Source organism: Pollachius pollachius, assembly GCF_949987615.1.
Source record: "Pollachius pollachius genome assembly, chromosome: 8".
Taxonomy (NCBI): Eukaryota; Metazoa; Chordata; class Actinopteri; order Gadiformes; family Gadidae; genus Pollachius; species Pollachius pollachius.
Window position 1 is genome coordinate 1,145,958 of NC_136941.1, and position 71,349 is coordinate 1,217,306.

The following is a 71,349-nucleotide window of genomic DNA, read 5'->3' on the forward strand; positions in this document are numbered from 1 at the left end:
CACACACACACACACCAGGAAACTAATTAGACCATATCTCCTCATCGCAATATCCATCTCTCTCTCTCTTTATATTTCTCTCATTCACTCTTATGATCTCATTTGCTCTCTCTCTCTCTCTGTCTCTCTGTCTCTCTCTCTCTCTCTGTCTCTCTGTCTCTCTGTCTCGCTCTCTCTCTCTCTCTCTCTCTCTCTCTCTCTGTCTTCTCTCTCTCTCTCTCTCTCTCTTTCTTTCTTTCTCTCTCTCTCTCTCTCTGTCTTCTCTCTCTCTCTCTCTTTCTTTTTCTCTCTCCTCCACCCTGCCAGACGTCATCTCTGTCCGCACATTGATCTGTTTTCACTCCTGAGAACAAGTTGATCTTGGCAGAACACTCCTCCTCTTCTTCACCCTTTCTCTCTTTCTGTCTCTCATCCTCCCTCTGTCTCCCTCTCTTTCTCCCGTCGCTCTCCATCTCTCTCCCTCCTGCTCCATAACCCTCAACCCTCCCATCTCCCTTGCCCCTCCCATCCCTCTCTCTCTCTCTGTTCCCATCTCCCTCTCCCCATCTCTCTCCTCTCTCTCTCTCCCCCTCGTCTCTCCCCCCCCCCCCCCCCCCCCCTCCTCCATTGTATCCCTGTATAAACTCGGTCTAGAGTTCCACTATTGACAGGCACTGTCAGTGATCCATCGGTGTACACGGACCGCCATGTACAGAGGCCACGGCGCCAGCCGACACCCACCCGATACCCCACATCAATCCGTGACTAACCCTCCCCCCCTGCCTCTCTCTCTCTGTTCCAGATAAGCGGGGAGAAGCGGCCGTCCAGCGACATGATGAAGCCGAAGCCAAAGCCGCAGAAAAAGAAGAAGAAGAAGGACCCCAACGAACCCCAGAAGCCGGTGTCCGCGTACGCACTCTTCTTCAGGGACACCCAGGCCGCTATCAAGGGCCAGAACCCCAACGCCACCTTCGGGGACGTGTCCAAGATCGTGGCGTCCATGTGGGACAGCCTGGGCGAGGAGCAGAAGCAGGTGGGCAGGACGTGATGTCATAGTCAAACACGCACACGCACGGACACACACAAACATGCACGGACGTACGCGTGGACACACTCGTAAAACACACACACACACACACACACACACACACACACACACACACACATGTGCAAACATACGGACACACTGACACACTCTCACATGCTCACACACACGTACACACACACAAACAGACACACACGGAAACACTCTCAGAAAACATGCACACACGCGAAAACACACACACACGCTGAACACATGCACAGATATATGTAAACAAACATCGACATAAGCACATGCATACAGTCACACACCAAGTATAGCCACACTTGTAGTATCTCCTGGTGTATGGAACACAGAGCTGTACACAACACCTGAACAGGTGTACGAGTATGTACAGGTGAATAGGCACCCATAAGGAAAATGAATACAGATACCATACACACAAATGCACATAAGTACACATTCAAACCCCAGGCATAGCCATACACACACATAAACACAAGCTAACACACCCACCAGCTGAAGCAGAAATATTTATATACACACAGAGGCACACACAAACTCACACACACTCACACTCCCAAAGCCCTCTGTGCAGCGCGGTTGTGTGTCGTCTCTCGCTCTCTCTCGAGCAGGGCATTATCACCGCTGGGGTTTGGATCCCACTGAGGCAGCACTGGGGCTGTTGGCACTCACTGCATTAAGACACTTTGAATAAAGGCCTCCGCCAAGTCGCACAGACACGCACACGCACGCACGCAGGCACGCAGACACACACAGACACACACAGACACACACAAACACACACACAGGCACACACAGACACGCGCACGCACGCAGGCACGCAGACCCACAGAGGCACACACACAGACACACACAAACACACACACAGGCACACACAGACACGCACACGCGCACGCACGCAGGCACACAGGCACACACAGACACACACAGACAAACACACACAAAGAGACATTGGCAATTAGCGATACAGAGTACCGGAATGTTCTGAAACAGTATGCGAGCAGCATGCGTCTGTTTACAAACCTCTTGCTAGCGTGGCATCGCGGGCTCCCCCTTACGCGCCAACGCGGACACAGGGACAGATTAACATTTATCACATTAACACGCAAGCACATTCGGTTACACGTTTGTTGACACCCACACACACAGAGCGTTTCCCCTGCCTGCCTCCAGCGGGAGCACAGCGCCCCCGCTGGTGGGCTGGCGCCACTGCACAGCGCCCCCGCTGGTGGGCTGGCGCCACTGCACCCAGACGCGCGTCGTCTGTTTTTGAAGAAGAGATGTAGAAATTGCTTTGGGTGACCCGAATGCTATTTGTTTTGATTTATAGAACCTCATTCCCCCCTCAATTGTAAGATGTCATACTTATTGTAACAAATGCACTTATTGTATGTCGCTTTGGATAAAAGCGTCTGCTAAATGCCCTAAATGTAAATGTAAATGTAAATGTAAATGTCATTAATGTCATTGATAACTATATCACAATATGATGAATACTTTTGCGGGGAAAATACTGACAGCAAAATGATGCTCTGCTATAGCAGAATAACAAAGGCATGGTGACATCATAGGCGGTATCTGCTCCTGAATGACTTCAGACTAAATGTAGGAAGGAACCCAACAGGTGACGTGTTAACAGAAGGTAGCCCGTATATATTGATGGTATTTGTCGAGTAGAACAGAAGCGACTGCGTTTATGAATCCCAGAATTATTGGATGATTTGTATTTGCGCTAATGTTGGTTCCAAAGAATGTTGGGCTCAGAGAACGCACACATCGGCAGTGTGCACATCAGCACGCACACATCGGCACCGTGCACGCTCACGTCACCGCCGTGCACACCACATCACCGCCGTGCACAACCACATCAGCACCGTGTACGCACACATCGACACCGCGCACACGCACATCTACATCACGCACATCTACATCACACACATCTACACGGTGCACCTCACTCACGCCTCAGAAACGCTGGGGGAAAAATCCCATGTCCACGAGTCAGCGAGCAGTCATGTCTGGGTAGTGTGTGCTGTGTAATTAGCAGAGCATCTCTGGGAGATAGCACACACACACACACACACACACACACACACACCTTAATGAGCCAGTGCTTCTCTTCCTGGAGATAATCCACCCGTTTAGCCCGGCTCCCATGGCTCTCATTAAAATCAGTCTCCCTCTAAATATAATCCCATTCAAGGAAAGGAAGCAAAGGGAAAGGAGAGGCAGAGATAGGACAAAAAGACGGGGCAGAAAGGATTGGAATGGACAGAAAGAAATGAGGCCCTTCTGTGGCATTGTGGCATACCCTAGTATGAGACAGGAAACCATATGAAGAGACACCTGCACACACACACACACACACACACACACGAACACACACACACACACACACGAACACACACACACACACACACACAGAAACACACGCACACACATTGACACACCTGCACACACACTGACATACACACACACACACACAGACACACACACACAGTCATACCGATCCAGATATGTCTTCATTGTTGTCACGGTATCGAGATCCCAAGGCTTTCTGTGCGCTGTGGAGAACCTGTCCAAGGTTCCTCCCAGCCTGAGCCGAGCCCCGAGCCGCGCCGGGGTACAGGAATAGACGTTCACCCCCGACCGCTCGCCTGACGTCGGATCTCCCAATTTCAACCTCAGTTAATTTACTCTTCAGTCGTCGGGCAGACGCTATTATCCCGAGCGGCAGATTGCGCGTGTCATTGCGTCATTCAGGGCGGGGCGCGCGGGGGGAGGGGGGGGGGGGGGGCTCACTCACTGTGGACGTCGGGGGTTCGAACCCGGAAACCCATCTCCTCCCTGGTGCACGACGTGGAGACGAGCAGGGGCGTGTGAAGAGGAACTCGTTCCCTCTCTTTATTCGGTATCGTTTCGCCTGCCATTCTGATCCTGCCCTGAATATAGAATAAGTGAACCCCACCCCCACACACACACACACACACACACACACACACACACACACACACACACCCCACCACAAAGCTCTGTCCTTGGCCTGAAACTCAAGGATATCTCTGCTATCCAGGAAGAGCTGCGCCATTGTTTGGCCTCTCCACATAATGTCATCTTTAGCTCAGCCGCATTGTTTGGAAATGCAAATCAGGGAGGGGTGGGGGGGAAGGGGTTTAAAGGTGCATTATGGGAAAGTTATTCCCATTTTTTCCCATCACTCTCTCTCTCTCTCTCTCCGTAACAGTCGTGTGCAGTCGGCGGTATTATCACCCCCTAAAAAAAAGGTGGTGGTGTGATTTTTTTTAAAACCCCAATGTTGCTGTCTTTCAAGAACGCCATGCACGTCTTGCAGTACACAACACACCGCCGTCCCACTCAGTATACAATCGTTTGGGAAGTAATTCTTGAGCTACATCGTCACCTTTATCGCAATGAGTGAAATTGCTCGAATGGCATGCTAAGCTACATGCTGGCTAGTTCTTTGGTTGTTCCTAGTAAGGAACAAACCGGTGCTATCTAGCGCGAGGCTGCTAGCGCCCGAACACGGACCCTGTCGTCTGACAGCGATGGTCACAGAGATTGACATCGTGCGACAAAATACCGTCTGTGTCAACAAAGCGCGCCAAACGCCGCTGTACCCTGAAGCTTCGACTGTCGACTCTGGCCGGGCGCCCAGCCTCCTCGAGCCTTTACACGCTGGGCGTGTGGATCTCAGCAGCCGGGGGACGTCAACACGGCTCTGGGTGTGACCGGGGCGGAGGGACCCTCGCTGGGCTGTGGTCGCACCGACACAGGGCCGGGGTGGGGGTCTGACATCTTCACACACACACACACACAGAGGACAGTACAGTAACATAACGAGATCACTTGAGCGCCGAACTCGGCTCAGATTTTCTGCCACTCTCTCGTGTTCCCTGATGGACTGCTTTCAGAGAACGGGAGATGAATTGGGATTCTGGGAGGGCTCACAAAGAGAGACGTGCACACACACACACACACACACACACACACTTCCATAGACACACACAGACACACAACTCCTCAGACCCGTAGACGCACGCACACACACACTTACAAGCACACCTCCACACACACTGGCACATACACACACTCACGCACTCAAACACGCTTCCACAGACACACCAACAAACACATCCACACACACACACCCCTCCACAGACACACACGTCCCTTCACCAGCAGAAACATTCTCCTTTCTCTCAGACAAAGGGGACATTCTTTGTCCATTTGCATAGGCCTCTAGTCCATTCAGAACTACATGTCCAAACACAGCTGTGCGTATTGTGACAGCACGGGTTTGTCCGTCAGTGTAGCGAGCAGCCAACCAGTCTCCCCCTCTCTGTACCCGCACGCCGGCACTGGCACGCCCGCTGATATCCCAGCGTCCTAATGGATCGAACGGAGGGCAGCCATTCAGCACGGCACTAATATCACACACACACACACGCACGCACACACACATACGCACACACACACACACGCACGCACACGCACACACACACAGGGCCATTGTCAAGCTAAGAGCAGAATGAGAGGGGGAGAGAGAGAGAGAGAGAAAGAGAGAGAGTGAGAGTGAGAGTGAGAGTGAGAGTGAGAGTGAGAGAGAGAGAGAGAGCGGGAGAGAGAGAAAAATAAAGAGATGGAGGAGAGAGAGAGGGAGAGATGAGAGAGAGAGGGGGGGATGAGAGAGAGAGGGGGGGATGGGGGAGGGAGAGAGAGAGGGAGAGATGAGAGAGAGGGGGGGATGGGGTCAGAAAGAGAGAGCGAGAGAGAGGGAAGGGGAAAGAGAGCGATACATAGATTGCGAGAGGAAAGAGAGAATGAGAGAGAAAGACACACAAATGTTCACACAAACACACTCACACACACACCACACACACACACACCACACACAGAGCTAGAGAGAGCGATAGGAGAAAGGGTTCCAGTTCATTTCCCTAGGTGGATTGGAATGGAAATGATGTGTTGGTACAATAGAAGGAGACACATTGAGATGAGACAGTATTAGTGCTGTGATGAGGTGTTCTGTACCATTGGCTCTGATGGGGACGGAAGCACTCACACACAGGGAACCGTGTGTGTGTGTTGGTGTGAGTGTGTGTGTGTGTGTGTGTGGGGGGGGGGGGGGGGGGTGGGGGCAGTCAGTGTGTGTTTGTGCATGCGGGCGTGCGTTTGGGTCAGGGTGTGTGAGAATAAGCGAGAAAGAAAGAAAACAAATTGAAAGAAGGAATACACAGGATGGACGGACACCTTGACGGACGTGAGGACGTCCTCTCCCCCCCCCCTCCTCCCCCCCTCCTCCTCCCCCCCCCCCTCCTCACCCTCTTTGTTTGTGTGTTTCTCCTCCGCAGGCGTACAAGAGGAAGACTGAGGCGGCCAAGAAGGAGTACCTCAAAGCCCTGGCCGCGTACAGAGCCAGCCTGGTTTCCAAGGTAACACTTATGACACCGCGGCCCTGCTCTGTACATTGATGATGGATTGGACGGAAAATCCCAGCTAATGGAGTGGGCGGGGCCTAGGGTTGAGGGAGGAGGGGGGGAGGGGTCTAAGCCAGGCCAGGAACAGGCCCATATATGGGATTGTACCTGATAGGTGCTGCCCCGTCTGCGACGCCCCGTGAGGCAGCGTTACAGACCAATCCTCACAAACCATTCATTAACAACGACCCCGTTAGGCCTTAATTAAACATTACCTCGGGGTTGGGAATGGGGGTGGGGGTGGTGGTCTCGGGGTAGGGGGATACGGGGGGTGGCGTTGGGGGTTGGGGGGGTACAGCGATGCATGGTTTAGCGCCGTCTCGTATTAACACCATGCCACGCGGCGCCAGCCAGATTCCTTCTGTCATTCCATTTGTTCTGCAGCCGAACTCATTCCCATCCCGGGCTGGGTGTGCGTGTGTGTGTGTGTGTGTGTGTGTGTGTGTGTGTGTGTGTGTGTGTGTGTGTGTGTGTGTGTGTGTGTGTGTGTGTGTGTGTGTGTGGGTTGGTGTCCGATGTGGATGTGTTTGTATGTGTGTAGTAGTGTGTGTGTGTGTGTTGAAGGGGATGTTTTTTGTTTGTGTGTGTATGTGTGAGTGGGTAGCTGTGTTTGTGTGTGTGTGTGTGTGTGTGTGTGCGTTGGTGTCCGATATGGGTGTGTGGGTGTGCTTGTGTGTGTGTAGTAGTGTGTGTGTGTGTGTTGAAGGGGATGTTTTTGTTGGTGTGGGTGTGTATTGATGAATGTGTGGGTGTGCGTTCAGGTGGGTGTTTCTGCTTGCTTGTGTGGGTATAGCTGTGTGTGTGTGTGGGTGTGTGTGTAGCTGTGTGTGTGTGTGTGTGTGTGTGTAGCTGTGTGCGTGTGTAGCTGTGTGTGTTTGTTTGTTTGTGTGTAGCTGTGTGTGGTGGTGTTTTAATTAGCTTGGTGTGTTTTGGTCTGTGCAAGGGCAAGGGCAACTTGTCTAGGTGTGTGTGTGTGTGTCTGTGTGTTGCATGCGTGTGTATTTGTGCGTGGTTGTGTGTGTGTGTGTGTGTGTGTGTGTGTGCGTCTGCATGCGTGTGTATGTGCATGTGTCTACATGTGTGTGCCTACGTGTATGCGTGTGTGTGTGTCTGTATGTGTGTGTATGTGTGTGTGTCTGTCTGTTTATATGTGTGTGTGTGTGTGTGCACATGTGCGTGTGTGTGTGTGTGTGCGCTCTTCCATTCCACTCCACCTGTCAAGGTGTCTATTGATCATTACCCGGGCGGGCTGCATTCATACAAATGGGCTCCATTACCTCCTAATCAACACTGATGGCTACAGCAGAACAATGTGACGTCTCATCATATGGCCGACGCCCGGCCCGGCAGAGGTGGGGGGCAGGTGGCCAGGGAGAGGGGAGGGAGGGGGGGGGGGGGGGGGGGGTGGGGGGAGGGGTTTAGGGACGGCACACCTTCTGCCTCACGCACACACAGGAAGAGCTCAGTCACATGGTTCGCTTCTATCTGCTTTTATTTTCTGTAACTTCTGTTTTAATTTCATCCATTTTTTTGATTGTTTTAACCCAATCAGGGTTAGGGAGGTCAGGGTTAGGGTTAGGGTTGATCAATTCTGATGACATGTACGTGCGTTCTGATCAGTGAGTAGCAGCGCTTTCAACGTGTGTTTGGCTGATTGCTAATTGATCCGCTAATTGACCGGGGCATGACCCGGGATAGAGATGTGAATCTGAGAGCCCGACATCGTTCACCTCAGGCCTTCAGGAAGCTCTCGTCATCTCCACATTTGTCAGGATTACGTTCAACTCCGTACTGATAACCCGACCGATACGCCGTCCATTTTAAAAATAGATTTCTTACCCAATCGTCAATTTTCATTAGAGGGCAATGACAGGTCAACCTCTAATAAATATCAATAAGTGAACAACGTGATTATTACTGACTTAAACGGCCGGCGCCCAAGGAGAACTTCGTGTTTATAGCACGGCCCGAAAGAATCTTGGTCGTCTTAACAGAGCAAACCACGCAGACAGCGTTGCCAGATTGGGAACGCTGCAGCCAGGGTTGCCAGATTGGGCGGGAAATCCGACCCAATCGGGCAACCCTGCATACATAGCGCAGGACTGTACTTTAGACTATTTCGGTAGCGAAAACCAAGACAACAACATCCTCAGAACTTCCTCCCGTGAATCTGACCATCCGTCTCCCCCCCCCTCCCCTCTTCTCCCCCCAGACGTACAACGACCCCGAACCAAAAAGTGCCCAGCAGAACAGCCAGTCCTCCCCCCACCTGCTGCCCCCCAAGCAGCCCCTGTACAGCGTGCCCCCCCAGTCCTCTTCCCCCTACATGCCCCCCCCCGGCTCCTTCCCCCTGTCGGACCTGCAGAGCTTCGCGGGGCCGCCTCGCCACGCCCTGGCCCGGACCCTCAGCCAATCACAGATGCTGCCGCCCAGCATGAGTGCCTCTCCCCCCTCCCCCTTCCAGATCAGCCCCCCCCTGCACCCCCACGCCCAGCTCTCCCTGCACTCCCTCAACCAGCCAATCCGCATGCAGCAGGTGCAGACGCAGCCAATCATCTCGCACCAAATGGGGCTGCACTCCCCGCCGCTCGGCCAACAGGTGAGTCCCGCCGGGGCGGTGTACGGGCAGGGGGGGGGGGGGGTGGATGATCACTGTGGGGGGGGGCTGGAGCTCACTAGCCTGTTATTATCATCATGTCTTAAAGGTGACGTATTACACCACCAGGTGTAGGAGTGTGATCAGCCGTTACAGGCCGTCTTGAAAATCCGCCTCTAGTGACATCACAAGTGGGCGGGTCCACCTAGATGTGTGACGGGTCGATGAGTTGGCTGCCTGCGGCCGACCGGGTAGGCTGACGGACCGATCTATCCAGCGCGCATCGAGGTGGACACGCCCACTCGTGATGTCACTAGAGGCAGATTTACGCTCGCACTCACACCTGCTGGTATAACACGGGACCCTTAAACTCCTGCTACTGTCTTGTTTCAGTGACGGGGACGCCCGCGTGAATGAATGAAGTGAATGAATGAATGAAGTGAATAAATGGATGAAGTGAATGAATGAATGAAAGAAGTGAATGAATAAAAGAAGTGAATGAATGAATGAAGTGAATAAATGGATGAAGTGAATGAATGAAAGAAGTGAATGAATGAAAGAAGTGAATGAATGAAACAAGTGAATGAATGAAACAAGTGAATGAATGAATGAAGTGGTCTTATTTTGTGTAGACAGACAGGTGTAAAGTGCCGCTGTGTGGCTCTTCTTGTGTCGATGGCGGGTGTTTTACTGAAGGGTGCTCTGTTGTCGTCGTCCCCCCCCCCCCAGGGGTTCTCCCACATCCAGGCCGACTACCCCAACAGTGTGGGGGGCGCCCAGTCCCCAGGGGCCCCTAACCCCGGGCAGAACCCCGACTGGGAGGCAGAGTACTGCAACAGGGACTGCGGACCCAACCACTGCAGGTGAGGCTGACGCACAACCACGCACAACGCACAACCACGCACAACGCACAACGCACATCAACACACAGCGCACAACAACACACATTAACACACAACGCACATCAACATACTTCAACACACATCAACACACAACACACATCAACACACAACGCACATCAACACACAACGTGTGCCACAACACACTTCAACACACCAACACACAACAACACACAACAAACATCAACACACAACGCACATCAACGCACAACGCACATCAACATACTTCAACACACATCAACACACAATAACGCACATCAACACACAACGCACATCAACACACAACGCACGTCAACACACAACACACATCAACACACAACGCACATCAACACACAACGTGTGTCACAACACACTTCAACACACATCAACACACAACACACATCAACACACCATGCACATCAACACACAAGGCACATCAACACACAAGGCACATCAACACACAACGCACATCAACACACAACGCGTGTCACAACACACTTCAACACACATCAACACACAACAAAACACAACTAACATCAACAAACAACGCACATCAACACACAACACACATCACAACGTACCTCTAGACTCGAGAGGTAAGGATGTTGGCCGACTGCCAGCACAACGGCCCTGGGTTCAAAGTTCCTGCAGTCTACCTTTAGGAAGCATCGGGTCAGAGGTTCTGCTTTAAGAAGTTGTTGTTTTTCAACCCGGCGATCCCTTAGGGGAGTAGGCTGACCGCCAATTGTCTTTGTTGTCGTTTCCAGTGATCTCCGACATTAAGATCACATGACTGAATGTGAAGTGCTGGAAGAAAGGAAAAGTGTGAAATCTGCAATTTAATTATCACACCTCTTTTTGACGCACTTCAGATAAAACACAAAATCAACACTCACAGCGTTTCCATATTAAATCAGCAATCAAATTATCCACGTCTCGCGGCAAAAACGTTCAACGTTTCCATTTCTATGTAAATTCCAGTCGTACAGTACAGACACACTCGTCGTTGACTTACTTAGTCCCTTTCCCAAACGAGTTGCTCCCCGGTGCTGGGGTAACACACCCGCGGACTCAGACGATATTAATCACCGAGTCCCCGTCTCCCTCGCTGAAGCGCCCGGGAGCACATCCTTGAAATTGAAAATCGGTAATGCAGCGATAGAACAACAGTGTTCCCACGCGCCGACAAAAGTGTGACATCCAATTAGGTTTCCCTTCTGTTGTGTTCGTGTCGCCTCGTTGAGTCGCGGCTCCGCGTACCCCGGCCGCTGCCGCCGGATGGCTTCTCCTCTGCGCACCTGAGGAATAAAGTCTGAGTTCCTGTTTCCAGGAGGCCGCCGAGGGGGAGAGGGAAAAGGCGAAAGCTAGTGGGTGTGTGGGGCGTCTTGGGTGCTGATTTATCGGGATGTCAAGCGGGATCGGGCCCGGGTTGGATCCTGGCTGACGGTGTTTGAAATACGTAGGAGGCTGGGGGAGCGGTTTGGGTTTGTGTGGTTTTTCTGCTGAGAAGGTTTTAGGAGCTGTTGTTACTGGGTGCACCTGTTTGGGTGCTGGAAATACGTCCACAAATCTGGCGAAATCCCAGTGCTACATTTATTGAATTTTAGCTATTCATTGTTTTACTTCAATGTCGTCTATCTGACAATAGGAGACACGTATAATCATATGCGTATTCTAATGCGGTTTATTTGTCACCATGACCCTACTTACGTTATAAGGGTTACCCTTATACATCGGCTGATATTGGTCAAAATGAGTCACTGTTATAATAACAGTATTTCTCCTGCTGTCGACGAGAGTAATCAATACCGCTGTCGTGTCGGCACTGACCCAAAGTAGCTCATGAATATTCGTATTCTCCAAGAGATTAAAACTGTGTGGATCGCTATAAGACGTCACAGCACTGTTGGCTCAACAGACCCCGCCCACAACAGCAGGGCCCGCCCCTTCTCCTCCCCGGGGTGGGATTGGTCGACGCCTGTGTTGACACCTGCTCTTCTCCTCTCCCCCCCCCCAAGCAGTGGGATGGGCCCCCGGGACAAGTCTCTCTACCTCACCTGAAGTGGAAGGACCTCCACGAGACGACGAGACCGGAGCATTCCACGCATTAAGACGTCACCACGTACCTCCACCTCCTGCTTCTGACCCTTTCCTTCCCCTGTTGCGTGTGCATTCCTCGTTTGTGTTCTGAGGGATTTATGAAATCCCAAAGACTGCGACCTGTCCCTCCGTCCGTCGGCCAAGCACTTAGACCGGTCAGACGCACGGCCACCCCTCGCGCCCCTTGCCCCCGCCGATCCGGGAATTTACCGTATTTGCTTTGTTTTATTTTGGAGTGGGAGGAGGGAGGAGGGGGGAGGCAGAGGGCTTTAAGCTCATGTCAACAAACTGGATGTGAAGACCAAAAAGTAAATGAAAACGAGTCTTCGTTGTGCTTTATTTCGATTTTTTACAAAACGTGTTTTTTTCACTTTTGACCCTTCTATTAATCTGCTTTTGCCAATTACTGCCCCGGGTTGAGAGTTAAAATGCTAAAAGCATGCTCAGAGCGTAGGGGCCCCTGAGGGCATAAGGGGGCCCCTCAGACCCCCGGTTAGAGAGCTGACCCAGGACATATACAATACTGTCCGCGTCACAAGGGGACGAATCCACTCCAGCCCAGACTGAACAACCCCCCCCCCCCTCTAAATTATAGCGAAGCAAAAACCCCTTGAGCCACAGCAGCCGTTTGGGGATGTCATCTCAGCCCCCCCCACCCCATTGGACCTCCTCTTCCCCCCTGTGTGACTGTACATACCCCCCTAATGGAGCCCCCTGGTAATGTGTGTATTAAGAGAACAGCCCCTCTGCTGTCGTTCCCTCTCTTTGTCGTCGTCCCCCCCCCCCCCCCCCCTTTTGCTTTATTTCTGCGCTTTAATGCTTCTTTTTTTTTTATACGTTGTTTTCATTTCATTGACTTTCTGTGCATACTCAGTGAGGGGACACACACACTCAGACTCATGCTGACACGGTGTTCACTGATCTCTCTCTGTCTCTCTCTCTGTCTCTCTCTCTGTCTCTCTCTCCCTCTCTCTCTCTCTCTCTCTCTCTCTCTCTCTCTCTCTCTCTCTCTCTCTCTCTCTGTCTCGCCGCGGCAGAGAGCTTCACAAAGACTGTAACATGCTCCGGCTCTGGCCGCGCCTCGGGTACGGCCGGAGCGCGTCGACCGGGGAGTCCGTTCCGCTCTCTTAAACATGGCCTCAGGACGTGACTGATCTTTTAGAGGTCAAAGGTTGAAACCTCTCCTTAAGCTCCGCCTCCTCTGGGTCTTAGTGACCACACCCACTTATAAACCCCGCCCCCCCCCCCCTCACCCTCTTTCAGTCACCCTTATTCCAGACACCGCTTGTACAGGTGATTAAAAAAAATAAAAAACACAAAAAAAGTTGCTAAATGTGAAATATTACTAAAGAAAAAAAAGCATAACAGTGGGTTTTAAAAGTTTTTGACTAGTTTTATTAGGTGTTTTAGAATTGTGTTGAACTCATCTTTATCATTTTTTTGTGAAGAGAAAAAAGTAAGGTTTTAATTTTTCAAAAAATATTTTGTTTTTTCCACCTTAGCAGGTTTTCACTGAGCCGTCATGGGGTAGATATTTTAATTTTGTGTATAATCCGGCCAAATGTACTTCTTTTATCTGTAAAGCCAGTAACGAGAGACCCCATTTTGTTTTGTAAAATATACTGTTTTACAATATTGACATTCTATTTAATTTGGATATTTGGTTGCAGGTTTTACATCTATTTATAAGTGATATGAAGTAATGTTTTGGCTTATTCTTCATCAGGGTTCGTAATTATTATTATTATTATTATTATTATTATTATTATTATTATTATTATTATTATTATTATCGTTATGAATTAGATAAGATAACATGGTTATTTGAATAATAAATATTTTTACATCACTTGTTGGCACATCCCGGTGTGCAAGCGATAGATCATTACGTCACAAACTTATTTTTTCTATTTCTTTTGTCTGTAATAAAATGTTTTAAGTGGAGAAATTAAAACTTTTGCCTCAAGTTATTTAAGGGCTTTTCCTTTGCATTAAGCCTTAAAAATATGAAGAACGCTTTGTTGCTTAAGATTTTATACAAGGTATAATACACCCACACATGCCCATTAATATTCATGTAATGGTTTGTGCTTTTTAAAAAATGTAATGTGAGAGCGGGTTCTAATCCCAGGTGAGACGGTCAATATATTTGAACTAACAAAACGAGATCGAGTGAATGGTACCGTATAAATGCAATAAATAGTGTAATAAAAACCGAGAAGGGGATGGTTAGGCCGGCGTATTTGCATGCAATTAGCGTTCTGGCCTTTATAGCACTTGGAAGAGGGCTTTGTCATGAAAATATATATACGCTGTCTCTGTCTATCGCTGTTGGTTTTCGGGAAAAGGTACCATGATGAAAGACAGTCGGGAGTCAATTCGGTAGATGTTACACCAGCCGAGTTTGAATATGAAGAATAGACCGCTTCTCCGTTATGAGAATTTCACAGCGGTATAAAAAATAGAATGGTCTGGAATTTATCACCCCACCTCTCTCTCTCTCTCTCTCTCTCTCTCTCTCTCTCTCTCTCTCTCTCTCTCTCTCTCTCTCTCTCTCTCTCTCTCTCTCGCAGCGTTCTCTCACCCCCCGCTCCCCAGTGACACAGTGCCCCCTGGAGGGGATTTGGAAACCGTAAAATAATATTATTATATTTTTCTGAAACAGAAATGTAAATTCGTTGATTGAAGTAAAAAAACTAACTTGTTCATGGAGGCAGTGCAAGTTTTGGCAAAACATCTCAGTGAAATGTTCTTTGACTCATATAGCCTATTATAAATTCACTCGCAATGTTTACCATAATTAGAAGATGCAACTGTGATCGACACAGTTGGCTGATCGTCTATCGGCCAACTTCTATCTAGACAACATTAACTGAAGGAGACAAATGAGCTTGCACTACCGGCGCAATAAAAACAACACTGTGGATCTCTGCTCTCTACTGCTACTCTGGCGCCGCTTGCTGGTTAATAATTGATACTGCATATGGCAGGGATATGGGTCTCTTATGGTCGCACGACATAATTTCCTGGCTTGCAACACTCATTGCTTTCCCGTTTCTCATTGGCTAGTAATTGTTATTGTAATGGTATCCATTTGTATGGTACGCCGGTATGTCCCAGTCGTAAGTTGTAAATCTCCCATCTTTATTGCGGCATTTCACGGAGCAACGCCCCCTTTTGGTCGGTCCCAGTCGCTATTCTGAAAGTAGTGCAAGTTCAGTGAGGCCGACCGTACGACTCGACAACAAAAATGGTTGCGCCCGTAAAGAGCTTTATTTTCTTTGTGTTCGCATCACGTTGGTCATTTTAATTTTCCTCTTACACACTTGATCACATTGCTACTTTATTCCGGTCACCAATTTATGCATTGCACGGTCTTGGTGTGCGTGCAATACGATGTAAAGTTGTGTTGTTTGTTTTTGTTTTAAAGTAGCAATGTGATCAAGTGTGTAAGAGCATTTAAAATCGTCATTAAAATGACCGACGTGATACAAATACAAAGGAAAAACATTTCTTCACGGGCGCAGCCATTTTTGTTGTCGAGTCGTACGGTCGGCCTCACTGAACTTGCACTACTTTCAGAATAGCGAGTGGGACCGACCAAAAGGGGGCATTGCTCCGTGAAATGCCGCAAGAAAGCTGGGAGATTTACACCTTACGACTAGGACGTACCGGTGTACCATACAAATGGATAGCACCATGAACTATGTTCTGCTGATTGGCGCAATACCAGTTACCATGTTGGTAAAATGGTTTACATCCGCGGTGAGAATACGTTTTCGAACATCTATACTTTCTATGAAGTCTAGTCTCAAGAAGGATCAGTTTTTCCGGTTTATGTCATAGCCTACAAACCTGAGGGGCTTTTCCTGAACACTCTTATTTTGGCAGAAGGGAAGGTTTAGGTAAAGACACATAAGAGCTTCTCCGTTCTGAAGGTGGCATAAACTAGATGGCGATGGCCGCCACAGCTACGTAAGCATCATGACCTCATAGCAGCCGACAGTGTAACCTGCAAATGAATTCAATGAAAAAGATGAACGCGACACATTCAACAAAGAGCAACAATGTACGACATCCAAGAAGGTCTGCAAACTTCTGCGCGACATTTTCAATCAACAAAGCTTTTGCCGTTGTCCAGAAATACCTTGCAGGTAATAGGCGAGTTTCAGATGAGGCATGCGGCTTCGTTTGCCATGTGCCATGTGAAAAACGTCAGAAATACCTGTGATAACTTCCGATGCGACGAGTCACCTGGCTTTCAAAACTCGCGGTAGTTTCAGGAAAACAACTTCCGCCTGATTTTTTTGGGCATAGAGTGGGCTACCCAGGCTACCCAGTGCCCCCTGTTCCCACCCGCTCAGCATTTCTTCACCGCTGCGGGTGGAGACCCTTCTACCCTGAAGGCCCCGGCTGATACTCAGGCAAGGGGGATCCCTCGCCTGGAGCCTCCCCTGGCAGAGCTTCTCTGTCCGGGCGCCGGATGGCGTCCTAACGAGAAGCCGCTGTCCCCCGACCGCCTCCAGAAGCAGATTATCGGCCTGACGGACAGAGTGTTCGTCTGTGCCTCACAACCTGCGGCGGCGGTCCACAACCTCGCCCTGCTCTCCTCTGCCCTGGTCTCCTTGTCGGCTGGCAGGGAGGCTCACGGCCCGGAGGAAGCCGCAAGATGGCTGGCGGTTTCCCGCTTCTTCAGCGCCGTCCTGAGCTATGCCAGCCGATAGCCGTTTCGGCCGCCCGGCATATGGCCTGGACGGCCATGATCCAGAGGGCCATATGGCTCTCCCACACTGCGGTGCCAGAGCGAGAGCGGGCCAGCCTCGTCCAGGGCCCATTAACTCCGGATGGACTCCTTGGGCCCCGGTTCTCGGAGGTGCTCGCGCACCAGCAGTCTGTCTGTGAGAATCCTTCCCGCTTCGGGGGGATTCTCACAGGCTCCTCCCAGCAGCAGGCCGGAAAGAAGCGGGGTCGAGCCCGGTCCCAACGCTCCAGGGGGCCGCCTCCAACCCCGATGCCGCCGCTGCAGCCGCCGCCGCCGCTGCCGGGGAGAGCAGCACAGCGGAGCCAGAAGCACCGCAAGCTGGCTCCCAGTTTTCTTTCCACAATAAAGATAACACTAAGACATACTTCCGAAAGAGCGATAGCCAACTGCGTCCTACGCTTGATGTGCGTTCCTCAAGGCTGCCTCTTTCCCCCCCTCAGGCTGTCGGGTGGCGGCCGGACGGCGTGTTTACATAGCCTCTGGTTCACCTGCTTCAAATAAGCGGCGTCCCTTTGAGCTTCGTGGGAGGACTGGAGACTCGTAACGCGAGCCCGTAGATACGGACACTTGTACCAGTCTCCTGGTTCCCCACATTATCCCCTCTACCTCCCTCCTACAGTCTTTGGAAGGTGAGGAGACGGGTTTGCGCGCTGTGGTGACAGCTAGCAGACAATGCGGTGATCCTAGCGCGGCGGCTAGACAACGCTTTGCTCGTTCATCACGAGTGCAGCGGCTAGACGGCTCGCTGCCTGTTCAACGGACACGAGCGCGGCGTCTAGACAGCTCGCTGTGTGTGCGTACAGCGACTGACTCTGTAACGTCTACCACGCTCGCTGAGCCCCCTCCCCTTCATGGGATGCCCCCCTTGGTTCACACTCACAGTGTGGAGGCGGTGGGGGCCGAGGAATACGGGTTATTCCTGGACAGGCTACTCCCTGGCCCCGCGCACCTTCTCAAAGTGTGTGGAGACGGCGGTGGGACCGCTCAGGCGCCAGCGAAAGAGGGTTCTCTTCTACCTCGACGACCTCCTTATTCTGAGCAACTCAGAGGAAGCTGCGAGAAGGGACGCCATGACGGTGATAAACCATCTCTCTTTCCTGGGTTTTGCCATCAACTGGGAAAAGAGCTCCCCGCTCCCCAGGCGGCAGATAGGTTACTTCGGGCTCTGCCTAGACTCAGCCACTATGACAGCGATGCTCTCGCCTCCCCGACGAGACGCCGTCCCGCACTCTCCCGCTTTCGCGTTCGCAGAAACGTGACCGCACTGTCAACCATGCGCCTGTTAGGGCTGATGGCGGCCGCCCATCCCGTGGTTCCCCTCTGGGTCTGCTCTTTATGCGCAGACTCCAGCAGTGGTTTGCTCGCCAACGGTTGGACCCCATGCGACACAAGCTCAGAAAGTGCTGTTGCATTTCTTTCACCTGGCACGTGGCCGCCACGTTCGGATCAGGACAGCGTGTCGGCGGCGGCGTACATAAACAGAGAGCGGGGAGTGCGCTCCTCCGCTCTCCACCGAAAGGCGGTCGAGCTCTGGCTTTGGGCTCATCAGTATCTCTAAGAGCCCTGCATATTGCGTGCGCCCAGAACTTCGGGGCGGACCTCATGTCTCGCGGCGGTCCCCGCCGAGACGAGAGGCGGTTACATCCCGACATTGTCAGACTGATCTGGCAGAGGTTCGGGACGGCTCAGGTGAACCTGTTCGCGTCCATGGAGAACACACACTGCAGGTGGTGGTTCTCTCTCAACCCTCGGGATCTTCCCCCGTTAGGAGTGGATGCGTTGGCACACACACCTTGGCCGCGGGCTCTCTTGTATGTGTTTCCCCCGCTCCAGCTGATCCCTCCTGTTCTGGAACGGGTCAGACAGGAGAGATTGTTCCTCATTATAGTGGCTCCGAGGAACCGCTCAGCTCTGTGGTTTCCAGAGCTAGCGGCGCTCTCACGGACGGCGCCGTGGCCGGTACCGTTCAGATCGATGCGCTTTCACAGGCCCACGGGACAATGCACCACCCGCCCGATTTATCGGGAGGGCTGTTGGTTTGGCTCCTGAGAGGTTGATCCTGCAGGGCAAAGGCTTGCCTGAAGCAGTTATCAACACTATCCAGAGTGCTCGTGCACCTTCTACTTCTTCCCTCTATGCGGCGAAGTGGGCCGCTTTCTCTAATTGGTGTGGCAGGAACCACGCTGTCCCATCTCAATGCGAGGTGGGAAGCGTGCTTGCGTTTCTGAAAGCCTACTTATTGGAAAAAAGGTTTGGCCTTCTCCACTGTCAAGGCCTATGCGCCAGACGTTTCGGCTGGCCATGCAGGCTGTGATCGTAGAACGATCTTCAGCCATCCACTGGTCAAGAGATTCTTGCGTGGGGCTAGACGTGTTAGGCCTGTTTCGCGCGTGCTTTCACCACGCTGGGATCTCCCCACCGTGTTGCGAGGGTTGTCCAGGGACCCTTTCGTGCCTCTGTCTCAGGCCCCTTTGGATGCCCTGTCCTTTAAGACGGCGCTCTTATTGGCTTTGGTTTATGCCAAGCGGGCCGGTGAGTTGACCGCTGTCTGTCAGCCCGAGCTGCTTGTTGCTTAACGAGGACAGCTCCTTTGCGCTGCTCAGACCTAATCCTGCGTTCCTCACAAAGAACATTAACAGTTCTTTCCGGTCGAGAGGTATTGTGCTTAAGGCTTTTCATCCCAGCCTCATTCTAGTGAGGCGGAGGCGGAGTTGCATCTCTTGTGCCCGGTGCGGGCGCTGGCTATGTACGTGAAACGCTCTGCCGAGTTCCGCTCCACACAACAGTTGTTGGTGTGTTTTAGCGACGCTGGCAGGGGCCGCGCTCTCTCTAAACAGCGGTTTTCTCGCTGGATATGTGAGGGTGTTTGCTTAGCCAACTCTCAGCAGTGCTTAGCGCCACCGTTGGGCATTAAAGCTCACTCGACACGGGGCGTGGCCGCTTCAACGGCTCGAATCAGAGGCTGAGTAGAGCCTGGCTGACTGGGGTCCAGCAGGAGTACATTGATTGGGCTCCGCTCGCGGCTTCGCCTTAGCCCATAAGGCGAAGCCTGGACGGCGTAGCCTACATAAATAGAATACACCTAATCGCACCTAACCGTACCACACGGCGCGGTGGAAACGCGCCATAATGCCCTCAAAATTAAATCAAATACTTTGATGTCTGAAGTTATTCTGCATCACCCACACATCAATTATTTACTACGATAAAAAAAGAAGGCGAATCAAAAGTTGGAAAGCCACTTTAATCATTATGAAAAAAAAAACACAGCAGTCATTTCAACAAATACAGGATAGAGTTGTCAATCAAAGTGTCTCGTTGCCCAGTGTCCGAGCACCCCATTGCCCGTGTGCTTGAGCATGTGCACACGCAAATTGCTCTGGTCGCTGAAGCTGGCGTTGCATTGCAGACACACGCAGGGCTTCTCCCCGGAGATAGTCCTCATGTGAAGCTTCAGGCTGGTGCTTCGATTGAAGCGCTTCATGCGTTGGTCACAGCTGTAGGGCTCCTCCCTGTGTGGGAACGCATGTGGATGGTTGTCTTGGTATCGTCGGGAAAACCTTGACCAAGCAAGACACAAGGCCGGCCCTTGCGGCCCCCCCGATGCCCACTCAGCTCCTCAAGGTGGACGAGCCGCTCGTGGCCGCGCTGTGGTCCGCAGACAGCGAGCTCAAGGCCTCCAGTTTGCACACGGTGAAGAGGGTGTCATGGCCGTCCAGCGGCAGTGGGCCCTCCCCTTTTCCGTAGACACTCAGGATACGCAGCTCCCCGTTGTGACTGGACATGGGGAGGAGCCAGGGGCGTCCACATGCAGACTCTCTGAGGTGGCGCCGCGCTGCGTGCCACGGTCTCCAAAGGCATCGCAGTCTTCTGCAGAGAGGGGAAAAAAAGACAGAAAGTAGCTGTTTTGATACATTATTTGCACAAAAGGAGAAGTGTGTAGTTGTACATGTGAAATACACGATCTAAATGTATGTGTATGCATCATTGACACAAGTGTTTAAAATGTGTACTGCAGACACAGAATCAGAGTTTTGGAGAGGGATGTCTCCTCCAGCACCCTCCTCCCTAGAATCAAAGCTCAAGCAGGGGGGCCAGGTGGGGGACACTGAACGAACACCAGCGCTGAATAATCTGAGCACAACATGACATGCGAGACAAGCGCAATTATGCTATTTTGACAATAACAAGCGACAACGTGTCATTCCCTGTAAGCTGATCAGCTTACATCCATACGTTTAGAATTTATTGATGTTTGAGAAAGATAAACCAGCTCATGTGGCATCCGTCTTGAAACCCTTATGGGCTCTTGACTGTTTCCATCTTTGAAATGCAACTCCCAAGTTTGACTCGTGTTTTATCAGGGCTCTGGTCATGATGTGCTTTCAAAAGAGGAACATGCTTTTAGCGCAGGTAGAATCTAGCACAGAATCTAGCTCAGTTGATCCAGCTTGTTTGCTTGCATGGATGCAATGTTTATTACTAACCTACAGAGGGCGTGCCTCCACCAATATCCTCTTCAACCTTGATTGAAATGGTGTCTGGGGTCTGCTGCTTTCCACATAAAGAAGGAAACACACACAAGACATATTCTTTCATTTGCACTGAACAGTTGTGAAACCCCACTAACGACACATTGAATCATAAAGGTGTGTGCTGGAGTTGTATCAGAGGAAGCCTCTCTTTTGGATGGTGAAAGAGAAGATGATTTCCAACCTGCCCAGTCGGCTCCCCGCGGCGGACCAGCTGCTCGTGGCCGCGCTCCAGGCTCTAGGCCGCGCTGTGGTCCGCGGACAGCGAGCTCGAGGTCTCCTGTTTGGACACGGTGAAGAGGGTGTCATGGCCGTCCAGGGCCAGTGGGCCCTCGACCTTTTCCGTAGACACTCAGGATACGCAGCTCCCCGTTGTGACTGGACATGGGGAGGAGCCAGGGGCGTCCACATGCAGACTCTCTGAGGTGGCGCCGCGCTGCGTGCCACGGTCTCTAAAGAAATCGCAGTCTTCTGCAGAGGGGGAAAAATGGCAGAAATATTATTTTTGCACAAAAGGAGAAGTGTAGTGAAAGAAACGATTTACATGCATGCATGTAACATTGACAGAGGGTTTAAAATGTGTACTGACAGATTCACAGTTTTTGAGAGGGATGTCTCCTCCAGCACCCTCCTCCATAGCCTCAAAGTTCAAGCGGGTGACCAGGTTGAGGAAACTGAACGAACACCAGCGGAAAATGATCTGAGCACAACATGACAGGCTTTGTTTTACTAATTTCAATGGATAATAACTCATAATATCCAACACATGGTAACTACAATGTTGTTACTCATTTTGGCAGATTGATATTAACCTTGACAACAGTCAAAGCGTTTGCTGTTTGTCACACAGTCAGCTATAAACAACGTATTTCCTAAATTTTGCAGTCTATGATTACTGCATACTAAGATTTATTAATAATACTTTTTTTCTCTGAAATGGATCCGAAAGTATCCTATTTTTACGACTTTTATATTATTCTATTTTTACCATAACAAGCGACAACGTGTCATTCCCTGTAAGCTGATCAGCTTACATTTACACGTTTTGGGTTTTATTTTGAATTTATTGATGTTTGGGAATGATAAACCAGCTCATGTGGCATCCGACTTGAAACCCTTCTGGGCTCTTGAAATTCAACTCCTGTTTTATCAGGGCTCTGGTCATGATGCTTTTCAAAATAGCAGCAGGCTTTTTAGCGCAGGCAGAATAGCAGAATCTGTCAGAACCCATCCTGCCTGGAATCGATGGGTGGAGTAAGAAGAGGAGAATGTCCAACCGCCTTGTGCCTTTCAGGGGCTTTAGGCCTGACGAGAAGCTGAAGAAGATATTACATCAAAGACCATTCAAAGGGAAGGAAATGGGCATATCGTCAAATTATATCAGGTTTAACGGACTCAATGATGAGGTCGATTTCTTGATTTACAGATTTATTTCACAAGGTTTTCTATAAAAGAGAGAATACATTCCGTTTCACTAAGTAGCCCGCATACACATCACGTCTGCATTAAACAGGCGGCATGTCTGAGTTAACTTTTCCGTGTTATTATATGTAATATCACATTATATTAACTTATAGCATCATTGTGCACAGAACTACACCGGCTTACCTATAAAAGAACCAGAATACATTCCGTTTCCGGCAACAGCTTGCAACTCACGTCTTTCCCTCAGAACTCTCGCGTTGGTTCTACCTCAGAGCTCTGGTGGTTCAAAACATAGCGCTGCGGCTGCCCCCTAGTGGAGTGGCTGGTGCGTCTACGAACAAACCTAACACGAAACTGGTTGAACTCAGCACAGAACACCACATACTCGCACCCATTTTCCCACTTTAGCCAACTATCCTGAACCCAGGGTGCCACAATGTCCCCATCAAATTAAAATGTCTATGACATTACAACACATTAATATACATCACCATCCACAGGTTCACCTGGGACTTTTCTCCCACTTCCTCAAAGTACATTCTTTAAGTAATTGAAGCATTGCTGCAATACCACAATTGAGATAACACATAATCCCCTTTTAGGTGAAAGTAAGTAACCTGCTCACCATCAGGTTGAGCATTCACTGGTAACAAAGGCCTAATTAATACCTGTCAGCCCCACACAACAATCTAGTCCCTTACTTTAGTTTACCTGTCCCTGGTTATTCCATGACTTGGAACCCCTGTAGGCCTACACCTCTTTTAACTCAGTGATAACTCAGAACAATTTCCGTAGTTTATTAAAGCACTCTAGATCATTTTTTTTATGTGCTTATGTGTGTATCTTCATTCACCCTTGTACCTCAATGTCCTTCCCTGTCCAGGGGCACCACAAAGGGTGATATGACGGAACCTTGTAGTTCATCTGCAGATTGTTCCCGCCTGCTTCCACCTTCAATTTACCTACTTCCTCATAGGTCATAGGTGGGTTACCTGGTTCCTCATGTGGGTAGGTATTCACAGGTTGCGGATCAAGATGTCCATCAGATGCTTGCGCCGGGTCTGGTTGGTCATCTCTTTCGGGGGATGGAGCATCTTCTTCTTCGTAGGTCCAGGTCCACTGTCTCTTCACTCGCCTCTTGTTCCAGTGGTTCTGCTCCCACTTCAAGAACCGGAACCAAGGGGCGGAGCAGCTGGATTCAGCGCGCTGTTTTCTCCAGACGTCTCTCGGGAGAAACCTGTAGACATACTCGCGCTCATCTTCACTTCACTCCCGGCCTGTACCTTCAGCTTGTTGTGTTTTCCTTCTGTTTACTTTCCTCACAGGACCCTTCCCTCTTGGGGCTGGCGTCCGTCTGCTGTCGTCGGGCCATGTTCTGCCTGTCATGTTCCTCAAACGGCAAACACACACACACACGCACAACCACACTTACACGCACACAGGCACACACACACATGCACACACACGCACACACACATGCATACACGCACGCGCACGCACACAGGCACACACACACACACACACATGCACGCACACGCAGGCACACAAACACACACACAAACATGCACACACGCAGGCACACAAACACACACACACACACACACACACACACACACGGATCAAACGGCAAACCGTCACATGGGAGCAACAGGTTTCTGTGGAGCACCCTTGTCTCTCAACCGCTTTCTGGCATAACTTCATAGACAGGACTGCCATTGCTCCTCCGTTTCACCACCAGAGGAACTTTCTCCTCCCAATAGGATCCCAGCTTGCCCTGGCCTCCCCTTTGAGACAGGTTCCGGACGAGAACTCTTCCCCCTGGCTGCAGATCACCTCCGTCGACTTGTCGTTATACGACCGTTTCCCTCTTGAAGCTTCTTTGGCAGCTGTCTTTGAAGCAATCTCATATGCCTGACACATTCTGGCCTGCCAGTTCTGTACATACTCTGAATAACTCCCCTGAGTCTCGGTTGATGTTAAGTTGAACAGGATATCAATGGGCAAGAGGGGAGCGCGACCAAACAGCAGGTGGTAGGGGGAAGCCCTATTGCCTCGCTGCATGTGCAGTTGTATGCAGTGGCGGTTTTAGGCACGGGCGAACCAGGCAGCCGCCCGGGGCGCCGTATTTGTGGGGGGCGCCAAATCACATGGGTACCATAACATTGTGTGGGGAATTGGCACATTGGCGCCCCCTCTGGCTGCAGGCGCACCTGCTCGTTGAGAAGGTGAGACAGATGGACTGAAACCCCCACTGAAGTCCATCCGTCTGTCCTGCTCGGAGGAAGTCTTGCCCGAGGCGTAACTGGACGTAGAACTGCCACTGGTTGTATGCATGTATGCATGCACCATTTGCTCAAGGGAGTTCTTCCAATCAGTTTCCGCTGAATAATTCTGGCAAAAGTTCATTTATGAATAATTCTGGCAAAAGCTGTAAAAAGGCTATAAGGAACTAAAAGACAGCATAAAATGCTAGAGAGGCTGAGGCGTAAAATGCTCTCGTGGAAAATGACACTCTGGTTATACTAGTAGGTCCGACATCATGGACTGCATACATCTTAAAACAGTTAATGTCTTAACAGTTAATAATCTTAACAATAATGACAGAGCCCGTCAATAGACAAAATGTTTTTTAATCATCCTGAACAGAATTCAATTCAATTCAAATTCAAATAACTTTATTTTTCCGTTAGGAACTTCAGATTCGGATGAGCAGCAGTACATGCAATAAACAAAAACATGCACGCACGCACACACACACCATCAAAAAAAATAGCAGAAAATAAAAAAATCCTTGCCTAAGCCTAATGAATAAATAGTATTAACTCCATAGTGGAGGAGAAATAAATTAATAATTTAAAAAGATTCCAGGCATTAAAACGAGAGGATACAGTTCAAAGAGGGGTTCAACCATTCAAAAGTCTAATTAGTGTGATTAGTCTGTTCCACCCGTTTGATGGAACATCTTTGATTGAAAAAAAGATTGCGCATCGCTTGGGTGTTTATTATCAGCCCCCCTCTCTTCTCTCATTTCCTCCCAGGCGGATATGAACTACAACAACAACACCGTCATTGTTTAACGTCTCACCAACCCTGGCCAAAAACAAAGCACTGCCTTGTTAAGCCAAGGGCGTCAGCCTGTCTCTGGTTTCAGCTCTGGAGGAGACAATACGAGCGCATCAAGAGAGCGCACGTTTCTGCAGGCGTTGCGCAAACATAGTTTTAGGGTCAGGCAAGAGCCGGATTATCAGTAAGGGCACTTGGGCGGCCACATATGAAACAAGCTTTAAATAAAAAGTTGAGGTATAGTGCCCAGGGCAGCACATTATGTTAATACGGGCCTGGGGCAGGCTACTAGAAAATGACATACTGACCCTAATATAACCACGGTCTTGAGGTGTGCCTTCATACATCAGGCTACGTTCATGCTACTTTACCTATTTCTTTATAGGCACATAACAGGGCCTGTCAGCAATTTAAAATTAAATTGTTGATCGGCTATTGCAGAGCAGATGAAGGGAGGGATTTGGCAGAACTGTCGTATTGGTATTGTCGTATAAGAGGACACAGGTGATGTTATGGGGACACGTCCCTAGCAAATACATACGCTAAAGGCATGCAGGTTTAAAAGCATTGCCACTTGCAAGTCATGTTGGTGGAAAAGCATGCTAAATGACTACATATATGAAGACCATGATATCTTGGGATGTCATCGATTCAATCATAGTCTTCAAAATCTTTGAACAAAAATATTTTAATGGAACGGCCAGTGACATACAACAGTGCATCTTTGTTGGAATAATAACATTTCAATAAGCAGGATATAACTGATACAACAATAAATTAATCCATTATTCACATTGGGCAATGTTGCTTGTGACATATTTGGCCCAAACAAGCCACAAAAAACCCAAAATAAAAGAATAAAAAATTCTTATTATTATCCGGAATGTACCTCTCTAATATCTACCGAAACCCTGGCAATAAATAACTGATCTCAACGTTACACTCAGTGCCTTGCATTACATTGCATCCCTTTGTACCTACAGTCTCCAGACGTTGTGCGTTTGTGTATTGTGCTACTACTCAGATCGGCTCAGTCTACTCAACAGCAATCTTGCTTTCACCTGAAATTGTAATAAAAACAATACAACACTATTCCAGATATTTTCGTCACAGCCTTCAACCGACGAAGATGTTTGGAACAGTTGAGCCGTAACTCTGACCGTTCTAAAACGGTCAGAGAAACCGATCTAAAACCTTTTCTACATTTGAAAGCGCTTAGCACGAGTTTTGGGATGGATGTGTTTAAATGTTGGTGTAGGTGTTTAACCCTATTTCTATGAAAGCCTACAAAACATTTTTTTGTAACATTCATACTTTGTACTTGATATTATCATAAGGAATAAAACGAGGCAGAATCGGCCAATTTGGGGCTTACAAATATTAAAAAAATAGAATAAGAAAAGTTGTAACAACAGCCACTGTTAAACACTCACACTACTCAAATGGCATTTATACATATACAATGAGTCAAAGTGTTGAAAGTTATCAACTACAACTACAAAAACATCTGCTTCCGTTTACGTCAATGATATCAAACATGGAAGCAACAATTTCTAACTGGTCCAGTGATTCACGAGTACAGTAAATGAAAGGAGTGGTCCAGCAATGTACAATCACCAGACTCTGCAGTCATAAGGCAGCACATTAAAACAGGTCCTACTGAGCAAAGGGGCTTTTCATTAGTGCTCCGGTTCACAGCGGACCTCGATTCTCTTTTTTAATTTGTTTAGCTTTCCATTTAAAGAGTAATAATACGAATGAACGTCATGAAATGGGTATATCCCCTCACTGAATGGGCTCTTGTAAACAGGGTCAGATGTTGATAATTAATAATTAATAATTACAAATATGTGCCTTCTCTTGTTCTCTTGTGCTACTGTGTTAGCTTAGCCGCTGCCAACACAAAACTTTGTGTGAAGCTTTTTTTAAAAGCTTAAACCCTCTCTATGCTGTTTGCATCGAGGATAGCCCTGCTAAGCATTGGTCTTTAATCCGATTTGAAATCTGTTAAGCTGCACACATCCAAATGTCCACTAGGATTCAGGTTCTGATACCGATGTAGGGGTTAGAGGAGGAAGAACGTGTTGAATGGTTCGTTCTTTAGAGAACAACGACAGCAGTGGCCGGGAGGGGTCGATGTAAACTCTGAAACGTCAAGACAACGGTGACACACAAAGGAAGGAACACACAGAAGCCGGCCCAGGAAGAACGTCACCTTCAGTCGGAAGCTTCCCTCTCCTCAGGAACCGACATGAAGATCTTCTGACAGAAGGTGGTGAAGATGTCTGAGAAAACACAAGAAGACCAGCTTGTAGCTTTAGTAATGTACATCGAGACATACAGACAATGTTCGACCTTTCTATTCTCTATCTCCCGTACCTTCTTAACTATCTAACTTTATAATAAAGCATAAAAATGCAAAATAAATAACAAAAGAAGGTGGATAAACACAGCAACGCGGTCGGGGACAGAGGATCGGTCAGCTCACCCAGCACCCTCTTGATGGACAGCGGTTTCTTCCACTTGTAGCCCAGCAGGTAGGCGGGGATACCCGTCATGATGATGCAGCAGCCAATCAGACACTCGTACGGCGCGGCCCAGAAGGACACCACGATCATGAAGACACAGCTCAGGACAAACAAGATGGGGATGCCTATAAACATCTGAGGAGGAGGAAGAGGGAGGTGGGGGAAGGAGGAGGAGGAGGAGGAGGAATCAAATCTGTTTAAATGGTATCCATGGTGGACCTGAGCTAAACACATTGACATACATTTACCACAACTATAAACGTCTGGAGACATGAATATGTAATAAACTCATGAAATAATCTCAAATAAGCAGCAGACGAGATGAAACCTGTTTATTATATAGTATACTTTTATCCCTAAGAAAGTTATGAGGCAACGCATTGTTTTACCCAACAGATCTCTTCATATTCAGGCGCTTTGATCAACTAAAATCTGGTTTCTTTTTTATCAATGGTCACTCTCATTCTCATAGATAATCACTTTGAGTGCTTTTATCTATACACTCAGAGAAGAGGGGATTGCAACCATGGAAACCCCAGAGGATGATAAAAGCCTGTCATCCCTGAACACGAATCCTTGGATGTGTTTTGGAGTTAGAATCAGCAGAACCACCAGAGTACCACTTGAAATCCTGCTTTCAATCACGCAGATGGAGCTTTGAAAACCCTGAGGTTCAAACGGATATGCAGAGCATTGTTTGTGTCGATTTTGTCTAATTCCTTTGGTTTGAGGCCTTGAAAGAAACCAGAGTACATAGTTCAGCGCAGACATTCAAAGACTGTCTGACGCTTTGTTTTGATCTAAAACTATTAAACCAAGAATCCTTTCAAATCCCTACCATCACACAAACCTCTGTCAACATACTATAAAGTAAACACTAACTAAACCCCTACAGCGATTCCAACCTAGATCCCCCCCCCACGCGTTCTGTTGTTTCTACAGCCCGATGGGAGCGGCCGAATGGAACGGTCCATTCCCCAGCTGCAGGGGGACCTCTGGGCCAGCCCACCTTGATGGGTCGTCTGAGGTCCGGCTTGGTGAAGCGTAGCCAGATCATCCCGGCGATCGCCATGCCAACGCACAGCCAGGTGAAGAAGCTGAAGAGGTTGATGACGGTGAAGATGTCCTTGGAGATGGCGTACATCATGGACAGCAAACACTGTGGAGGGAGGGAGGGAGGGAGGGAGGGAGGGAGGAGAGGGAGAGAGGGAGGGAGGGAGGAGGGAGAGAGGGAGGGAGAGGGGGAGGGAGGGAGGAGGGAGAGAGGGAGGGAGGGGGAGAGTGAGAGAGAGAGGGAGGGAGAGAAGGTTAGGGTTTGATTCTCTGTACGTTTCTTTGAATAAAGCCTTTTAAACAGCAAACAACTACTAATACATATTCTCTACCTTAAAAATAGAAATGCCTCTCTAACGGATGGCAACCGTCTCCCTTATTTGTCATCTGTTTATTATACATTTCTTATCGCTATGCCATTCCTGATGTTTGTTGGTGTCACACGACCTGTATACAGAGACCTGAAACGTAATAGTCTCAACATAGGGTGATGAGGGATTGTCACTATTAGTAACAATAAAGTGGATCTCTCTGAGGTTTTCTTACAGTGAAGACGAGGGAAGGAACCGGGGTGAACCTTTCAGTGTGGACCAATCCCAGAGCGGCCGGAAGCTGCCCCGCCCGAGCTCCGGCATAGAACAGCCTATCAGAGAGCAGGGATAGAAGAAACAGCAACCAGGAAATGAGCTTTGTGTATCAGATGGCATTGTGCTGGGGAAGAGAAGATGTCTCTTAGAGATATATGAGCAGGGATGTGTAATGTTGTTGTTTGGTTGTTGATGTGTGTGTGTGTGTGTGTGTGTGTGTGTGTGTGTTTGTGTGTGTGTGTCAGTGTGTTTGTGTCTGTTTGTGTTTGTGGGTGGGTGTGTCTGTACGTGTAGGTGTTGTTGTGTGTGTGTTGGTGTGTGTGTGTGTTTGTCTGCGTGTGTGCATGTGTGTGTGTGTGTGTTTGTGTGTGTGTGTGTGCGTGTGTGTGCGTGCGTGTGTGTGCATGTGTGTGCGCGTGTGTGCGTGCGCGTGTGCCTGTGTGCCTGTAGGTGTGGTTGTGCGTGTGTGTGTGTGTGTGTACAACACACACCGTGCGGACGTGAACAGGGACCCGTTGACGGCGCCAAAGCAGGAGAGCCCCACGAACACGGGGATGAGCCAGGCCATCACCCCCAGGTGGTACTCCCCAAAGGTCTGCACACACCCCGGCACCACGGGGACATTACCACCTCACATATCCGACACTTGTCACTCACCGAGAGGCGAGAAGAAAGCAAGAACATTGATTTTCACTAAGGAAAATTACAAAAATAGTCACGCACAGTGACTTGGATAAGTAACTTTAATCTGATTGATGGTTTTGAAATAGTAACGCGTTAGATTACTCGTTACTGAAAAAAGTAGTCTGATCAGAGTAAAGCTTCACTAAGTAACGAATTACTAAGTAATGTGATGCCAGTAACGCATTACTAAGTAATGCGTTACTGGCATCACTGGCTCACTACTGACACATGACATGACACCAAAACAACGCACAACGCACTGCAGCGCACACAAAAACACTTCTTATCATTCGACTAGCAGACTCCTTGGGATCTGTGTCTAAACATATGAGCTAGAATTAGAATTAGTCCATGATTAATTTCACCAAATCCTGTTTACTTTTACTTTTTACTCTTTACACTTATTACATATTTTGCGTATCATCTGCATTTTTTTTCTTTTTCATATTTCAAGAATATCTCAAAAACTATCAGCTGGCTATCTATAGATGTATACATCAATGGTATCCATAGTAACGGCGTATATATAACAGCTATGACTGGCGGGTCGGACTCACCACGGCCACGGCCTCCGACTGCACCATCTCACTGGGCGAGATGGTGGTGAAGTACGCCATGTTGGTCAGCACGTACACCACCGTCACGATGGGCATGGAGATAATGATGGACAGGGGGAGGTTCCTGAAGGGGGGGAGCACCAGAGGTCAAAGGTTATTGTCGAAGGTGACCAAGAGCAGTCAGAGACTGATTGCACCGATGTGCAAAACTGAGAGACACAGGGAGTCCGGTATACCGGCTGCGATATGGTTTTACAGTGCACAAAAATATCTTGGCAATTGTTTTTTGTATTTATTTACTGTATTTTAACTTATTAAGTACGGACGCTATCTGAGAAAATGTGTGGTGTTATGTCTGTCTTGAAGCTGCTGTGGCATTGTAATTTCCTGTAAAGGATTATTCAAGGATCTATCTATCTATCTATCATCTATTGATAGGTTTCGGGTTTTTTAATAGACATGTGAATTCGTTTTGGGTCATTTGTTTGAATGTTGTCAATTAGCTGTCAACATGTTACACAGTACATGTTCGGCCGCAAGCCAACATGTAAAGAGCAACGTAGACAACTTCGACGCAGCCTCCAGCCTATATCAGTCACCTCTCTGGGTTGATCATCTCCTCGGTCACGTAGTTCAGGTAATTCCTACGGGAACAACACACATCATACGGTTAGAGCCGTCACATGAACGATAGGCGGTATAAATCCGTTCAAGCAAACAGACGATCCAAACCGAATACAAAACGTACCAGCCGCCGAACGCAAAGAGGCCGCTGTAGAGGGCCAGGACGATGTTGTCCACGCCCATTTTGCTGCCCTCGAAGGCGAACTCCGGGGTCAGGTAGGGAACGTCCCCTGGAACCGCGGAGGACACACAATACACGTGTATAGTATTTTGGATTTGAACATTTACTTTTTGACCATTTTTGGTATTTTTTCAAGGCGAAATTTCAAAGTTCTCAGTTACAAAGGTTTTTTTGGGAGAGATATGCAGAATAAATACATCATGTTTTCAAACTCAGAATAATCGTGATTTCAATATTGACCAAAATAATCGTGCTTATGATTTTTTCCATAATCGAGCAGCCCTACAATACAGGACACACAACGGACGCTGTTTGGACCAAGGTGTTGGGGGACAAAACATCAACCCCGCTGCCCCAGTGCAGTGACGGGAACACTGTGCTGTGGAAGGCGCCGTCCTTCGGAGGAGACGTAAAACCGAGGTCCTGACTCATTGAGGTCATAAAAGATCCCAGGGCACTTATCGCAAGGAGTAGGGGTTTCCCCGGTGTCCTGGCCCAACCAGGCTCATTCAATCTGGCCCCCTAATCATCCTCCTTTATAATTGGCTTATTCATTAATTCCCTCACTCTCCACCTCAAGCTGGTGTGTGGTGAGCGTTCTGGCGCTGATTGGCTGCCGTGCATCACCCCAGTGGGTGCTACACACTGGTGGTGGTGAGTGAGGTCACTTCACTGTAAGCGCTTTGAGTTTCCAGAAAATAAAAGCGCTATGTAAATTCAATGAATTATTATTATGAATTATATGGGGTGCAGGGGAAAGCTTGGAAGGAGGATGGTTCACATGAGACTCACTAGTGGTCCCCTGTCTTCTGTGGCCCATGACTGCATTTTGAGGTGAGAATAAATGACTGTGATGCCAACTTGTGAAACTGTTGCATCATTCAGCCCTATTCGAGTTACGCCCGGAAATGAACTCCTGCTGCCAGCCAATAGTGGGTTTATCCGACTGTTTGGTGGCAGAAGATCATTTCAGGGTTAGTTACTAAACCAATTGCTTGTCTGGTAGATGTTGGTAGACTGGCAGGTAAAAATAAATAAATAAATAATAAATAAATAGATAAAATGTAAAAAGTTCATTTTGGATCTAGTCTTTCCATAATATAAATGTCTGTGTAAAGTAGTTAGTATTCATTGCTACGAATCATTTTAATCATTTTAATCATAACCCTACTGTCAAATATCTATAATAAGTAAGATAAGCCATCAGCATCCAATAAACCACACGAATTAGAGGGGAGGAAATCAACAAGTAGAAGCAGGCCTGACTTTCGGGGAATTACTATTGCGAAATGCAGAAGGTTTTGCCACAATTTCTGAAACAAACCTCACAGTCAATGCGGCCTTAACTCATGCATCGGTCTGTTGAAGACAGTCTTTTGAAAGAGGAAAAAACAGGCTGGCATTTACTGTCTGTAACCTGCAGACCGTAGCAGGAAGTGGGGGGTTCATTTACATCAAACTGTCACTTGGTCCAAATCGACATTACTTCAACATTACTTGTACTAGTTAACGGCACCATGGGACTCATCTGGAAAGGCTGGCTCTACAAAACTTCTTCTCTACTGTACTACTATTTTAATCATATTAATTCATTATAATATTTGACACTTATTTAACAGCAACCGCATTAAGAATGAAAGTTTTTTTTAATTCTTCTTAAAGGTCATTTACTTTGGCTGTGACACACATGGCAACAAGACAGAATAAGATAATTATTATATCCTATCTCCTCATGATGGTGTTCAATACTCCAGGTAGCTGGTTCTAGGATTGGATTCAAACCCATATCACAGTGACATTTAGGAGAAGCAGTTGGCTCCTTATCTAAAGAGCGTGGTGCTTGCAGATCCCTTTACCATAAACTGCCTTCCATCACACAGAGGACAAAATGGCGGCAGGTAAAAGGTGGGGTGCTTCAACGCTCTGACGTTGTGTTCATATAAAGACGTCCATTCTCTGCACCCATACCCTAAATAAGAAAATAATCAGGGTATAAGCCTTTACAATGGTGCATAAGTACAGCTCTGTCATTCACCAACAGAATTAACACTTTTCCTGACAAAACACAACCAATCTTTGACTCCTATAATTTTGCCATATATTTATTTACAACACTGATTTTACTAAAAGAATTGTCTTGTTCCTTTGCGGTTGAGAATAACTTTCCCTCCTCAGGATTATTCACCTATTCTATTATTCTGTCTCTGTGTCTTGAGCGCTCTCCGAAAGGAAACCCAGCGAGACAACAGTCGTCAGAGCTTTACCGCCTAGTTCCCATAGCAACGCCGTGTAGAATACAATTAGCGGGGGGTGTGGCCTGAACAGCAGCGGTAAAGACGCCCAAACATGGAGTTGTATTACACACATTAACAGGGAACACTGGAGCTGATGTTATTTTGACAGTTAAAACATGTTTTAATTGTCTAAGTAAAAATTAAAACGTGTTTTAATTGTCCGGGTAAATTAGTAATTACCAGTAGTAATAAGTAGTAGATGGTTTATTTCAACAAAGGCTGTTTTTATTCGCTATTCCATATCAGTTTGTTTAGACTAATGTTTGAAAATAGATAATGGTGCCTTGTCTAGTCATTTTTCCAATTAATAAAACTACTTCCTTCACAAGAAGGAATAAAACTTTGATGTTTCACAAGAAGCAGACACACACATACGCACACACACACACACACACACACACACACACACACACACACACACAGACATACACACACGCACGCACAGACACACACGCACAGACACACACACACACACACAAACAAAAACACACAGACACACACACGCATGCATACTACAATGAAGTCCAGTGTTGCCACTCTGCTACAGAGCCAAACTAACCCAATTATCATGAATCAGTACGTGATCATTAAAGACCAAACAGTTAGGATTCTGGATGCAGTGCGAATTAACGAAATACCGAATTAACGAAATAAGACAAAACATCCTCTTAGATTAAATGACTTCAACGCAGGCTGATTCTGGGTGCCTCCAAAAGCCCTCAATGTGAGCGATGTCCTGCGGAACCTTTGGTCCGTAAGACTCGACAGGCTCCGTGTTCATATTGTGGAAAAACTTCCAATCGCGTGCGTTCTGCACACTTGAACTCAGTGATTTAAACCCCCACCATTTGTGATTCCTGATTGGTCAACAACGTATCCATTCATTCTGGCTCTACCACCAACTGCACACATTTCCATCCTCCGTCTATGAATATGTCTTGAACTTACAAGCTTTCCATTGGGGCGTTAGTGATGACCCGATATGTATGGAGGGAGATTCAGAAGGAACAAAGAACCACTGCCAGCTCACTAAAGTGCACGGGTCACTTCCTTATCAAATAGCACTCCGCAGAGGACCTGCTCAGCAAGTTTGTTCTCCGACATGTCTTAGAGAATCAACATTTCCCCGCTCATTTCCTGCCGTTCGCCACCTGTGCGACCGACCTGTGCGACCCACCTGTGCCAATCTTGATGAAGCCGAAGATGATGATGATGCCAAGAGCCAGCAGCTTGGAGGCGGTGAACAGGTCCTGCACCTTGGTGGCGGCCTTCACGCTGAGACAGTTGACGAACGTCAGAGTGGCTGCAAAGGGCAGCGGAACAAAGCAAACACCAGAGGTCATGAAGGGGCCTCGAACGCAGACACGCGCAAACGTCTCCCTGATTCATCTCAGCGACCGCCCCCCTGACTCACTGAGGCACACGCAGGCCAGCAGCTTGGCGGCGGAGTCCGGCACGGGGCAGCTGGGGTACAGCGGCTTCAGCAGGTAGGTGGCGAACACCAGCGACACCACGTACTGCGACGACGGCCGGATGATCAGCATCTCCACCCAGAGCTTGAGGAAGGCGGCCAGCTCGCCGTACACCTCCAGGATGTAGGTGTAGTCCCCGCCCGACTTGGTGATGGTGGTGCCCAGCTCGGCGTAGCACAGGGCGCCGATGGTGGAGATGACGCCGCACACGGACCAGACGATGAGCGACAGCCCCGACGAGCCCACCTCCTTCACCACGCCCGTGGGCGTGATGAAGATGCCCGAGCCGATGATGGTGCCAATGATCATGCCAACGCCGTTGCCCAGGGTGATGCTGCGCCTCAGCTCGATCTTCCCCGCCGCCGTCGGTGCGCTGGCCGCAGCGCCGTTGGCGGCGCCGTTGGTGGCAGTGGGGCTCGGGACCATGGGGTCCGACGGGGACGGGGTGTCTCCGGGGGGTCCCTCCGCTGATGGGAGGGGAGGGGGGGGGGGAGGGGGGGGTCAGTCGTCACAGGAAGGGTTCAATGTTTGGATATCGGTTTGCATTTTTTAACGTGTAGAATGTTCACGCTGTCTATTGTATTTCTATAATAGTTGAACATGATCGGGCACATATTCAGTTTTATTGTGTTTAATATTTGAACATAATAATATATTTTAGCATTATATGGGTCGTTATGATACTTGATCATCGGTTGAACTGCCCTGCAGGGTGCCTTTGAAGGTCTTGGAGGGAGATGATGAAATATTGCAACATTGTGTAATCCACGCGACCTGCCTTGATGACGTGAGCAGTCACAGCAAGTGTTCACCATGCAAGAACGTTAACACGTTTCGGCTCCGGTTCAGTTCAGTATAACCGTGTAATAGCGTTTATGTTTTCGAGGTAGCGCTCATGTTGTACAGCCGGCTCATTTGTCGGGATGCAGTTATAAATGAATAACTCTGTGTGACTGTGATTACTGGTGTATCTAGTTTTACGAGATATTCCGCAAATGGAGCAGGTGATAAAGCAAATACAAACAGAGAATGCTTGCATGCGTGTGTGTGTGTGTGTGTGTGTGTGTGTGTGTGTGTGTGTGTGTGTGTGTGTGTGTGTGTGTGTGTGTGTGTGTGTGTGTGTGTGTCTGTGTGCGCGCGCGAGTCTAGTCGGTTGTAGAGGGGTTTGTATTTACAAGCGGCTCCAGACATCGGTCCATCGTATCCCGTTGCTTTGCATGGCCGGGACCAACGGGCTTCCACCAGGGTTGCATCAGATCACACCGAGAGCGCATGGCAGAAAAGGCATCCATGCGCCATGTGGAAGCCATGATGCATGCATGTGTGTGTACGTGTGTGCGTGTGGGTGTGTGTGTGTGTGTGTGTGTGTGTGTGTGTGTGTGTGTGTACCTACCCCCAATCTTCTCCTGGCTCACCGCCTTGGTAACGCTGTCGCGGCTGCCGCGTGATTTAAGCTCCGGCTCAGCCATCCTTTGTCCTGTTCCTCTTCTGTTTCCCTTTCCTCTCTCTCTCTCTCGCTCGCTCGCTCGCTCTCTCTCTCTCTCTCTCTCTCTCTCTCTCTCTCTCTCTCCTCTCTCTCTCTCTCTCGTGCTTTTATACCTTCCTCTCTTCAACCGCCAATATCCTCTGCTGCTGATGCGGCGACGCACACATACGCTCTGACAGACCAACCCAGCAACCTCCCTCTCTCTCCCTCTCTCTCTCTCTCTCCCCCCCCTCTCTCTCTCCCTCTCTCCCTCTCTCTCTCTCTCTCTCTCTCATGCAGGTTATTTCCCTCTCCCCTCCCTCTCTTCTCTCACTGTTTTATTACAGCTTCTCTTTTTCACTCTACCTCCACATGCTGTGTGTGTGTGTGTGTGTGTGTGTGTGTCTCTCTCTCTCTCTCTCTCTCTCTCTCTCTCTCTCTCTCTCTCTCTCTCTCTATCTCCCCAGAGCAGATGGATGGAGGCGGACCATTGGTAGAGTGTGTGTGTGTGTGTGTGTGTGTGCGTGCGTTTGTGCGTGTGTGTGTGTGTGTGTGTGTGTGTGTGTGTGTGTGTGTGTGTGTGTGTGTGTGTGTGTGTGTGTGTGTGTGTGTGTGTGTGTGTGTGTGTGCCTGAGCATATGCCCACTCTACAATTAAATACTGGGATAGGTAGGTTAGAGGGAGTAAAGAGGTCAATGGGAAGGGTTCGGATGGGGGGTTGCCCCTCTTATGGGGGGGTGCCCCTCTTATTGGGGGAACCCCTCTTATGGGGGGGTGCCTCTATTATTGGGAGGGTACTGAAGGACAGCTGGCTCCCTATCGTGGCGGAGGAGGGAAGAGGGGGTATGCCCAGTGTTCAATTTATCAACATAATCATAATCATAATAATGATGACAATTATTAGCGCTTAGCTTATTATTATTATAATATTATGATTATTATCATATTGATACATGTAACATAGGCCATGCATGCAGGCAATGTTTAATGTATTGATATAATAATAATAATCATCATAATAATAATCATCATAATAATCATGATAACAATTAATATCCACTTAGCTTATTATATTATTATTATTATTATTATTATTATTATTATTATTATTATTATTATTATTATTATTATTATTATTATATTAGTACAGTAAACATTGATCATGTGAGCAGGCAGGTTAATGTTCAATGTATTCAAATAATAATAATAACAATAATCGTAATAATAATACTTATAATAATGTAAATTAATTAGCAACCAATAGCAAACGTTTATATACACTAACAAGGTCAGTCAATTTAATAATAAAATCATATTTGAATACTAGACTAGAAACAAGGTGGACTTCTGAAGAAATAGGAAATCGAACTCAGTGCCTTTATTTTGTGAACATACTAGCAACAACTAGTAGGCCTATAATATACCCGTCCCTTGCAACTCCTTTATACCCTGATAACTGGGTTGCCTACAAAGGTTTTACCTTTGTAGGCAATTTTACTGCTTACACCGGTCATCCTCGGGCTTGAACCTTGACCCGTAATGCCATGATGAGGGCTTACCGATAAGCCACTCAACTTTTCTAAAATTATAACAACAATTTGTTTTTGCTCTAGTGCTGTAAGCTATTATTTATCACTTTCACCGAGCTGACTCTCTAGCGATTAATGTGTGATGAATAACCGAAACGAATACTAACTGTATTTATGAGTATAGCCTACTTTTATTTGTATTTCAGAAGCCTCTGTATTTGTCTTGATGGTATGATGTGATTGTTCTCCGCCTCACTATGTATATATCTTGATGAAATATGTAAATGTGGTAATTACAATTAGCTTGGGACCTTTACCCAAAATACTGTTTTTTATCATATTAAACAAATGCGTCAGTAAAACCAGTGTAAGAAAATGAGCATTCCGAGAATGAGCCCCGTTCTGTTGATGCGTACAGTAGTTGCCTACTTGCATTTCTATCACATGGACAAGTTCGACTTGCGATCCACCAAGCTCAGTACAAGGGGCGTTACTTCTTAGCTGTTAACGGTGGAGCGCAATGCCGATGGGAGCGTTTACACTGGAGCACTTTCTGCTCTGCGTCCGGGGACTTTCCCCTGGGCAATGGTGGAGGAACAGCGTCCTCAGCGAGTAGCCCAGATTGCAAGCCTTCTGAATGTCCGGATGAAGAAGGCGGGTGACTTCTTATATAGGGAGGAGTAACCATGTAGTATTATAGATATGGTTTTAACGTAGGGTGTACGTTTTTGTTCTATATTTTTTTAGTTCAAAACAACCACATGTTTATCGTCATGTATAGCTATTCGATAGCATTTCTTAAAGCATTTATAGGATTATCTTCATAGCAGAAAATCGAGGAGAGGCTCATGGGAGTTCCGTTACATCGAAGAAACGCTGCATCTGCTTGGTATAGAGGGCTATACCCCCACCTACTGTCCCGGGGTGCGAGCGTTAATTTATGGGTTATCATTCGGTAGGCCGTTTAGATCTGATAAAGCCAAAAGGTACATTAAACACATTTTTGTACATCAATGCATATCAACTTGTTTCAAAGGTGTTTCCGAGTTGTACATCCAATAATTTGTGTATTTGTTTTCTTTTATTGTGCCTTTATAAGTTGTAAAATCCCATTGAATGTATTTTATTTCATTAATATTTAGTTCGGTGATTTTTTTTATCAAACATGCTGTTATTTCGATTGTTAAAATATCAAAAAGATGTGTTTCGTTATTATGCGCCGAATTATAACAGCTTTTAATTGCAATTATGGAAAATCCTAAACGATGAAAGAAATATTGTTCTTGATTGGTGTGTTGTAACCACTGGAACGGTTTGTTATGATGTGGAGGGGCTCCAACTTCAGCACAACTTGTCAGGAGAAGATAGGCGTGTTCAGCTTGCTGGGACACAGGGCTTTCATTGGACAGGCCTTCCCATTAGTTATCACTCCTATGCGTGACAATGGGAACTGCAGAACACCCGAATTGATGCGTGATGATGATAATGGCAGCCTTTTTATTACACAATAAGTGCATTAGTGCTTCAGAGCTATGTCAGCTATGCCATGGGGCTGCCCTAGAAAGGGAGATGAAAATGATCAGACTATCCTAGTCATATTATTAATATGATCGCGGTAGGCCTATTTAATTGATGGAGGTGTAGCCAAATTGTTGCAGCCAAATCAGGCTGCAACTTATTCTATTCATTATTGATGAATCAGCTTTTGATTTTCTCATTAAACTGATTGCTGCTGTTGCGATGCTTTTTCTAGTAGGCTATGTATGTACCAGTGAAAATCGTATTTTCCTCAATTAACAGTTTTACCTTTTTTATTCATTCATTCAATATTCCATTATCACGAGACAAAGAATCTGACAAAATGTGCCATTCAAAAATGCGATACATAACAGAACTATCTTCAAATTTCACAAAAAAAAAGTGTCCAACAACGCAAAAATAGTTTTACATGTGTAACACAGATTACAAATGTCTGTGAGAAATCGAAATAAATTAACATAAATGTAATTAAACACATCGGACATTACAAATTCATTAATTCACCACGTCATTCTACTTGGAAATATTACAAGCAGTTATTAGTATACCATAACAGATCAATCTCCAAATGGCAAATTAAAAGTGTGCATAACACAGATTACAGCAAGAGTTCCAAACAAATAACATAAACGTAACTTTCCCATTGGACATTACCATGCCATTAAAATGTCATACTCTTATACAATCAGCAGGATACATTAACAAAGCTATTTTCAAAAGGACATTATAAAGTTTTTCAAACGCAACAGACGACAGCTTGTCCCACCGTTGAGTCGTCTGAGCCCTTCTGAGCAGGCTTCAGAAGGGCTGGAGTCGTCTCGTTGCCACGCCGACTGGCTTCTCCTGACCCTCAGAGGAATCTCATCAACGGGTCATCCACCCTTCGAGACAGCGTCGGTGTGACAATTGGTGCTGTGGCTGTGCTAGATGCATCGTCAGTGAATGCAGTAAAACGTCTATCATGTCTTACATTTACATTTAGGGCATTTAGCAGACACTTTAATCTAAAGCGACTTGACAATAAGTACATTTGTCAGTCCTAGTGCCTCAGGACGGCACACCGCTGATGTCCCAACACCAGGGGAGACCACATCATGTCCTCCCAGAAGCTCATCCATCAATGAGCACAACTTGAACGGTTCCCTACTCCCTGTTTATTTGTTTTTATCTTCAACTCTTTTGTAGGCATGAGCAAAGAGTGTTCCATTTCCTGTAGACTTAATCAGGACAGAAAGACTGTGGGGAAATGGCTGCCCAACCTTTCTGCTTCACCTTTCCATGACAGTTTTTTATTGGCCTTGGCAGAATTAAGCCGTGCGTTAAGCGGCCTTTTAGAGTTTTTGGGAGACCTTCACCTTCATCTCGATGTGCTGCCGCATCAGGTAGATCTATAACAGCATTTGGTCCTCGCTAAAGCCCTCATTTGACAGCAAGTTATGATATGGCTTGGATGGGGGATCAGTGTTCTCCCAGCCGTCTAAAACACACAAACCTAATAGTTTAGCACGCACAACATTATTTTCGTTATTACTATTTGTATATTATGCTTATTATTATTATTATCCAATCTGTAATGGAGTAACAGTCTCCAGCTTCAACCACGTTTACCATGATTGTCAGCTTTTCATTCTAGTATTATGTGGTGGGGTCTGCTGCCATCAGGGACCGGGAAACTACCTCACCTCCTTGAAAGGGCTCTAGGATAGTCCTTTCAGTAATTAATTTATTTGGCGTTAACGTTATCGGTTTGCCTGAAAAAAAATGTAGGAAGAAAACAATGTTCATCGATTAGTCACAGAAATGACACACCATTTCAAAGCATTACTCACATGAATAGATACCTAAATACCCAAGTTATGACAACAGTACAAGTTTACCAGCGGTCAAAAATGATGAATGCCTTTTATTTTTATATTTCAGAAGACTTTGGCATATTCTCCAATCTAAGAACTAGAATGCCATTCATGGAATAACTTTTCAGCAGGTATTTTAGGCACCGGGATGAGTATGAAACAAAATATCATCAGTGAAGAACCCATGCTTGTATGTAGGTCGGCTATGTCAATCCAAACGGGTCTACGGGTGTGGAATGTTATGTAATTCGATAGGTTTCTATGATCACGTGTAGCTGGAAAAATTGACCTGGAGTAACCTGACGAGTGGGGCCATCAAGACGTGGGGAGGTAGGCGTGTTGATGGCCCCAGGAGGTGGGCACTACGATATATTTTTTAAAATCTTTGGACATTTCATCAGACCGGGCCGGACACGAAGGAGTTCAAATAGATCTCTTCTTTTATGTTTGCCCATCACCTAAAAACGCGGACAAACCAAAAATAGTTTGTGCACTCCACTGAAAGAGTTCAATTCAAGGGACGCATCCTTCCATTGCGTCCCGCGGATCACCAGCATATCTCCAAAAGCCCATTAAGGAGGTAAAGTTAATGATTATATTATTATAAATGATAGACCATCCATAAAATGTAGAACATGTACCTGTTGCGGAGCTAATGTGGATTGTTGTTAGCATTCAGGTGCTCGGACCCAGCATTTGCTACTGTACCAAATTCCCTTATGAAGGGCAAAATGACAATGTCCCCTCACTTCAGGAATAACGTTTTGCTGATATGGACTGCCAAACCACAAATGTCCCCTCTTACTTATTTCAGAAATGTGTTAACCCGTTAGGTTGGATGGGCGAAGCCAGTTAGCTGTTAGCTGGCTGCTGTTAGCTGTTAGCTGGCTGCTGTTAGCTGTTAGCTGGCTGCTGTTAGCTGTTAGCCTAATGCTAGGTAGGCTGGTGTTAGCATACGCCGGAAAGCGCTTTAAAAGTAAATTACGAGAAAACTTCCACAACTTTGAAAAGGTTAACGCTGGCAAGATGTGTTTTGCCTTTTTTTTCGAATAAGTCAATGCGGTAAATGGGAGATTTTAACCCCGTTGCCAAAGACGATGTGATGCACACGATCCAACGCGTCTACCTTTCCCCAGCGCGGTCAGGCTAGCGGTCACGGGGGTGCGCGGATCGGTCCCAAAACATCCATACTACGTCTCGTTTTTGAAGCTCGACTCTAGCGTCGATAGGATCGATACCAGTTCCATCCCCCCCTCCCTAACGAAACGAACTGGTTCCTCTCTCTCGTTCGCCTCGTTCGTCCCGAACGGCCACTCCGCCTCTGCCTAGAGTCCATAGAGCCCTCTCTACTGTTTTTCCAGCACACTGACCACTTCAGCTCATTATATTTGTGTGTGTGTGTGTGTGTGCGTGCATACAGGTGTTGTGCATACAAGGCGGCGATCATCCCACTTAGGCGCGTCGCTAGAATCAGTGTGGGATCAAAGCCATAAGGACCTGGTTAAAAGACGTTCAAAAGTGATTTTTTTTTTCCTGCTTTTTGTGACTGTTTGTTTAATGTTCACGGTCCTTATTTTAACCGCATATCAGATATTTTAATTTAGTGTACAATTCTTAATTATCTTATGTCTACAGAACCACATATACGAATCCCCCTATTGGTAACGTCAAGTAGGCTACATTTAATCATGCAACTGGGGTATAAAATCTTTATTTATTAACAACACAGAAATAATAACTAACTACAGAACAGTATGAATAGTCTGATTGAACCAAACACAACTCTTCTCAAACCCCCAAATGATCTTCTAACCCGTCCTCAGAACTCGTTATTTAATTGATGAACTGTTTTTCTTTCATCCCTCCCCAGATATTTCTGAAGGTCAAGAAGTGTCTGTGACTGCAGTTTGATGGTGGAAGCTCATACAAACCTGACAAACATGTTTCTAGTATTCATGTTAATATGTTCAGTGTTTTATACGTTTAACGTTGACGTTGCTGCTTCAATCTCTTGTCGTGCCCTGAATGAATACCGAGCAGGGACGGAATGTTGCCCTGAATGTCTGCCTGGTAAGAGTCAAATATCTGAACTGTTATCACGCTGTCTGAAAGTCTACAACGTATAGAAAATATACTGTTTGATAATCTACAACAGATACCAGATCTGCTGTCTAATATTCTACCACAGATACCATATCTACTTTCTAATAATCTACAACAGATACCACATCTACTTTCTAATAATCTACAACAGATACCGTCTACAAATCGGTCCAGAAATCTACAACATGTCCAACATATACTGTCTATGAATCTACAACATATTCAAAATGTTATTTTCAACAGGACAGCATGTTGTGAAGGACTGCACAGCGGGAAGGATTACAGAGTGCTCAATGTGCCCCGATGGTTATTTCCAAGCCGGCTATAATGGACATAAGCAATGCTCTACCTGTAGAAAGTGTGACACAGGTACATCTGTTATTTAATGGAAATGCCCCCCATGCAACCCCCATATGATGTGTTGATGGGAACGTTGTGTTGTTCATGTTTATATCAGAGGGTGTGTTGTTCATGTTTTATCAGAAGGTGTGTTGTTCATGTTATATCAGAAGTTATGTTGTTCATGTTTATATCAGTAGTTGTGTTCATATTTATATCAGTAGTTGTGTAGTAGTAGTTGTCTCAGGTTCCTCTGTAACTGTTGTGATTGACAGGTCTCGGTCTGAAGGAGAAGAGGTCGTGTTCATCAACATCAGATGCTGTGTGTGAGGTCCTGGATGGATTCTTCTGTAGTGACTCTAACGGAGGTGGATGTAGGGACGCTCAGAGACACCGTCTGAGCTGCAGTCCTGGTCATTACATTGGTCAAAGAGGTTGGTGTTCTATATATACTGCACATCAACATTGATTATAGATACATTTCTAAAATTCCTTGTTCCAACGATGTTGAGCTTGTGATATTTTAACTGTTAACCGATAGAAAATTTAAAAATGATCACAAATGTTCCCAGCACATCTCAGAATGGTCGTGTTTTAATAAAACATGAATATTCCTACAGGAACAGCAGATAAAGACATGGAGTGCCTTCACTGTGCTGATGGAACATTCTCAGATGGCACGCGGTCGTCTTGCAAGAACCACACAAAGTAAGTGGAGTAAATTAAACAATCTATACATAAAGTACAATAACGGTTGTTAAGAATTAGGCCTGGGCAATATTTCATGTCCTGGTTTGGCTTTTATTTGCCTGTTCTTAAAATACATATTATAGTCATAATGTTATATTGTTTACTCTTCTATTTAATAATCCAAATGGCAGAATAAGATATTATAAAAGTGTTGTTAATGCTTGACAATATAAATAATTTACTATCTAGTAATTTTCTCCAAAGCGGACATTGTATATTGAATTCAGACACAGGCAGATACAGGTCATTAGAGCAGGTAGGGCTCAGACATCTAGCTCAAAAACCTTCCTGAAGGCCTACAGGAAGGTCCATCACCCAGTCTACAACTCTCTCTAAACGTGGTTTTGTCTTTCTCATTTCAGGTGTGAGGGAGGGGTGCAGAAAAAAACAGGAACTGATTCCACGGATTCTATATGTCTTAAATACTGGGAAATTGTGTTGATAATAATAGGATGCATATCTCTTTTATCAATTATAGTCCTAGGAGGTAAGCGTGACATTAAACTCTAACATGTATTATGGTTACATTCAACAATAATGTATAATGGTTACATTAAACTCACATGTATTATGTTACATTAAACTAACATGTATCATGGTTATACTGAATGATATTGGCTGCTCACCTGACATGTTACTGTATTGTTTATCTCTATATAGCATTGGTTTATAGAAGACATCAGAAGGTAAGTGTTATTACTGGTTTGATACAGAACACAATAATACGTGTGACCCTAGCTGACAGTGTTGGAGTTATTAGATGATGACCTTGTAATTAACACAATGTTGATATTTTATTCACATTTTATTTTATAGAGAAAGAAAACACCGGAACAGAAGAGGGGCTTAACTGGTGAGTTCTTTTTCCACTTGTTTCACTTTGTAAATGAGTAACAGATCATTTATTAATATTAATACTGACACACCAAGTCAAATGATACCACTGTGATTAAAACATTTAATCTAATTGTACCAGAGAGTCAGAGCCTACCTAGCAGAGGGACCAGAGTGGCAGATCTACTGAACAACATGATCTAGATATTAGATTATAGAATGGAGCTATCCATGTATATAAGACACTACTCTCATAGCTGGGGCGATGTGGCCAGCATAACGTCAGCTCAGTGGCGTTTATAACGTAGCTCACTGAGTCGTCATGACCACCAGTGGTTTTGGGCATGGGCGAAGCGGGCAGCCGCCCGGGGCGGCATTTTTTCATGACCCATGGGGGGCGGCACGAGCACTTAAAAAAAAAAAAAAAAAAACATCTGCGCTGCGAAGCGGTTTTCTAAGATCTATCATATCACTGTGTGGGGAATTGGCATATTGGCGCCCCCTCTGGCTGCAGGCGGCCCTGCTTGCTGAGAAGGGGCCGTGCACAGAAGCTGTGTGAGAAGTGGAGGGGGGCGCGGGGGACATTCACCTCTGAGTCACCCAAATGGAACGGACAAGGGGTGGGACGGGGGATCCGCTGTTAGCGCGGATTGAAATCTGCCTGGTATAGAGCAATACTCCAATGGAATCAGTGGGCTAAAGTCACACACCTCGAATTTCTTGCAATTGAGAAATTTAAGTTTCTCTTTCACTCATATTGTTATGATAAAACGTGCCTTTGGGGGGGGGGGGGGGGTCTCGCCCGGGTTGTAATTCAATGAAGAACCGCCACTGGTCATGACAACACAGAGCAGGCACAAAGGGTAGAAAGACTTCTGTCCTTGTTTGACCACGATAATGGCAGCCGTCTCCCTACACGTATTCAGTCTGTCAAGATGTTCTTCTGTGTAGAGGCTAATTCAGAGTGGAAACCAGGATCTGATTCAACTGATTCTACATGATTAGAATATATGGAGCAGTTCATAATGATAGGATGCATATTTTCATGATATCAATCATAGTCCTGGGAGGTAAGGATTACGTTAAACTAACATGTATCATGGTTACATTACATGTAAGGCTAACTTTATCTACTCTATAACCGTTCAGAAGGAGCTGCTGGAGAAAAGACATCTGCTTTCTCATCCACACCTCTCCTTTTTACGGAGCCTGTACGTTCAGCCCATTATTTGTGGTCTCTTTGTCATTAATAATAAACTACTATTTTGTCTTTGTTATTATTATTGTTAAAATGTTGTTTTACACCTTGTTGCTAATTAATTGTAGGTCTTAGTCAAATGATATAAAGTGTATTTGTATAGTGCTACCTTATATGTAGTAGAATGACAGAGGATTTAATGCAGTGGTGTAACAGTATGGATGAACTGTATGTTTGAACACAGCCTGCAGGTCTAGAGACATCCAGCCCTCCAGCTCCCTCCAGTGAAACACAGCCTGCTGAAGGTGAGTTGTGTTAATTGTGTTAAAGCTGCATTGTTGCTATAATTCTATAAAATATTCATGATCAGTTATAATCATATGGTTACATTAAACTCTAACGTGTATCATGGTTACAGTAAACTAACATGTAATATGGTTACATTAAACTAACATGTAATATGGTTACATTAAACTAACATGTAATATGGTTACATTAAACCAACATGTATCACGATAACATTAAACTAACATGTAATATGGTTACATTAAACTAACATGTAATATGGTTACATTAAACTAACATGTATCACGATAACATTAAACTAACATGTAATATGGTTACATTAAACTTACATGTATCATAGTTACATTAAACTAACATGTATCATAGTTACATTAAACCAATATGTATCATGGTTACATTAAACCAACATGTATCTTGGTTACATTAAACTAACATGTATCATAGTTACATTAGACTAACATGTATCTTGGTTACATTAAACTAACATGTATCATAGTTACATTAGACTAACATGTATCTTGGTTATGCTGAATGATATTGACTGCTGTCTTGACATGTTGCTGCTGCTGTGGTCGTCTTCGCTGCGTTTGCCATAAAGGATAGAATACGCGTGCACTCCAAATTTAGCGGCGGCTGGCTTGACCACAGGTGTAGAAAGGTCGGATCACGTGGAAAACCTAAAGCCAACCAAACCAGAGTTCACTTGGAAGCGGACATAGAACCCAGTTTCCAATGATCGTTTGCTTTATTGGACCAAACTTGCGTTGAAATGACAATCCACCCCAAAGGAAAGGCACCGTCAGGGGAAACGCTCCAGGGTTCGATTTAACCGGAGCAAACAGCGCTGGTGTGGAAGCATCCTTTGAATACTTTTGTCGTCGTTTGACAACGATAATGGAAGCCATATCCCTACACTGTTTCAGTCTGGTTCTGTGTGTCTGGATGTGTGTCTGGTTGTGTGTCCTTATTGTTTTTGTCTGTGGTTTTGTGGGGTGGTTGGGTAACTGTTTTTTTTTATGGTTGTGTGTCCCTGGTTGTGTGGAGTGGTAGTGTGTCTCTGGTATGTGGTTGTGTGTTTGTTTCTGGGTGTGTGTCTGGTTATGTTCGTCTGATTGTGTGTGTGTCTGGTTGTGTGTGTGTGTTTGTGTCCTCATCTCCACCTGAGAGTACCCAGCTGCAGAGCTGCTCCACTGGGCTTCAGTCTTCAGTGAGTGTTGCTGCATGTGGAGGCTGGCTGTATGTCCTGACTCTCTGCTGCCTTCTCTTCCAGAAACTACACCGCTAAAGTCCACTGACGGTCCTGAGCCAACCAGGGACCAACAAGAATGTACCATAACTATCCCTGATGAAACTATGGATGATCAAGATGGTGACCAGAGTCTGGGTCCAGCCCTTCCCTCAAGCCCCACACATAATGGATCTTTGTCAGTCTCAGTCAATCAGGAGGACGATCTGCCTGTCCACACCAAGAGAGACAATGGAGCCTCCCGGTCCTGCCTCCTCAGTCTGGGTCTCCCCTCCACCTCCCGGTCCAGCCTCCTCAGTCTGGGTCTCCCCTCCACCTCCCAGTCAGCCAGAAGGTTTCGTGTTCGCTCCAAGTCGGTATCAAGCTGCCTTGAAAATCCCAAGTTGCCCACCGACCTTTTTTCACTATTGATGGATAATGACATTGCAGAAGAAGTACCGCCATTTCGCGAAAATTGCGAACAACCTGAAAGTGAATCTGGTGACTCATGTCCCAAAACATGTCCCCATCAGGAGAGACCATGGAGTCTCCCAGCTCACCCCCCTTGGTTTCATGTTCGCTGCAAGTCGGTATCAAGTCACTTTAATATCCCAAGTCCCGGGAGCCGTGCTTCACTATTCAAGGGGAATGACATTGCAGAAGAAACTTAAACTTAGAAGAAACTGAAACTTTTTTTTTTTTGAGCGAATTTCTTTTATGATTTTTTTTGATATTTTTACACTTTTTTACACTAACGATGATGAGCACATTTTTTACCCATGATTAATTTTGTAGAGATTGAAGCTGTGGTTCCGTGCTAAACTTTAAGTGCTACCATTGTATTCAAGGTGCAATAACTCTGAGCAGTGTTCCTCGGCTCTGCTATGGCCTGCTACTCCAAGGGCCCCTACGGACTCTGTTTTTTGCTTAGGAAATTTCCTTTCCTAACGAGATGACCTGGAAAAAGGTTGTTCGAATTCTAAAAATGCTAAGGAAAGGTGCCTCGATGCAACCTTTAACCCACCTTTAGCAAAAGGTTACTCCTCACCAACCTTTACGAAAGGAACAATGTTTGTAAGCAATAATCCATTACGGTCGCAATATTAGTAGAAAATGTGCCATTTTAAGATTGTTTCATTATTTAAATGTGTTTTGATGACATTTCTAGAGATAAATGTGAGTTTTATTTTCCTGAACTTCAGTCAGTGAACGTATATGATGTTCTGTATTGTGGCGATCACGGCCGTGGTCGCCGTGTTCCGGGTGCTGCAAAGGATCCTGGGAGTGTTCGGACTATCGTAGTGGAGCTTTGTCGCCCTCCTGGTTCCTTAAAGATCTCCTATTGTACTACTTTTCTGGTCTTCATTTCTTATTAATGACTCCTATAGAGCAACCTGACACGAATCACAGCACAAAAGACATGTAGATTTCGGGGAAACTCTTCCTCTCATCTGGGCGCTTTCAGCGTTCTCTGTCAACACTCGCCCCCCTCCTGCCAACCCCACTCCGTTGTGATTGGTTACCTTCCGGAAGAGCATGTTGCAGCGTTACCATACATGGAAAATCCGGATTGTTCCACGTACACTGTAAAAAAAAATATGCTGATTTTACGGTAAAATACCGGCAGCTGTGGTTGCCGAAACTGTACCGTTAAATTACGGTAAAATATTTTTTGTCATGTACGGTAAAAAAATGTATTGATACTGTTGATTTTATGGTTAAAAAATGTGCTTAATTCAATATTTTAGCGTAAAAAATAAAGTTTTTACATTAAAAAAAACATTTTTTTACGTGAAAATGTACATGATAAGTTGTTGTATTTTACAGTTTAAAAAAGTGCTTAATTCAATATTTTACCATAAAAATTAAAGTTTTTATATTTTAGAAAAACATTGTTTTACCTGAAAATGTACATGAAAAGTTGTTTTATTTTACAGTTAAAAAAAGTGCTTAACTCAATATTTTACTGTAAAAAATAAAGTTTTGACATTTAAAAAAAAACATTGTTTTACCTGAAAATGTACATGAAAAGTTGTAATTGTTTACAGTCAAATACCGGCAGCTGTGGTTGCCAGAACTCTACTGTTAAATAACGGTAAAAAGAATTCTTCTTTTATGGTTAAAAAATATATTGATACTGTTGATTTTACGGTTAAAGAATTTGCTTGTTTTTTACCAATAAAAAAAACTGAAATTCCGGGAAAAACAATCTATAAAAAAAATATATATATTATATTATATATTATATTTATTATATTTTCATAAATATCAGATATTTATTTTTAGATATTTTGTAAATATACTTAAAATATTCAGACAAATTAGCAGTTTGATTGTTGTCAGAGGATGCAGAACTTGCCAATAGTGTATTCTGTGCCACATTCTATTCTGTAAAGTTAATACACAGAGCATGAATTAATATTGTCAAATTACTATATGTACCAAAACAGCCAGAAAAAATATCCACCTTAAACTTTTCAAATATATACTCTTTATTTGAAATTTGTTGTAAACATCAAGTATTTTAAGTTGATCATATAACAAAATATATATGAATGACGGGTGGGTCATGAAGGAGAGCCCATGCTCTCGGGAGAGCAGCACTTTGTAGTAATGATACGCGTTGTGGATTATTGCTATCGGCCATCTGTTTCTATGGTGTGTTCTTTTTTATAGATTTACTGATCTTATTTGACTGATTTCTCTTGCAATTGAAATTGCATGGTTGCACATTTGGATTATATGTATAAGCAAGCATGGTAACTATCTTAGAAAGAAAAAGAGCATAGAAAAAAAAAGAGTTTAACATTGTAATCAATTCCATTTACTGATGGTTGGCCAGCGTAAGTACTATGTACAAAGTGCTATTGGGCGTTCAATTGAAAGCGCTATGTTAAATCCACATACTTTATCTACAGCAAGCCCAATTGGAACAAAACAGTGAGGTTAATTAAATGTATCATAATAAACTGTTCCCATTTCAAAACCAGTGTAGTAAGAGGAACACACTTTACTTACACAATGTAACAAGATACCTTTACACTTAAGTGAAAGTACAAAACCAATGCAGTAACGCTGAACATGTACAAAGTGTACCAGACAATTTTTCTTGTAAAACTTTCAACAAAAACACAACACTATATCTGCAGTGTGTATAACATCGAGTGTACCTTTTATCATATTGTCCCTCAACTTCACTGGAAGGTCCACTCATGGTCAGCCAGGTCTGAGATCAGAGTGAGGACTCTGGGATTGACTGAGAACACTTTTCTCTTCTTGTTCCACTCGACTTTGGTGCCGTTCTCAGGATTTATTGAAAAGAAACACCTTTAAGAAAGAGAGAGCGAAAACATCTCAGGTGGGATATCTTATGCCTTGCATTTTCTAATGTTAAATAAAAAGAAAGGGTAACACTTTACAATAAGGTACGCAAAAACTTGTGTAGTTATTGAGGAACAAATGAGTAACGAATGATGAACGACCAGGGCCCTAACAGGGCCCTAAGTGACAGTTACTCAGTAACTACTGAGGAATTACTGGTAAACAGACTAGGGGACTACTGTATTTGTTACTGAGTATCGAATGATGAACAACCAGGGCCCTAACTGGAACCCTAACAGGGCCCTAAGTGACAGTTACTCAGTAACGAATACATTAGTCCCCCAGTCTGTTTACCAGTAATTCCTCAGTAGTTACTGAGTAACTGTTACTTAGGGCCCTGTTAGGGCCTCAGTTAGGGCCCTGGTTGTTCATCATTCACAGTAACGACTTTATCAGCAAGTACATAACAGCCCAAATGCCTGATCCAAACACACACCCAGACTCAGTAACGAATAGAGTAGTCCCCTAGTCTGTTTACCAGTAACTCCTCAGTAGTTACTGAGTAACTGTCACTTAGGGCCGTTAGGGCCCCAGTTAGGGCCCTGGTCGTTCATCATTCGTTCATCATTCATTACTCATTCGTTCCTCAGTAACTACACACGTTTTTGCGTACCTTATTGTAAAGTGTTACCAAAGAAAGAAATGTTACCGTTGGAGGAACTCCAGTGTAGACCGTAGATCCACCGGGTAGTGTATGTTCAGGCAGTAGTAACTGCCAAACATCAGGCAGATGGCAGATGTGAAGGAAGTGATGTGGTCATTGACAACCTTTCTGTCGATGCTCAACATAAATGTCTCAGAGGCAAAGCAGGAGGACCCTAAGAATAAACATGAATAAAAAAATTACTTTAATGATAATGACAAGGGCTTCAATAACACCCATAAATTCAAATTAGCCAGTGTCTCAAAGTGGGCTAAAAGCTAACATGAAAATAAACAAGCCAAGTACAAGTGGGTGTTAGTATACCGATAGAGAAAGCTTGCAGGTTTGCTTCAGTTTACTTACCACACACAATAAGGCAGGGTGTTGGTGGCACATTCTCCATCTGAACCTCCTCAGCAAGGCTTGTCTTCTCAACGTAATGGAACAGATGCTGTTCCTTCTCATCAAAATGAGCCATTAAAAGAAGCACCATCTGTATGACCTCTTCTGAGCAACCAGTGGAATGGCCTCTTTCAGTTTCAAGCTTAAGAAGAGCATCCAGAACTTGTTTGTGTTTATGTGCATCAACACGTTTGAAGAAGTTTAAGAGACGTGCCCCCTTTTTGTCCACATTGGCAAGGAAGGACACAATCAAACTCACGCCAGTCAGTTCCTGGAAGTGGGCTGCCATACCAACTTCCTTAAACAAAAATGGCCAATCCTGGCTTAATTTCTGGATGCTAGCACCATTATTGATCTCTTTACGCTGCGTGAAATATGTGGACTTGATTAAGTCTTTCACAACATCTGAATTGTAGTTCATATCTTCAAATGTCTTCATTTTTTCTTTTTTTTCTAGCTGACTCTCCGCAGTCTCAGGGAGTGGCAGATGTTTCGGCATCCAGTTGACACAGCCATAGGTGTCTTGAACACTGGCTCTTTGTTCAGCAGATATTTCATCTGTGTCATCATCTGATGCTGCTTTGCGTTTCTGTATCTTTGGTGTGTCAGGTCGTTTGACATTTTCAACTCTTGACTGGAGTTGCTTTGCCAGGGAATGATATCCAAGTCCAATAACATCACCATCAATCACATCTTGAAGAGACTTTGGATACCTGGCCACCATCCTTTTTGCTATCTCTGTGGTGTTGTGTTTGGTTGGATTCTTACAAATCTTGATCATCTCAGAGACCACAATCCTTATCATTTCTCGTCGTAGTTTTGGACTTGGTCTTTTCTGTCTTTCCAAACTCTGTAATATCTCTTCAGAGAGCTTCTGCCATGGTATCTGAAAATTTTCTATGCAGTTTGGCGCAGGTCGATAACTTCCTGAGGGTGATGATGTAGCTGATGATGTTGGTGAGGGAGTGACTGAGGACAGAGAGGATTGGAGAAACACTGGAGGGGAACATGCCGGGGCTGGAGTTGGAGTGAATGAGTCTGTAAAAGTAAGACAAAAGAGACAAAAGAGAAATCATTAAACCTTTAATGTTTTTAAAGAATTCTTAAAGAAATTATTAAACTATTACATTACTTGTGCAGTCCTGTAAGAGAAGTGTGCTGTGTAGTGGTGTCAATGTTTTACACTCACCCTTTTGGGCCCAGGCAGCAACCAGTCTTCTGGCTTGTATGGGCTTTAATACTGGCAGCAAGTCTCCCTCTGCAATGTACTTCAAATCATCTGTTGTTACTGCACCAAGTGTCTTCAAAGCATCTTCTACTGACTTGACAACTTTATCAGGAAGATCTGGAAGCACTGCTGCTATGGCATTGCTTATCTGCAGTGATTCAGCCATATCTGTAAAGACAGACAAAATACTCTGGCCTGCTGATTCAGTGTGACAAGAGACTGTGCTTCAATGGGACAATATGGTATCCATTGTTTATGTAATATGATAAAGGCCACATGTCAATTAGTTCACTAACAAGTCTGCATTCTAATCTTCCAGTGTTTTTTACACAGTACATGTGGTAGTGTGAAAGAAATTCCCCATCATACACTCTCATCAGAAAATGAAGTGCAAAATCATCTTTCACAAGAATGAGGATGATTTCACCAAACTCCACTGAATCATCATTCTTAGTGACAACAAATTGGCCCTTTCTGTAAATTATCCCATTATACTGCACATCACCAGGATTTATTGTATTTCTTTCAGTGAAGCCAAAATGGAGAATTGTGCCTTTAACTTGCTCACTGTAAAGCTCTGAGTAAAATGGTGATCCATCTTTTATTTGCAAGGCTGGAGGACTCACTGACCCAGCGGAAAGAAAGGCCTGAAACATTTGATGCCTCTCTGGAAGAGTCAAACATAGATTTTTGAAATTCTTCAGATGCCTTGTACATCTTTTGAAGTAACTATGTTTGCTCTCAAAACGCATAGCCCATACCCTCATGAGTGGGCCAAATTTCAGGATCAGTCCTGGATAATGCCGCAAAAAATGGTGTTTAGGTCTCAAGTTGATTTCTGGAAATAGTGCCTTCCTGGTTTCCAAATATTCTTGGATGAGAACATCTAGATAGGCAACCTGAGCCTTGGAAATTTGCTGAGCACATATCAGGTCAACAATGTCCTTAAGCTGCAAAATTAACTGCCACACATTATCTTCGGGGTCCTGCACCTTGTCTCCAATTATCAGAGGCAACAGTCTCAAGAAGTTCCAATTTTGGACAGCATGTCCACTCAGTTTCAGTGTGTGTGGACTAACCTCACAAGGTTTGGAGGAAGCATCTGTTGCTTTGTATTTTAACTGCTTGATTCGCCTGTTCAAAATTGTGTAGGTGAACCATTTCTTTTGTTTGATGGAATACTTGAGGTAAAGAGCAACATCGTATGAGAGGACACCCTCAAAGATGTCATGACCGAGACAGGGGGGCAGGCCAGGTGAACAAACATCAAAGTTTTGTAGAGTATTAAATAGTGACCTAAACTTTATCCCTTGTACTTGTGGAGAATCCTCTGTCTCCAGCTGTTCAATGGCAGAGCTGTACGTTTCTGGAGTCCGCTCCAGTCCACAGATGTTAGGATCAGCACCCAGAAGTTCAGTTCGAGAAATCAAACAATATCTGCAGAAGTACTGAGATGAACTGAAATTTTCTGTGAAACCACCAATGGCGTGAGAGCCCAGGTTGTCTCCAGCAATGCAGTAGAGAGCTCCCTTTACTACAAGTTCATCTCCCATTGTTATCCCATTTTCCTCCAGTTCTTTCAGATCAGTAAGGAGTTCAGAAAAAACCTTGGCCTGGCCAAATTCCTTAAAATCCTTCTCTCTACACAATAAAACCAGCAGCATGTGGTCAACATTTGATCGTACATGGGGGGGCATGTTGAGAAGAGAGAAGTACACAGCTAAAACCTTGTGCTTCTTTTTTGCAGATCCCAATGGGTTCACAACTTCGAATGCATCCTGGTACAAAACCAGCTTGAGACAACTTGGGTTTTCCTGAAAAAATGTGTTTGACATAAACACCTTACCATCACAACAGTCAGAGAGAACATCTGTTTTGGAAACATTATTATGATCCACTGACATGAGGCCCTGCCAAAAACTGGACTCCTGCATACCCTTTAAAGTCTTAAGCACAGGAGTATAATAGGCACACCTCTCTATCCTGTTCTCATCTCTGCCCAGCAAGATTTTTTTGGGCTCCACATATTTGAACATGTCTTTAAAGCACTGGGTTCTTGAGTAAGCAGTTCTCATTGGCCCTGTGTGGCAAGCTGTAAACAGGTCAGATTGTTTGATTGTGTCACTAATTTTTACAATGTCTTCATCTGAAACTGACATATCTTTTAGAACTAAGTTTAGACGATTCAAAGTATATGTCTGTCCCAACTCATGTATATTCTGTATTTCTTCAACAATGTTTTGAATGGTAGACACTGGAAGAAGATGCTGTCCCTGTAGTTTCATGTAAAACATACATATATTTCTCAGATACAGGTCACAGAAATTAGACCCATCCCCTACAGTGTCATCAGCATCTGACACACTGGCAGGTTCCTGTATGGTAGCAGTTGTAGTGGGAGTCTCACAGTGTGTATCTTGGATTGATGCACAAATCACATTTTCTGCCCAATGTCTGTGCTTTCTGGACATGTGAGAGGTAAAAGACGTTTTTCCAGTGAACACACTTTTGCATCCTCTCACTGGGCAAGCGACATGACGCCCTTCTGCTATGTGCTCCTTTAAGTGAGCAACCAACAGTTTAGTTTCCTCACACTGGCGTTCACAAAGTGAGACGGTGCATTTTAATGGCCTTACGGTCACATTCTGAGCAACGGTTGATGTAGGCCTACTGTTGTGGTGGCGATAGAAGTGCGACTTTAGAGCTGTATAGCCTGAAAACACCTGCTTACAACTTGCTCCAACACATTTAAAAATATGTCGGGGTTCATTGCGGTGCAGTTTGCAATGCAAAACATATGCTTTTAAAGACTGAACGTTTTCTCCACATATGTTACAAGAATACATCTTCGATGGACAAATACGCCGTCATATCCACAATAAGCTTCAGCACATAGACGGATCCTGCTTTAGCCCGCCCGGTTGGTAAACTCACACCGCAAGATAACCACGCACATAGACGGATCCTGCTTTATCCCGCCAGGCGGATAAACCCACACGCAAGATAACCGCAGGCTCCAGCACAAAGACGGATCCTGCTTTATCCCGTCAGGCGGATAAACCCACACCGCAAGATAACCGCAGGCTCCAGCACATAGACGGATCCTGATTTATCCCGCCAGGCGGATAAACCCACACCGCAAGATAACCGCAGGCTCCAGCACATAGACGGATCCTGCTTTATCCCGTCAGGCGGATAAACCCACACCGCAAGATAACCGCAGGCTCCAGCACATAGACGGATCCTGATTTATCCCGCCAGGCGGATAAACCCACACCGCAAGATAACAGCAGGCTCCAGCACATAGACGGATCCTACTTTATCCCGCCAGGCGGATAAACCCACACGGCATTTTTCAAAAGCAGTCAAACTTATGTCTCCTAAACACGTCTGCACATATATTACATGCGTTTCCAGGCTGTTCTGAAAGTCTAATGTAGCTAAAGGTAAAGCTATTGGGGACATTAACACAATGTTAACTGTCTGTAATGCAACCCTCTTTATAAGCCGAATAAACACAATTCAACTAACGCCTTGATTTACTTACCGAGGTAACTGAAAAACAGCTCCAACTTCTGGCTGAGGCAAAGTCATAAAAAGCCGCTGAAGAAATTAAACTTCACTCCGATGAAGACCGTCGATTTGAACGGGTGAAGTCCGAAACTAAGTTAACCAGCACCGGAGATGCTTGGAGTACAGCCAGGAGTCAGATACAGTGCGCTGATTGGCCTATTTAAAAATCGGCGCGTTGATGTCAACCGTCGAGGGGAAATAAAACTTCTACATCATAGGCCTATTATTTATATCAGTTTCGATATAATTCGTTTTAAAACCATTCCCATAATTTGAGATGCTTTTAAATATAGCAGTATTGAAAAGCTATTAAAATCCATCAGATGTTTTCAGATGCTTTTAATCATGTTTTGAGATGCCTCTAAGACAATCAATCAGATGTTTTCAGATGCTTTTAAAATCATTATAATGGTTTTCCTTAGATAAATTGAATTTACCTCTGGACCATATTTTTAAACATATTCTTCCCGTAGAAATGAAGGTATGATTTTGCTGAATGTTTCTCAGTTCTATACTGTAAATTAAAATGTAAACATCAGTAAAATCCTTAGTTTAGGCAGAATAATGCCGTTAATTTTACGATAATTACTCTTTTGTGACTTTACAGGATTTTTCCATGAATTTTACCCTTTTTTAAATTTTCACGAAATATTCTGTGTTATCTACATATTACGACTGTAAAAATTAAAGTTATGTATTGTTTCCTGATTTACGGTTATTCAACGTATTTTCTAGGGTGATATACTATTTTAGATTTTACGGCCTTTGATTGCTGCTATTTTACCGTTTTTTACCGTGATTTCTACGGACTTTTTTTACAGTGTAGATAAATCCCGGAAATTTGACCAAGTGAATGGCGACCGGCGTCCCTAATGTTTAGCGCTCTTCCACCCCAGACGGTTAGCCGGGAATGCGTCTAAATGCATGTCATCATTATTTGACACTTTAGTATGGTTAAACATGACTATAAATCATTATAACAACGTTTATAGGTCATAAAAGTCAAGCAAAATAGGTGCTCTTTAATAATAGACAACTGAGTCTACAGCGTGGTAACGCTGGGGTCGGTCGGAATCGACACCACCACCACCGACGTTGTTTGATTGACTAGTGGGTGTTTTAAATAAAAGCAGCTCTCAGGGTTGTGCGGTGTCTGGGACGGAGAGTTGCGAACTCCGTTCACAAGGCGCCTTGTTCACACTACATGCGTCCGTCGACGGATGGGGGCTTTTTGACTCCTTGTTCACACTACATGCGTCTGTCTGGATGACCGAGGGCGTGTCTGACATACAGGGGACTAGTCTTTGCAGACGCATACTGCCAATCAAATCGCTTCCCGCTACACAGCCGATGTGTGGATATAAATACAAAAGATGACACAAACAACAGGTGACTAAAAACAATCCTATCATTGCACATTTCTTTAAAAAAATATAACGGACAGATTTTTCCTGCTTCTTCCTGCTTGTGGATCCAGTATACGCGTGGAGTGTATTTGCATAACCGTGATCTGATTGGCCGACGGATCCGCCGCTGCCTGAAAAGCTGAACATTTCTCAACTTTTTGACGCAGGCCACGGAGCCGAATGTACGGACGGACCATCAATGCATTTCGCGAGTGCCCCATGCAAAGTCAATGAGATCCGTAGACGGACGGATGAGGCAAAAAGTTTAGAAATGTTCCAACTTTTCAGGCAGCGACGGATCCGTCGGCCAATCAGACTGCGTTATGCAAATATACGCAAGGACACTGTCCAATGAAATCGCCTTTGTAATTCAACCCGGAAGAACACATGGATACGTCAAAAAGCCCTCATCCGTCGACGGACACATGTAGTGTGAACAAGGCGTTCCTGGGCTCCCGTCTGGTTATTCCCGTGCTGCGCACCACAGTAAATTAGTTGAAGGGTCGATATTATGCCATCAGGTGCGAGTGTGATGAGCCGTTACAAACAGTTTGATAATCTGCCTTTTCCTGTGTTTTAGTGACATCACAAGTGGGCGTGTTGTTCACCTAGATGTATGCGCTCGATAGATCAGTCTACCAGAGGGGTATTCCATCAACCAAGCTAAACGCAAAGCCGGGCTAATTTCGCTTAGCCTCGCTACTTTCAGATAGAATTCCGTTCCATTAATGTGACTTAAAGGGCTCTCCGCTCAGTCGGAAACAAGTATACCATCAGAAGGTTCCGCTAAGCCTAGTCCTCACAAATTTCACGGCTTATTTTTGTAATTCCCTTTATGTTAGAGAAAGTAGGCCTAACAATTCACTTTTTAGATAATAAATATGTCTTACAATTTCCCCAGAACCCAAATCCTCTGTGCCTTGACCGGAGGCAGGCAGGCTAACCCGTCATCAAATCAGCGGCCGGTACGGGAAGCCCGCGGTATGAAAGAGCACTCCGCCCCTGTGTGTCCCCACCGAAGCTCAGACCAAACCTACGCCCTTGGCAGGATCTAGACCAAGCTCTCCTAATCGGGTCAGCAATAGCCGTGTGTCAATGCCCAGCCTCTGCGTTTGAATGATAATGAATGAATGGAACGTTGCATTTTTAATGTTCACATCAAAGTTTCTAGACTAATCAATGAAACCCCATTTTCCTGCGATATCCCTGCGTCTCCCCCTCCTACAGAGCCCATTTCAGCATCGTGTCAGTGGACAGTTGCAAGCCTACGAACGTCGTTAGGGCAGTGCACGCGCTTTCATGTTAAGAGCAGTTTCGGGAAAACGTCGTTAGAGCAGAAAAAATGTTCAGCTCCAAAGAAATGTACGAAGGTTCGCAAGATCCTTCGTGAGAATGATCGTACGAGCGTGGATCTGTCGTTATCGGGAAACAAGGCCTTGCGGGCAATAGATGGTGTGGCTTACTATAACCAGTCATTATGTTATGCAGTTTACTTTTCCATTTAATCAGAAAAATGGTAATAAAATAAACGGCAAAAGTATCATAAAAGCTTGACAATTAAACATGATTTTCTATTTTCATTTCATCCAAAGTGTCTTTCAGTCATTTCTAATAGAGGCAGATACAGGTCATTAGGAGCAGGTAGGGGTCAGGCATCTAGCTCAGGACATTGGGGATCGAACCAGGTACCTTTGTACCAGGAGCCAAACATCCAATCTACCATCCTGCCGAACCAGGCAGCCGCCAACCAGGCAGCCGCCCGGGCGCCATATTTGTGGGGGGCGCCAAATCACAGGGGGGGTGCCACGAGCAGTAAAAAATAAAAACGCGCCGCGAAGTGGTTTTCAATGAAGTACATAACATTGTGTGGGGAATTGGTATATTGGCGCCCCCTCTGCCCCCCCCCCCCCCCCCCCCATGACGTCCCTAAATAGGCAGCCTTTCCGCATGCTTCCCACTTTGGGAAACAGCCGACATTCTCTTGAATTCCCCACAAAGCACCAAATTTGAAGGACGGGGGGCTCTCTTCAAGTTGAAGTTCTTCAAATTAAGGTAAACTAAACTCTGTCCTTAAATATAATCTGATATTCTAGTTATATCAGATTAAATTAGTTATTTTATATTTCGATTGGGGATTTGCAGTAATAACCAGTGTTATGATGCCTTGAATTGAAAGGAAGACTTGAGTAGGCCTGAAACATGAAAAAGAGGACGAACATTGCAACGGAAATAGTTAATGAATGTTTAATCATTTTCCAATTTAGATACTAAGATAGATCAAACATGATTGTTCCGTAACGGAATGACCGGAAGGGAGCCAAGGTTCAAAAGTCTTTGAACGGTGTATTAAACAATGCATTTAATGCTGGTTAAATTAGTGAATTAATAATGGTTAATTAACGTTTAATTAATACCCTTTCTTGGTGGTTTTAATTTAATTTCCCAAGCAGCATGCTGAGGCACCGACTCTGTTGTATCTTGTAAAGTCTTGTAATCCTAACCTGATCTATTTATCTTATCCTAAAAAAAAAACACATTGCTCGAAAGTAAGTTTGAGAGACGTTGTTTTGTTCATTAAATGTTGACATAGTAGGCGTATTTCTCATGTTGGTGTAATGATGCTGTTTCACACACAGTTTGTTAATATTATTTGAATGGTGATATTGTGTGTCGACCGTGGGCTCCCTTCTCATCCTTCCCGTGCTGCTCGCCACAATATGAATCTTCCAAAACATCAAATGGGTGTTTCTGGTTAATGTTGGGGGAAATAATTCGTATCATTAATGTCGTCTATACAACGTTGAAACGACGTGGATTGATGTGAGCGGTTGAGAAGACGTGGGTCGAAAGAGCGATGTCAGAAAAACTTTGATAGTCTATCAACCCCTCAACTAGTCGTCGTATCGACATTTTCCATGCGTGAAAATAAAGTTTCAACACAAAACTAATAAAAAACTAATCTGCGCATATCCATGACATTCATACTGAAACTGAAACAATTCTGGGGTGTGGGGTTAACGGAAACTCATAGATATGACTCATATCATGAGTGAAACTACCTCGTGTCGATTAGGCCTACATATGTAGCCTACTAAGTTGTTTAGATGCAGTAGACTATTAACTGCTGTCTCAATTTAAGGCGTAGGCCTATTCCCACCTGCCTTGTTTAGTTCTAACCAAACCAAAGAAATCGCTGGTGCGTTTTGGGCTGGTGTGAATACAAACCATCGAACTCTGGTGCGGACCAAACAGTCGGACCGAGACCCAGCCGGAGAGGTGGTCTCGGTTCGCTTACAAACGAAAACTAGTGCGGTTCGCTTGAGATGTTAAAGCGAACGCACCTCGGTCCGATCCAGTTTTAAAAATCATGCGATTCTTTGATTAGCGGTCACTCCAAGATCAGCAGCACTTTGTCGGGCCGTCGGGTGAAGTCGTGGGTTAACATGGAGCAAAGAGGAGACGGAACGTCTATTGGCACCGGGATGAGGGGGAAGGGGTTCGACTAGTCCGCAGATCAATGTAGGCTATATCACACTGGATGATCTTTTCATCCTATACTTTCACCGGCGCTCCCCCCCCCCCCCCCCTTTTTTTTTTCTTATATTTAACGCTTTACCCCGCCCCAGACCTTTTTGTCCAATGATTGAACGATCTTTGCACACATGTGGGTTTGCTGTCAAATTCTGGAATTGCTGCGAAAATTACAATATGAAAAGGAACCGCACCAAACCCAAAAATAAACATTGTATTTTAGTCAGGACCAAAGAGAGCGAACGTTAAGGTAGTAGTATAGTTAAGGTTCCGTATGTTGGGGGCTATTTCCTTTCCACCCATTGATATAGGACCTACTGCCATTGATATCAAATCTCCTAACCTTTATGCCTCCTTTCCTTAACCTTTGTGGAAAACGTCATCAGGGGCCTCTACGGATTGTCAAATCTCCAACCGTTATGCCTCCTTTCCTTGACCTTTGTGGAAACTTACGGTCCTCGTAGAGTATATAGAAGTCTAAAGGTTCTATGTTACTCATGCTCTGTATTCTGCAGACCACTCTAGAACTTGCTCGTCGTTGTTGTGTCTGGTTGTGAGTGTGCGTGCATTTCAGGCTGAATTGCAATCGCGTCAAGACAAATCTGATTGACCAATACACATTGAAGGTATATGAAATAATGAACCTACTAAAATTATCCCTCTAAAGATTTATCGCTCTTAAAGCTTCGCCACCAGGGGGTGCTGCAGCACCTGCAGCACCCCTACTTCCCAATTGCAATTTTTCAATTTTTAGGCGTTTATTTAAGTCATGCACATAGTTACATTTTACGACATGGTTTCAAGGTCAAAACAGAATCAAAGGTTAACAAGCAAAAAAAGTTACATTTCACAGGAAGGTTAACACATTCAAAAGTTAACACAAAATTCTACATAACTCAGTGTTCTCTATTTTCCAGAGTTCCTTACATACCACAATTCCATATCGTTCCTTGTCCCTCCAAACATAATCCTTTAACAAGGTTATGCTCAAATTAACTATTGATTCCGCTGAAAACAAAAGGCTCTCGTACACCATTAGGTTACGACACCTCCAAATCGACTCTTTTATGCAATTAATCAAGGCCCACCATCTTTCCCATCCCCTACAATCACCACTCTGTATAACCCCATACAGGACATCTGATTCCGTGGGGACTCTAAACAGGTCACCCAGCCATGGCCCCAATAGGCGCCAAACCCTCCGAGCCACCCCACACGACCAAGACAAATGTGAAACATCCTCGTCCCCACCACACCCCACCCTGGGACATCTTGCGCTCTTAGATGACCCCCGTCTTTTCAGAAATTCTCGTGTAGGGAGACACCTCTGGACTGCCTGCCAAGCGAGATCTCTATATGCATTGAACAAAAATGGCGAACCCCTACTTCATGCTCAAAAACGACTAGTCGATCGTTTTTGAGCATGACTTAGAATGAGTTCAACACTGGGTCAAGATCAGTGCTACTCTGCTTGAGCATGGTAGAAAAATATAATTGAGTCAACGAGCGGTGAGGGGACAACTCAGAACTCAATGCATTATGTTTAGTGATGCATTGCGTGCCTCCACTCATTTAAAATGCGTTTCGATTGAGTTTTCCCGTTCAGTTGGTCTCCCCTAAGAGACTATTCTCGCCTATCCCATATGGCCACTAGGTGGCTCCTGATCACGCTGAAAAAAACAATGAATTCATTCACATCGCACATTCATTCGGATTTCTATCTTGTAAAATGCATTGAATTCATTCATTCCTTAACTGCCTTTCTTTTTTATCTCTCGCCAGATATTTCAGAACGTCAACATGCATGGCAATGATGATGTGGCAGCCAATACAGCTGTGGCCTGTAAAGCTTTTGAATGAAAGCATGTCAAAACAATAAATAAACCTTATTTTACAATAAATTAATTGCAGCCACACAACTTTGCTACCCTCAATATAACATTTTGAGGGTTAAGGTTAATAAAAATTGGAAAATGTTTTTTTTCAATGTTGAATTAATTTTCCATATATATTTACTTTTATTTCATATTTATTGTATTGACAATGCTACTGCATCAGCAAATTGTCGCCAAGCAGAATACAGTACAGAAGAGGGCTGTTGTCCAACCTGTCCCCCAGGTAAGAGACAATATCCTGACTAATTAGCTGGTTCAAAAATCTCTCATTTGGAATGTTATTTTGTTTGTATTTTTGTTTATTCAAAATGCTTGATTGCTTTTGTTCCAACAGGAATGTATGTTAATAGACATTGCACAGAATTCAGAAGTACATCATGTGCATGTTGCACAGAAGGTACTTTCCAAGATGGCAACAATGGGCTTGAACAATGCTTTTCATGTCAACATTGTGATGCAGGTACATTTTCACTTTTCATCTTATTAGCTCAGTGATATGTACCCATGTCATTTAAAACCCTTTCCCCCTTAAACAAGACCATGGATACTGAGTAACAGGTAATGAATGAGAAACATGAGTTTAGATTAATGAGGGTAACAGATGCCTAGATGCCCCTTGAAGGCACTGAATACTCCCCTTCTTTTCCTATCAAGTTATTCTAATCCAAGACTTCCTCAGACGACCTTCTCGTTCTCTCAGGTTCCTCTGTAACTGTTGTGATTGACAGGTCTCGGTCTGAAGGTGAAGAGGTCGTGTTCATCAACATCAGATGCTGTGTGTGAGGTCCTGGATGGATTCTTCTGTAGTGACTCTAACGGAGGTGGATGTAGGACTGCTCAGAGACACACGGTTTGCAGTCCTGGTCATTACATCGGTCAAAGAGGTTGGTGTCAAAACACATTACTGAATCCATTCAGCCCTATAAGGGGCCATCCAGCTTCTTAACATTTAATGTATTAAAGTTATTCCATGATAATCGACAACAGTCTGGTAATGACTCCATAGACAGAAACACCTTTTTTAATTACAATTCTCTATTTTCTTCGCCCTCGTGGAGCTTTCGCCAAACAATTTTGGCGAAGATAGTTGCAATATTGTACCTCGCTATGTTTTTCACGAATGTCATTTTCACACCAACTCAGAGAATGATCGTGTTCTTGTAAAACATCAATATATTCCTACAGGAACAGCAGATAGAGACACAGAGTGCCTTCACTGTACTGATGGAACATTCTCAGATGGCACATCAACGTCTTGTCAGAACCACTCAAAGTAAGTGAATGTTATACTTTATTTATCAATACAGAAAACATTTAGCACATTTAGCATCAGGCCTGGGTAATATACCATATGTGTTTTGGTGTGTCTTATTATTAGCAGTCATTATGTTTTGCAGTTTACTTTACCATTTAATCAGGAAAATAGTGATAAAATAAACGACAAAAGTATCATAAAAGCTTGACAATCAAACATGATTTTCATTTATAATATAGGCAGATACAGGTAACTAGGAGCAGGTAGGGGTCAGGTTTTTAGCTCCAAAACAAGACTTAAAGGCCTACAAGGAAGGTTGTGGTCATTGGGGATTGAATATATACGCCCAGTCTAATATCATCCCCCCAGTATAGGATATACACTACACACCCTGAAACTAAACCTGTTGTCTGGTCCTTCTCATTTCAGATGTGAATCTGTGGGACTGAATCTGATGAAACCAGGAACTGATTCAACTGATTCTGAATGTGGAGAACATGGTCCACAGACAGGACTAGTGGCAGGAATAATATCAGGAGTCATACTGGGAATGGCTTTAATGGCTTTAATCATAGCCATTATTCTTACGAAGCAAATAAGAGGTAAGTGATACATTAAACTAATATGTATCATTTTACATTAAACTAACATGTATCATGGTTTTGCTGAACGATAGTGTCTGCTGTCCTGACATGTGACTGTGTTTATCACTATATAGAATCAACTCCACAATCAAAGGTATGTGTTATTACTGGGTTGACACAGAATACAACTATGTGTGTGAACTTATACTGAGTGATATTTATTACATGACGCACCTTGTAAATAATTTGATCATATTTTATTTAGATGGAAACACCGAGCAAGGAGTTGAGCCAAGACTACCGTCCAACAGGTAGTGTGTTTGTGTTTGTGTGTGTGTGTGTGTGTGTGTGTGTGTGTGTGTGTGTGTGTGTGTGTGTGTGTGTGTGTGTGTGTGTGTGTTTGTGTGTGTGTGGGTGTGTGTGTGTGGGTGTGGTCATGGGTGTGGGGGTGTGTGTGGATGGGTGGGTGTGTTGAAATAAAATACAATAGCTGTTCTGCTCCTGTATCTGGCTGTGTAGGGTGGATATTTAGTCTGGTTGTTGTGGGTCAAATGTAGTGTGTTTCTGGTTGTGTGTCTGGTTGTGTCCTCATCTCCACCTGAGAATAACCAGCTGCAGAGCTGCTCCACCCTTCAGCCCAGATAGTGAAGATGTGATAGAGGAGGATGGAGGTGTTGAGAGTGAGCGAAATGAAGGCTACTCTAAGGGTGAGGAGAGGGAGGAGGAGAGGACAGGAGGGGAAGGGGGGAAAGGGAGAGCGCTGCAGAACAGCTTTGCCAGAGAAGCTTACTGATCATCAGAGAGACGCAATTGTTCGCGGAAGGTGCAGAAAAAACAGACATTACCAAAAGAGTGTTGCTGGATGTGGAGGCTGGCTGTATGTCCTGACTCTCTGCTGCCTTCTCTTCCAGAAACTCCACCACTAAAGTCCACTGACGGTCTTGAACCAACCAGGGACCAACAAGAATACCATACCATAACTATCCCTGATGAAACTATAGCGGTCCAAGAAAGAAATCCAACAACACCTCCCACCAACGTTTAAACGACCCTGGTTTCCGATCTAGTCACCCCTTTAACACCATCAAAGCTGAGTATAACACATATAACCAACAATGACTTGGAATCACTATTCTTTTCTTTGTAAGGTTTGCTGATGCAATTCAGATGTCATCTATATTCCCCAACCCTGATGCTGTGCCCATTTTGTATGATGACTCACAGGACAGTGACCTAGAGGACGATGTGGACGCGGCGGACACATCCACGCAGACTCCGACTACAGCGGGTAGTCGGAGTCAGTCGTGGTCATGGTGAAGCAAAGAGTGAGGGTGATTCATCAAAGCTGAATCACACAATTCACCATACCTAGAAACTGGCATGGTTCTTTTCAGTTAGCCTTATAGCTGTTAGTTAGCCTCATGATTTCTCAATGCAAATCAAACCGGCTAATAGGCTAACTGAAATAAAACCATGCCCCTCTCTAGGTATGGTGAAGGGTATGTGGGGATGAGGGGCTATTTGAATTCCAAAGGCCTAGGGGACTTCATCAGGATGCATAGTATCCTGGATCCATGAAATAACTGGCTTTTAAAAATAAAAATCTGCCTGCCTCTATGGGAATTTAACATAGGGGTGTCTATACTTATGCACCCTGTATTTTAACGGAGAACATTTATTTATTTACAGGACAGGGACCTAGAGGACGACGTGGACGCGGCGGACACATCCACACAGACTCCGACTATAGCGGATCCCTCCTATCAGAGCCATCAAAAAGCTGAGTATAACACTTATATAACCAATGACTTGGAATCACTTTATTGTATGGTGAATCACACAATTCACCATACCTAGAGAGGGGCATGGTTCTTTTCAGTTAGCCTAATACCTGTTAGCTAATAGGCTAACTGAAATAAAACCATGCCCCTCTCTAGGTATGGTGAAGGGTATGTGGGGATGTGGGGCTATTTTAATTCCAAAGGCCTAGGTGACTTCATTAGGATGCATAGTATCCTGGATCCATGAAATAACTGGCTTTTAAAAATAGATAAATATGGGAATTGAACATAAGGGTGTCTATACTTATGCACCCTGTATTTTAACAGAGAACATTTATTTATTTGCAATACATTATTCATTCACAGAGCAAATTGTTGTCCTTAAAGGTTGGATTTTTCCTCATTCGTTTAATTAAGATCAATTTCCAAAAGATACATTTTTATTCCTCTTTTTAGTCGACTTTAGCATGGGTGCCTAAACGTATGCCTACCACTGTGTATTCCCCAACCCTGATGCTGTGCCCATTTTGTATGATTGCTCACAGGACAGTGACCGAGAGGACGACGCGGGCGTGGTGGACACATCCACGCAGACTCCGACTACAGCGGATCCCTCCTATCAGAGCCACGGAGTGAAGTCCATGAAGCGCGGGGGGTTCACCTCTAGGGTGTGCTCAGTCGTGGTCATGGTGAAGCAAAGAGAACTCCACGGCCAATTAGAGGAGGTGATCAGCTACCAGGACGCCAGCCGCCGATCAAATGATCAATGTTTGTCAAATGCGTTGCATTATTTCACATGAAGTTCTGTCATTGACATTTAGTGTCCTATAGCAATTCATGTGCATTTTGTTTACATTACGTTATGTGAGTCTTTCAGCCTCAAACGGGGGAATGATGTAAATTATTTTAGTCCATGCTATTTCTGATGACATGTTTCAAGCTAACAACAGTTATGAATGGTTTCTTCTCCACATAATGGACAACACCATATAAGGTTTTATGATTTTGGGGGTGGACAATCGCAAGTTTGACCTCTGGCACCCTTCTAGGTCCTTTGCGACAGAGACATTGTGTGGGATTTGTCTCTATGGGTGTGTTAGTGTTACTCTGATAGTGAGTTATTATTCCCGACACCGTCACCGAGACGGTTATGTTAATTAGGTTATGTTGAGTGTGTTTTGGTGTGTCATGTGCTTGTCCAATAAAGGCAACTCTCGGAGTCGTGCGGCGTAAGGGGCGCGAGAGTTGTATAACTGCTGAACCTGGGCTCTCGTGTCGTCCTGCACGTGCAGCTCGCCGCAATATACTAATACAATTATCTTAAAAAAAACACATTGCTGGAAAGTAAAGTACGTTTGAGAGACCTTGCTTTGTTCATCTAATGTTGACGTAGTATTTCTCATGTTGGTGTAATGATGTTGTTTCACAAACAGTTTTTTAATATTATTTGAATGGTGATATTGTGTGTCGATCGTGGGCTCCCGTCTCATCCTTTCAGTGCTGCTCGCCACAATATTAATCTTCCAAAACATCAAATGGGTGTTTCTGGTAAATGTTGGGGGAAAGAGGTCATGTCCAACTCATTTCAAATGCGTTTCGATTGAGTTTTCCCGTTCAGTTGGTCTCTTCTAAGAGACTATTCTTCCATATCCCATATGACCACTAGGTGGCTCCTGATCACGCTCAAACCCTCAAAACAATAAACCTTATTTTACACTTTTTTTTTTTTTTACAAATTAATTGCAGCCACACAACTTTGCTGCACTCAAAATAACATGTTGATTGTTTAGGTTAATACAATTTGGAAAATGTTATTTTTCAATTTGGAATCAAAATCAGATGCTGTGTGTGAGGTCCTCTTCTGTAGTGACTCTAACGGAGGTGGATGTAGGGCCGCTCAGAGACACACGGTTTGCAGTCCTGGTCATTACATCGGTCAAAGAGGTTGGTGTTCTATATATGCTGCACATCAACTTTATTTAACTGCCTTTTTTTATTTAACTCTTAATTTATTCAGGACGTGTTCTTGAGGGTTAGACCCCAATTTAACAAGAGACCTGAACTTTAGAGTATAGCTTTAAACATCTCCTGATTCTATTCAGCCCTATAAGGGGCCATCCAGCTTTTTAACATTTAATGTATTGGTGTCTAAGTTATTCCATGATCAAATAAAACATTCTGGCAATGAGTTGATAGATAGTTGATAGGAACACCTTTGAAATACAATTCTCTGTTTTCTTCTTCCCCGGAGCTTGCGCCAAACAATTTTGGTGAAGGTAGTTAGTATTATTTATTTATTCATTATTTATTATTATAGTAATATTTTACCTGATGTTTTAAACTAATGTAATGTTCACACCACATTTGAGAATGATCGTGTTCTAATAAAAAATCTTTATATTCATACAGGAACAGCAGATAGAGACACAGAGTGCCTTCACTGTACTGATGGAACATTCTCAAATGGCACATCATCTTCTTGTCAGAACCACACAAAGTAAGTGGATATTATAGTTTATTTATCAATATATTAGGGTTGGACGGTATTGATGAATTTTTTTTAAAAAAGTGTGAAGGCGTGTTCAATTGAGACGACATTTCTGAGGATTGAGGATATCCACATCGGGTTGAACTCATATCTATGAAAAAT

At 45.1% G+C, this 71,349-nt stretch overlaps 4 protein-coding genes and 1 long non-coding RNA gene across 11 annotated transcripts in view; 3 read left to right on the top strand and 2 right to left on the bottom strand.

Annotated features, from left to right (window-relative positions):
* Positions 1-14,059, top strand: part of LOC307079771 (TOX high mobility group box family member 2-like) — a gene marked incomplete at its 5' end in the record, with an annotated part of 55,236 nt that extends 41,177 nt beyond the window's left edge. Inside the window, 5 exons of the mRNA XM_079742278.1 lie at positions 782-1,012; positions 6,418-6,498; positions 8,756-9,142; positions 9,869-10,002; positions 12,036-14,059. Coding sequence (XP_079598404.1) covers positions 782-1,012; positions 6,418-6,498; positions 8,756-9,142; positions 9,869-10,002; positions 12,036-12,078 — 876 coding nt within the window. The 3' untranslated portion in view covers positions 12,079-14,059. The remainder of the gene's footprint in view (positions 1-781; positions 1,013-6,417; positions 6,499-8,755; positions 9,143-9,868; positions 10,003-12,035) is intronic.
* A 6,114-nt stretch (positions 14,060-20,173) lies between these two features.
* On the bottom strand, positions 20,174-23,077 carry LOC307079884. 3 transcript variants are annotated; one of them, XR_013812069.1, is made up of 4 exons: positions 23,020-23,077; positions 21,596-21,882; positions 21,367-21,430; positions 20,174-20,749 (listed from the first exon to the last, which is right to left on the bottom strand). It is a non-coding gene; the product is annotated as an uncharacterized lncRNA (long non-coding RNA). The 3 variants fall into 3 exon arrangements; XR_013812070.1 differs by having other exon boundaries at positions 21,367-21,433; XR_013812071.1 differs by having other exon boundaries at positions 21,596-22,111.
* Positions 23,078-26,554: 3,477 nt separating this feature from the next.
* LOC307079436 (large neutral amino acids transporter small subunit 1-like) lies at positions 26,555-37,522 on the bottom strand. Its single transcript, XM_079741780.1, has 11 exons — positions 37,273-37,522; positions 35,822-36,346; positions 35,585-35,710; positions 32,057-32,162; positions 31,908-31,952; positions 31,309-31,432; positions 30,559-30,662; positions 30,027-30,123; positions 29,437-29,586; positions 28,388-28,562; positions 26,555-28,184 (listed from the first exon to the last, which is right to left on the bottom strand). Exons 1-11 carry the CDS (start codon positions 37,346-37,348, stop codon positions 28,117-28,119), a joined length of 1,596 nt encoding a protein of 531 aa, XP_079597906.1. The 5' UTR covers positions 37,349-37,522; the 3' UTR covers positions 26,555-28,116.
* A 5,063-nt stretch (positions 37,523-42,585) lies between these two features.
* On the top strand, positions 42,586-50,929 carry LOC307079361 (tumor necrosis factor receptor superfamily member 14-like). Of its 3 annotated transcripts, XM_079741649.1 has the most exons (12): positions 42,586-42,845; positions 43,686-43,783; positions 44,136-44,335; positions 44,612-44,737; positions 44,983-45,141; positions 45,328-45,415; positions 45,820-45,944; positions 46,118-46,143; positions 46,274-46,310; positions 47,441-47,502; positions 47,734-47,794; positions 49,066-50,929. In XM_079741649.1, exons 3-12 carry the CDS (start codon positions 44,176-44,178, stop codon positions 49,689-49,691), a joined length of 1,470 nt encoding a protein of 489 aa, XP_079597775.1. In that variant the 5' UTR covers positions 42,586-42,845; positions 43,686-43,783; positions 44,136-44,175; the 3' UTR covers positions 49,692-50,929. The 3 variants fall into 3 exon arrangements, with proteins under 3 accessions (XP_079597775.1, XP_079597776.1, XP_079597777.1); XM_079741650.1 differs by lacking the exon at positions 43,686-43,783; XM_079741651.1 differs by lacking the exon at positions 47,441-47,502 and having other exon boundaries at positions 49,066-49,205.
* Positions 50,930-61,578: 10,649 nt separating this feature from the next.
* The window catches only part of LOC307079364 (tumor necrosis factor receptor superfamily member 14-like), a 12,182-nt gene continuing 2,411 nt past the window's right edge, over positions 61,579-71,349 (top strand). Inside the window, exons 1-12 of one of the 3 annotated variants that reach the window (XM_079741656.1) lie at positions 61,579-61,705; positions 64,967-65,302; positions 65,414-65,539; positions 65,808-65,963; positions 66,265-66,352; positions 66,764-66,936; positions 67,053-67,072; positions 67,184-67,229; positions 67,830-68,249; positions 68,608-69,424; positions 70,539-70,643; positions 71,109-71,196. In XM_079741656.1, the coding sequence (XP_079597782.1) occupies positions 65,158-65,302; positions 65,414-65,539; positions 65,808-65,963; positions 66,265-66,352; positions 66,764-66,936; positions 67,053-67,072; positions 67,184-67,229; positions 67,830-67,963 (888 nt within the window). In that variant the 5' untranslated portion in view covers positions 61,579-61,705; positions 64,967-65,157 and the 3' untranslated portion in view covers positions 67,964-68,249; positions 68,608-69,424; positions 70,539-70,643; positions 71,109-71,196. The remainder of the gene's footprint in view (positions 61,706-64,966; positions 65,303-65,413; positions 65,540-65,807; positions 65,964-66,264; positions 66,353-66,763; positions 66,937-67,052; positions 67,073-67,183; positions 67,230-67,829; positions 68,250-68,607; positions 69,425-70,538; positions 70,644-71,108; positions 71,197-71,349) is intronic. The other 2 variants (XM_079741655.1, XM_079741657.1) reach the window with 2 other exon arrangements.

Coding starts and splice junctions, on each gene's coding strand:
- LOC307079361 (XM_079741649.1), top strand. CDS start 44,176: ATGGTGGAAGCTCATACAAACCTGACAAACATGTTTCTAGTATTCATG. Junction 44,738..44,982: donor CTGTAGAAAGTGTGACACAG/GTACATCTGTTA, acceptor TGTGATTGACAG/GTCTCGGTCTGAAGGAGAAG. Junction 46,144..46,273: donor TTTATAGAAGACATCAGAAG/GTAAGTGTTATT, acceptor TTTATTTTATAG/AGAAAGAAAACACCGGAACA.
- LOC307079436 (XM_079741780.1), bottom strand. CDS start 37,348: ATGGCTGAGCCGGAGCTTAAATCACGCGGCAGCCGCGACAGCGTTACC. Junction 31,953..32,056: donor CTCTTTGCGTTCGGCGGCTG/GTACGTTTTGTA, acceptor TTGTTCCCGTAG/GAATTACCTGAACTACGTGA. Junction 28,563..29,436: donor ACCTCAGACGACCCATCAAG/GTGGGCTGGCCC, acceptor CCTCCTCCTCAG/ATGTTTATAGGCATCCCCAT.